This window comes from Saccostrea cucullata, unplaced genomic scaffold (assembly GCF_032062105.1).
Source record: "Saccostrea cucullata isolate Sc308-1 unplaced genomic scaffold, CSIRO_AGI_Scuc_v1 ctg251, whole genome shotgun sequence".
Taxonomy (NCBI): domain Eukaryota; kingdom Metazoa; phylum Mollusca; class Bivalvia; order Ostreida; family Ostreidae; genus Saccostrea; species Saccostrea cuccullata.
In genome coordinates, this window is record NW_026935559.1 from 197,599 (window position 1) to 260,204 (window position 62,606).

At 35.1% G+C, this 62,606-nt stretch overlaps 4 protein-coding genes across 8 annotated transcripts; 2 read left to right on the forward strand and 2 right to left on the reverse strand.

Moving 5' to 3' along the window:
* Window positions 1–1,591: 1,591 nt before the first annotated feature.
* LOC134243243 (headcase protein-like) lies at window positions 1,592–4,213 on the forward strand. Its single transcript, XM_062725475.1, has one exon. The coding sequence runs from the start codon at window positions 1,735–1,737 to the stop codon at window positions 3,247–3,249; it is 1,515 nt and encodes a 504-aa protein (XP_062581459.1). The 5' UTR covers window positions 1,592–1,734; the 3' UTR covers window positions 3,250–4,213.
* Window positions 4,214–9,892: 5,679 nt separating this feature from the next.
* Window positions 9,893–27,698, reverse strand: LOC134243245 (alpha-taxilin-like). 4 transcript variants are annotated; one of them, XM_062725477.1, is made up of 13 exons: window positions 27,552–27,698; window positions 17,704–18,367; window positions 17,208–17,510; window positions 16,805–16,944; window positions 16,396–16,506; window positions 16,086–16,151; window positions 15,728–15,856; window positions 14,035–14,154; window positions 13,011–13,052; window positions 12,082–12,174; window positions 11,751–11,846; window positions 11,132–11,252; window positions 9,893–10,898 (listed from the first exon to the last, which is right to left on the reverse strand). In XM_062725477.1, exons 1-13 carry the CDS (start codon window positions 27,696–27,698, stop codon window positions 10,621–10,623), a joined length of 2,310 nt encoding a protein of 769 aa, XP_062581461.1. In that variant the 3' UTR covers window positions 9,893–10,620. The 4 variants fall into 4 exon arrangements, with proteins under 4 accessions (XP_062581461.1, XP_062581463.1, XP_062581462.1 ...); XM_062725479.1 differs by lacking the exon at window positions 27,552–27,698 and adding an exon at window positions 25,370–25,505; XM_062725478.1 differs by lacking the exon at window positions 27,552–27,698 and adding an exon at window positions 19,695–20,051.
* Window positions 27,663–35,086, forward strand: LOC134243244 (aldehyde dehydrogenase family 16 member A1-like). The gene is made up of 14 exons (XM_062725476.1): window positions 27,663–27,808; window positions 28,485–28,587; window positions 28,667–28,793; window positions 29,073–29,251; window positions 29,778–30,040; window positions 30,308–30,460; window positions 30,667–30,864; window positions 31,122–31,220; window positions 31,435–31,677; window positions 31,983–32,140; window positions 32,280–32,447; window positions 32,915–33,119; window positions 33,397–33,582; window positions 34,013–35,086. The coding sequence occupies exons 1-14, from the start codon at window positions 27,704–27,706 to the stop codon at window positions 34,310–34,312; spliced, it is 2,487 nt and encodes an 828-aa protein (XP_062581460.1). The 5' UTR covers window positions 27,663–27,703; the 3' UTR covers window positions 34,313–35,086.
* A 3,831-nt stretch (window positions 35,087–38,917) lies between these two features.
* LOC134243247 (CTP synthase 1-like) lies at window positions 38,918–48,559 on the reverse strand. 2 transcript variants are annotated; one of them, XM_062725482.1, is made up of 16 exons: window positions 48,505–48,549; window positions 46,254–46,453; window positions 45,865–46,035; window positions 45,544–45,644; window positions 45,161–45,280; window positions 44,918–45,001; window positions 44,539–44,619; window positions 44,040–44,194; window positions 43,482–43,614; window positions 43,010–43,098; window positions 42,638–42,732; window positions 41,203–41,309; window positions 40,103–40,199; window positions 39,859–39,914; window positions 39,593–39,689; window positions 38,918–39,319 (listed from the first exon to the last, which is right to left on the reverse strand). In XM_062725482.1, exons 2-16 carry the CDS (start codon window positions 46,417–46,419, stop codon window positions 39,051–39,053), a joined length of 1,821 nt encoding a protein of 606 aa, XP_062581466.1. In that variant the 5' UTR covers window positions 46,420–46,453; window positions 48,505–48,549; the 3' UTR covers window positions 38,918–39,050. The 2 variants fall into 2 exon arrangements, with proteins under 2 accessions (XP_062581466.1, XP_062581465.1); XM_062725481.1 differs by having other exon boundaries at window positions 38,919–39,319; window positions 48,486–48,559.
* Between the last annotated feature and the right edge of the window lie 14,047 nt (window positions 48,560–62,606).

Sequence of the window (62,606 nt, forward strand, 5' to 3'; positions counted from 1 at the left end):
TTTTTTTTTCATCATTGTCTTGTCTCATCTCAAAACTTTTAAACAGAGATTTCACGGATTTTGTTTTATACTTTTTACTTGTACACCATACATTAGCAACTGTTACTTTAGAAGTGTCATTTGATTTGCAGTATTAAAATGCATAAAATTTAGTGACAAATTGGAATAAAATTTTAATTAAAGTTGTAAAAATATGCCAAATTAAGTATATATATATATAAATAAAACTTCTAATTAAATGTCTATATACATGTATTAGAAATTTAGAACAAAGTGAAATATGCGTTCACTCTCATATTCTAAGCTTCTTGAAAACATAACTTTAATGGTCTGCAAACTTAATTATAAGTTTGAATATCTGTAAGTTTAAGAATTAAGAAATAAAAATCAAAATATAAAAAAATATTTGTGATATGAAAATAATTTTGTGTTTCCTAAATTTAGTTCTTGGTTTTATTCGGTGGGATTCAAACATATGAGGTGAAGTTTATATTTGTCTGAACTCTTAGTTATTGATACAAGAAAGTCCACGTCAGGATTTTTTTTTCTCTGTAGCTTCAAGCATATAGTTATTTTTTTCATATTCCACACAGACTCTAAAAATATACAGTACATGTTACATTATAATTATGTAGCAACGTTAATCAATTCGATTTATTCACTTTGACATGATCGACACTTATAATTTAATCTTAATTAGTTTCATTTACAATATAAAACAACCTTAAAATATTAATTGCATTCATGGTTGATTTTTTTTTCCCTGAACTATCAATCTTGAAAAATGTTTTTCTATGCATAAATTTTATGCACGTACTTCAAATTTTCGCGACTAAATAAAAAAATTAAAAATAAACACTTGAATAACACTTCACAGTAAAGTTTTATCTAGCATTATGATTTATACACTCAATAACGTTTTTCCTTTGAATGGAGAGGATAAAAATATCTTCGGCTGAATAGCTGAATGTTGAAATAAACTCTAGAACTTCTCGGTCTGATTAACATTGTGAATGCATTAGGGCCATAAATAGATCTGTAAGAACTACCTACATAAATATGCAGGATAATATATTGAATGCTTTTTATTTAATAGACATAATATCTTTAAGCACAAAAAACGCCACGTTCAGCCGATCGTTAGAATTATTCCCAAAATCTATTTACAGCAGAATGGGGGGTGTATTTTCGTTAATCAGATTGTCTTACAATATGCGCAGTAGAAAACATTGCCCCGATTAGCTAGAAGTTTCCTTCCTATAAACCACAGATAATACGCCGACCTAGTTTTAAATATTTTATTGATGTGATAACAGAATATGCAACCATTACACTTTTACAATGTATACCAGAGTTATTTCCCGAGGAGAATTTGCCGTGATAAACAAACTCTAGCAATATTGACAATACGCTACATGAGTCAACCGGCCTCGACCTACTTCTACTGCAAACGTAAACACATTTTTTCCGTTACTTTGCTGGATCCATATCAATCATGGGGGTTCAGAGGTCAGAGAACACCAATCAAATGTAAAGACCGAATTCACAGCCAATCATCTTTCACATGTAAGCCATTTACGAGTAGCCCACCGAGTATCAACAAAAACAAGCAATCTCGCCGGCAGATGGAAGCGGCCGGTATGTGTATTTGAATGTTTCGTGGTAAAAGAAGAATTTTGTGTCTGTGACAGTTGCATATTTTAATGAAATACAAAAGTTTATGCTGTATAGAAGATGCCGCACCAAAAGCATTACAAAAATCAAAGAGGAAAAAGGGAGGATACGAATAACAACGTGCAGCAGATTGGCCATGACAGAAACGCCAACGTGCACGCTGCTCGAAATGGAGACCAGCAAACTCACGTAGCGTGCTGCACGCCGTCTACCTGTCTCACCCCGGACGAGTTGATAGACACGAGCGACCCAGGGGATGCGGTAAGAGTTTATTGCAATAATGACCAGTGTACAATGGGAATTTGGATGCATGGCAATTGTTTTATTGACTGGGAGGAAACTGTTTTGGCGTATCTGAAGTCGTGCGGGCGAGCTCGAAGCTGGAGCGAAAAGCAACGTTTACAGAACCTGTGGACCAAAAAAGGGTACGATCTCGCATTTAAAGCCTGCGATTGTAAATGTGGCCGTGGTCATATCCGAAAGGACCTGAACTACGTGCCGCCACCCAAACCTGTAGACAATGCCTTGAAAAGCAAGAAAAAGCATAAGAAAAAGAACGACAAGCCTATAGCCGTCGTAAGCAACGGAAAACCGGGCCACACCTCATCTGTCAACTCCAGCCATGGTCCGTCGGCTCCCGTCAATATAAACCACATCAACAACATAAACAACAATACCGTTATAGCAACCAGCCCAAGCAACAGCAGCAACTCGACCTTTAGCTCTAGTCTTCCGGCCAGAAGCAGCCCCATCAACACACCTCTTGTTAATGGATTTGCACACATGCGTCTACGTACCAACAGCTGTGAGAGTACAGTCAGTACAGGCAGCTCGCCCCCAAATTCAGCGGGATCAACTGGATCCGCCTCTCCTATACCACAGTCACCCGTGGTCAACGGCAATTTTATGTTTTCAAAACAGCAGAAGCCGAAGTATGACAACCCATCGGAAAGCTCGCTTCAAGCCGGGGCATACTTCCGTCGCCGAGTCGACATGTCAGCGTTCAACATTCTACCAAAACACAAGCAAAACCCGTACCATATAAAGATGGAAGAAGATAGCCAGGGAAATGACGAGACCAGGTCGTTTGTCCTAACCCATCTAAGTTCGTACAAAGTTAGTTCCCTCAACTGTGTGTTGTGCAAAACGGTTCTACCAGTGTTCGATCGCTATCCAATGATCGACGGTACGTTCTTTCTGTCTCCGCAAGCCTACGACGAAAGCGTCGTTCGCGTCATATCAGACGGACGCCTACAATTCATCAACGCTGTCTGCGTGAGTTGTTTGGAAGGCGGTTCTGATATATGCTGCGCCGCATGTAAGAGGAAATGGGATGGAAGTACTCTACTTTTAGGCACAATGTATTCTTACGACATCTTTGCTGCCATGCCATGTTGCCAGAAGCGACTGACGTGCAAGCATTGCAGACGAGCCGTTGTTGACGTCAACACGGGATTGTCGTTCTATAGCGAATACAGCCGCATGATAACATGTCCTTACTGTAAAGCGTACGACTATCATTTCATTCGTCCAATGTCGGACACCTTCATTGTCAAGCAGCCTATATGGAATTGAACTCTAGCATCTCCGTAGAATTTATACTCTAACAACAAACTTTATTGCAATATTATCCACGTTTTTAGTTACCTTTTTGTCCATTTTTTCCCCATGCGTAACAACACAACTTTTTTATTTTTATTTTGGAACAAGGAAGAGTTCGGATTGCTCTACGGAGAGGCATAAACTGTAGAATAGAGGAGGACTTTGTAGGATGTATTTTGTATAGGATATCGGTTTTGTCATAGACCCCCCACAAGCAAGGGGGATTGGAGAGACGTGTTTTCCTTTACAATATTATTTGGTGCATACTGAATAGTGCTAATTGGATTTTGTGTCATAGTGTTATATATCTATCATGTACAACTTTGTTTTTTTTCACATTTTGCTGTGACTATTTTTCTTTTATGTCGGCAATGACTATTTGAAAAAAAGTGCCTACTTCTCGTAATGCTGATTTGGTGCAACGCCAGGATTACGTATTCAGCAAATGGCTTCATCTTTCTGTGCGTTAATATTTTCCAACAAATTTATTAAAATTTTGCAGATTTCTGAACTTAGAAACACTATTACTGCTGGCGAAAATGCAACTTTAAAATATTGAAATGCTTTGGGAAAAAAGTATGCGGACAGATAAATCGCGTCTGACGGTAAAGTTCAATTTGTACGCATGTATATTTTGGAAATTGAATACTAGTACTTCGCTAGGCAGCATTTTTTTCTATATATATTATATTTATAAGAAGTATATTGTGTACACATATTGTATTTTTTCTGAGATTCATTGCCGGATGTGGGATGAATTTTTAGGATTACATTTGTGGACATTAAGACTTCGAATGAACTTAATAGCTGATCATGTTGTTTCTTATTATAAATGACATCGTTAACGGCGAGAAACGTTTTTGGTAAATGGCATTCATTTCACAATATGTTTTCTACTGTATGTTATTTTTTAATAATTAAATGTAAACAACAAAAACTTGTCTTTTTGTTCTATATCAATCACATGTAGGTCATTCCAAAGATTGGATCCCAAGTAGTCTAAAAATACGTCAAAGTTTGCCCTTGAACATGTTGTTTGGTTTATGTCACGTGATGCGACTGACCGACATTTTTATGTTTACAACACTTTGCTGTTGTCAGTTGAAATCCACTGCCAACATCAGCACATTGATAAAGGATACAGGTCGTTTGAACTTATAGATATAAACTTTCATCTTATTTACTTTTAATAAATATACAAAAAAAAAAAAAAAACCATAGATTTTCAGTTTCGAATTAGTCTGTAGAATTAGTATTAAACGACATTATTTAGCAAAATAAGGTAAAAACACTGCTATCTTTACTTTATTAGGGCGTTTATGGTGGTGCTCCACTTTTCGAGTAATAAAATATTGGGTATATACTTCCCTTTAAATCGTATATGCACAAAAATGTAGAACAAGATGATTTCTCTTTCGAGTTACGAAACCTTGATTAAATGTCCTGTATGCAATCTGACCAGAGCCATGGTAGCGTAGATTACACATCCTTCGAAGTCCTGTTATGCAATATATGTGGATATGGCGTGCGAGAGATCGATGGAAAACACGGCAGACCCATTGATAATTTCCTGACACAGAAAAGGGTCTGAAGTTGGCACATACCCAAGGATTTAATCGCGACAATTTTCCGCAATGTTTCTTATTCAAGAGGAAGATAAACCAAATATGGATTTTATTACCCCAAAAAACTTGCGTAATCAGTTTTGCAGACGGGAAGTTAGTCATTATTGCAAAATTAGAAGCAATTTGATAAATCCTAAAATCGTCCATCTTTCTGTATATGAAATAGAAAAGGACTAGAATTGTGTTGATGCAGAAAAAATTGAATGATTCTGAGGCAACCTAGTGCTCTAGATCTATAAATGGAGCACTTCAATGCTCCAATTACGCCTCTAATAATGCATGTCAAGAGACAATTATTTTAAAGGTTTAAACGTATTGTAAACAGGATGTACAGCTTTCCATATCGATAGTTGTGTACATGTATATATAAATGTAATGTCCGCCTCGGGTTTGAGAAAATTCTCTTAAAATCAGTCAGTCATTTAATTAGAAATGGAGAAACAATTAAAACATGTTCCAATTATACTTCTATGTGTATTGATTAATTTATTGAACAATACATAATTAATGTAAGTATAAACAATGGGTCTCCTATTTTACTTTAAAAATCTAACTGTGAAATTAAATTTCTCTCCACTCTGAATAAATTTACTAAAATATTATTTTTATATTTTTACTGATTTCTTTCCATCCTCATTTTGGTAAACAAACGATATTTTGATTAATTTCTCTTCCTTAGAATTTCTTTTAAAATTTTGAAACAGTACACTCAGTGGTTTAAAAAAATTTCCTTGTTTACATCTTTTTGAATTCACTATGTAATTGTATTCATATGCAGGTCAAAGTCGAAGAAGAGTGACCCAATACGGAAACAAAAATTTACATTTTATACAAAAAAAAAAAATTAATCTACATATGTAAAAATCTAGGTTATCCGTATAGAAAAAAAAATAAAAGCTATCTGAATGCATTCAAAGAAAGATAACTCTATTTTTTCCACCTCTATTTCTCCAAAAAAGAGTTCACTACCCTTGATCTACAGAGCGCCAGTAACGATTCGGCAAAATGTCATTAATTTTAATAATAGAAGGAATGATGAATTTGCGTAATTTTAATATATAAATTTACACAATATTTCTTTCTCATAGACTAAAGTCATAATGATTTCTTGATAATCCGTACGATTATGGATACAGATATGATAATCAGTTTGCTTGTATATTACATCTAGTTTTTGTTCAGGTATACTTGGAGATAACGAAAAGTATTCGGGCTCAAAAGTCCATTGAACATTACATAATAGGAGCGAAGCAAACAAGAACCTCCAAAACATCAAAGGTGGGATCAGGTTCAATGGAGAAGTAAGCATCCCCTTGCCGACCGGTGACACCGGTCACCCGCCGTATGCGCCTTGTCATGGTTAGGGTTAAAGCTAGGGCTACACAGCGGAAAATCCGTGGCTGACAAGGTCATTGTATAAACCATAAAACAAAATGATTCAACGAGACCGCTGATACTTAAACTTGTTTCATCAACTTGTTTGTCAATAACTTACCTTGAAATTGTTCATACGTAGAACATGCTCTTCTGTATCGAATCGCTTGAGAGCATAGGCGCTTGGGTCAAGGATACTGTATTTTTTTTTCTATATAATGTATTGTCGAGGAAATTCGAACTATACTCGTAACAATTTTTTTTTTCAGTGTGCAGTGTTAAGTTTTAGTTTTTTGTAAACCTTTCTGCTTCATATACACTAGAATGTCACGGAAATTCAATTGTATACTGTACAGGTCCTTTCGCCACCATAAAACTTGTTTCATACAATAGGCTAGATAGTATAAAATCTAGCCTATTGTATGAAACAAGCGCCTGTGTTATTATATAGTATAAAATCTAGCCTATTGTATGAAACAAGCGCCTGTGGTGTGCAGGTATAGTCTTCCCCGGGATGGCGAAAGGACCTGTAGAAAAGCTTCTTTTTAGTATACAATTGAATTTCCGTGACATTCTAGTGTATATGAAGCAGAAAGGTTTACAAAAAACTAAAACTTAACACTGCACACTGAAAAAAATTGTTACATGAATTTTCGACAACACATTATGTCGAAAAATGCTTGACCCAAGCGCCTATGCTTGAGAGATATAAACTCTGTATGCATGTGACAAAGGTAGATTGCTGCAAAAATAAGGGAAGTTGACGATTGTACAATTAAAGTCATGAAGTTTATCGTAAAGCTTTGTTGTTAGATACCCATTTATGTCTTTTCTAGTAAAAGATCCAAATATGAAACAGATGTACACTGTATCAGACTCTGTAGTATCCTTTATTTCAATCTCACTGGGATACATCGTGTGGACATAAGAATGGAAATAATAACCGGGTATTGTTAATTGAGAATATCTAAAAATCGAGTTGAAGGCCTTAGCAAGTGTTTTCTTCTTTTTCACGTAAATGATTTTGAATTCTGCTTCATATGAAAAAACTTCTAATAATGGGGCACAATTTGTATCCCTGGCAGATTGTTGGAAGAAAACCCACATAGATATTGTCATAAATTCGCGCATATATTTTGCAAACGACCAATGACAAGGTAAGTAAATTTATGAGTTCCATATTTATTCGAAAAAAAGCAGTTGTCAATGATGTCAGAAAGCCTGAACTTTAATCTATCGTGGAGAAAAGTTGCATAATAAATTAAAAAGTAAGATTTTATGTTGTTGATTTTGGTAAAATTTGATGCTTTCAAATGTTCCACTTATTCCTGAGAATTTTTAATATCCACATCTGATTTACACCACTTTTCGAATATATCGTTGAACAGTACTCTTGAAGTTTCTCCTTCACTACTATTGATATCTTATTAGTGAGGAATAAAGAAAGAGGTTTGGTAGTACATTAACTGGAACCCGCTATGTTTATATGAAGTTTTGGTATCCAATATAGATATGGTAATTCAGTGTCGGAGGTCAGTGCATCGTTATCATACCCCTCCCTTTGAAAAGCGGGTGGTATATAGTGATCGAAATGTCCGTCCGTCTGTAAGGCTTTGGGGTGCCCATCTCTTATCCACAACTTCTCTTATACCACTGAATAAACTTTAATGAGACTTTCGTAGATTCTTTGTCATATAGTGCCATTGTGCACCTCCTATTTTTGTCCCCCGCTTTTGCGAAAGCTAGGGGACATTAAATCTCATTCGTCTGTCCGTCAGTATGTCCGTCCGTCACAAAAACTTTACCCTTGCCCATAACTTTTGATTTAGTGGAGCTATGACTTTCATATTTCATATGTGTATTTTACCAAATTTGACCTTTTGACCTTGACCTTGGAGTTTGACCCACTTTTACATAAAAATTCGAAACTATTACTTTTTGCCATAACTTTTGAATGGTAGGTTTTTCCACATATGTATTCAAATATTGGATACCAACAACCTTGACTTTTTGCCACTTTAACCTTGACCATAACTTTTGAATGGTAAGGGCTGGGGCTTTCGTACTTCATATATATAATTCTTGTGGGAAGACCTTTCATTGAATACCAAGAGCTTCTCCTATACCACTGAATAAAATGCCTACAACTTTTAATGATACTTTCATATTTCAAAATTCTTTATAACACAATGACCTTTTGACCTTGTGTGAGAAAACTTTAACCTTGGCCATTACTTTTGAATGGTAAGGGATAGGGCTTTCATACTTCACATATGTAATCCTTTTGAAAAGACTTTTCATTGGATACCAAGAACGTTAACCCTTAAAACATGAACTTTGCCATTATAAACATCACCCAAAAAGGGCAGGGGATAACAATTCTTTGAATTTGCTTGTACTTTTTTATCGGAAACATAATTCGGTTTTCCATAGCAAACATGGACACTGCCATTATTCTTTACTTATCTCTAATCCGCAACTCCCCCATACCACTGAATAAAATGTAATGATACTTTCACAAATTCTTTATAACATAATGCCATTGTGTACCTCCTATTTTACTTTTTGATCTGACACATTTCGGGTCTTCCAGAGCAAAACATGTTGTATTTTTAAGTATGTATAATAAACTTAATAAACATAACCGTTTTCCATATATCATATCCTGCATCGGCCCTTGTTGGACCAATATACATGTACAATCAACTCTCTGCCTGATACTGGTGCCTCGAACTTATAAAGGATGGGGTATGGAAAAGGGTATGTGTATAAAAGATTAACAAAGAGGCTCGCATGAAACATATGGAGATAAAGAACAGTATTCAAAAAAATAAAAGTCCATAAAACAATACAAAATAGGAGCAGAGCAAAAACGGTCCTCCAAAACATCAGAGGTGGGATCAGGTGCTATGGAGGAGTGAGCATCCCCTGCCGACTGGTCACATCCGCCGTGTGCTCCTTGTCATGATCGGGAAATAACGGAAAAATATATTCTCAATTCAATGTATATATAATGGACTATAGTATAAAAAACTTCAGTCAGCATTTGACACATTGATTAATTGTATATGCTGACTAGGTCATTGTAGCGACCATATAACTTCTTCACATTAAGTGGACACTTTGATTATCATCTCATACCATTTTCTAAGTTTAGCAATATAAAAAAAAAAACTAGAGGTACTGTGAGCAGTGAGCTCACTATATAATAACCTCCTATTTCAGACCAGTTGCCACATCCTAGTGGGATTCAACTTCTTACTTCGCGACTCTAGAGCACACGCTCTAACCACTCTCCACGGGGGCAGAAAAGAAAACTTGATTAGAATATTGTAACACACATCCAACTGTTTTGGAATATCCTTTGACATTCAACAAACAGTGACCCCGAACACATATTTTTCTTGATGGAAGTATTAAGGTTATTACACAATGGATCCTTGTCTTCGTTAGCCATGAACTTTCACCTTGAATGCTGACATATAATGACTAAGTGGTGTCACAGTTACCAAGTTAACTTCAAACCACTGCAGTGCAAAACAATGGTCACATACCGAAATAAGTTTGTTTGTAGTCTAACACAATAATCACATCATTGTTGAACAAAAAGCTAAGGATACAGCAAACTTTCTTCTTTATTATCCAACAAACTTTAAATAATCAAAAGTTAAAATATTGCTCTTAAAACACCTTTGATCATCTTTGTACATACTTGGAAGTCAAAGCTGTACTTGGTGTAATGATATTTTTACACCATGGCTTACAAACACAGAGGCCACAGGGTCACATGTCTCACCAGAGTTCCCAAACAGCATCACATGAAGTTAAATTTTAATCACCAAAAAGGAACAAGAAAAACTGTTTAACAGTTATATAAAAAAGTCAAGTCCGATCACTGCTAGAAAGTCAGGAGTCTAACTGAGCACATTTAGAAGATATCTGTATTAAGTGAAATGAATATGCAGCAATAATTTTTTTTTGAACCAAAAGGCATGCTATACACTTTAAAATTTTGTTCACTCCAAAACACTGCATTTTATTGATTCCAGTGTAGAAAAATATCAGAGATGTTTTAGGAATGGAAAGAAAATCTTCTACAAATGCCATAAATAAAACCAATGTGGTTTTTGTGGAATTTAAATATTCTGAAGAAAAAGTAACATCATAAGCATCACCATAGAATTATTTCATGACAGTGTATGAAATTATCTGTGGAAATTATTTCCACAAACAAACAAATTTCCATTCAGAAGGCAGACAAGTTTCAGTCAGATAAGCTTCCTTGATCATTTGGCTGTGGTGAGCTAAAATAAAATGCAACGAAATTTTCAATAGTCCCTCTTTGCTACGTTTCAGCGGGTGTGTCTTCAGGTTGAGACTCGGGATTCGACTCAGCTGGAGTTTCCTCTGACTTCTGTACGGGTTTGTCTTCGTCTGTTGGGGCAGGATTGGCCTCGTCCCCTGTATCTCCCTCTCCACTGGGTTCTGTGGGTGGGGATTTTTCATCTGACCCTGAGGGTGAGGCATTTTCGGCCTCAGGTTTTGACTTGGCTGGAGAAGATTTGGGAGGAGTTGTGGAACTCGCCAACACTTTGGGTAACTCTTCATCTATATTAGATATATCTAAAATTAAAAAAAAATGCAGTTATAAATGTAATAAAAAAGAATTTGTACCAACAATCTTGCTTCCAATTTCAAAATTCATGGTAAATAACAACAAATTTGAATTTTACTCTAAACTTAAACAGTAACTACAGTATCATATAGGTACATAATCATAAAACTTTTGAAGCATTCTGTGTGTTCTTGTTTAATTCTATGACTTTTAACTTTTATAAGAACCTGTAAATACCTACCTATGTTATGTGCCTCTGCTGCCTTTCTCCCTAGTCTTTCCGCCTGCATGGCTCTACACAGCGACTCCAGTTTCTGGATTTTATTGAGAAGTAATGGTTTCTCTTTGTCGTACAGTTGTTTCTACAAAATATATTATACGTCTTATATAAACTCACTGTGTCTGAATGGTACATGTGTGTAATATGAGCTGGAAAAAATCTTTTGATATTGTACTGTAGGCCATACATGTATATTCTTTCCAAAAAACCCAAACAAATCTGTGAGCATAATGGAATACCAATAGAGTGAAAGAGATATTCCAAATGTATAACTGCTCTACCTAAGCGAGGTTTGAATTGAATTTTTGACATTTTAATAAAGAGACAGTAGTCCAAAGGATTAATCTAAACCTAATATTTCATTTTTCCAAACCCAGAAATATTTTGGAAGCCCCACTTCCCCTAATGAAAGGACCCTTAACATGCTACTCCCTTATTTTTAATCAGGATCTTTGCACTTTTTAGGAAAGTTCTTATTAAAGCTAGAAATCATCTAATTATGCAGCTCTTTAAATAACAAAGACAGCATTAGGGGTTGAGCATTCAGCTGGTATCTGTATATCAGTGCATGTATTCTCACCTCCTCTGCCATTTCCAGTAAAGCTTTGTTGGCATTCTCCCATTTATTCTTCCAGGCCGCTCCATCTTTCTCCAATTTCTTAATTCTTTTTGTCATCTGCAAATCCAGAGATCAATTCAGTGCATAACTGATAACATTACAAAATAGGAGTCATCATATTTTGCCTTAATTCCTGTATGTTTTTACTTCACTTCAAATTTTTCACATACATGGATTATTTTATGGGCAATGAATTGACATTATAAATTGAGCAAAAAGGAAATGTGCATAGTAAATAGAACAATATTTTAGGTTTTTAAATTTTTATAATGCATTGACTAAATGGAAATACCTTTTCCATCTCTGTTTTAAATTTCTGGAACATATCATTGCTTCTATTAATAGTGGACTGAAACTCTTCATATCTTTCTTTATACATGGCTAGCTGTAAAGAGAATTAATAATAGGTATGTAATATCTTCAGTACTACATTTATAGCAAGAATTAAAGTAAAATTTTAACAGATTTTTATGCCTTTATTTATTTTTTTTAAATAGTTAAAATTTGACAAAAATATCTGGATTTATGTAAAAGCAATTTCTGTCTGGTTTTGGAGCTACCAAGTTAAAAGCAACGAAAAAGATAAATAACTGAAACATATAGATATGCAGTTGTATTTCATTTTAACAGATGTTCAATAGATCTTCCTTTGGCGTGAAGAATATTTTCTATAAAAATACTATATTTAGCCTAAAATCGCACTTGTCCTTTTAACCCGAAATTCCTTTGAAGTTATGTAAACTTAAAAAGGCGATACCACCACTTTTTACTTCAAATATATTGAGAACTCATAAAATAATAAGATTATTCTCAGTTGGGATCATTTTTTTTACATTATAAACAAAGAATTCCTGCACTGGACTGCTGAGCATCATTTGTAAATATTCAAATGTTGGAGCGAGACAAACTTCAAGGACCAAACAACTTCTAGGTCATTGCGCCTCACAACATAACGATATGGCGACCCGTTCGTGTAATAAATGCAGTTTTACTGGGAATTTATTTGTCTCAAATCGGGCTTCACAGGATTTGATCATGTGACCAACTAAGTTCATTTCCCAGAGAACTTTTTAACATTGTTATTTATTTCTTAATTACACAGTATATGCAATAAGAAAAGAATCTCCTACAAAAAAGTAGGAAGCCTTTTTGCATTCAGATCTTATGGTACCTATCACAAACTATAAGTCTATGCAGAAATTGAAGATGTCCACTACTCACCTGAGTCTCTAACAAAGCTGCCCGCTTGGCATTCTCTGCAGCCTGTGTGAGAGATAGATAAAATTAACATAAAACTTCCCACAATATAATAAATACCGGTATGTATAAATATTACAATTAAACCGTCTGGATTTAATGACAGTTTCCTACACTTAAGCACCATTAATTTTAAGTAAAAATGCAATGATTTTCAATGCACTTGTGTAACAGTGTTGTGAAGATTCATTCCTTTCACCTAAAATCTACATCTAAGAAATTTAACAGATACAAGCCTAAATCATAGGAAAACAATTTTTAGTAAATTCAAGACAGGATCTGTTTTTGTTGCTGGATAACTAACAATATATATTAGGCTCCTAACTATACCATCAATACATACCACTAAATGCTCCTTTCTTTACTTCTCCTAACTATACTGCCATTGCTAAAACCACTAGATGCTCCTTTCTACACTTTTCCTAACTTTACTGACAATGCTTACAACTAAATGCTCCTTTCGACACTTCTAACTATACTGCCAATACTTACCACTATATGCTCCTTTCTAAACTTTTCCTGCTCCTCTGCTAGGTAAGCATTAGCCTGCTCCTAACTATACTGCCAATACTTACCACTAGATGCTCCTTTCTACACTTTTCCTGCTCCTCTGCTAGGTAAGCATTAGCCTGCTCATAACTATACTGACAATACTTACCACTAGATGCTCCTTTCTAAACTTTTCCTGCTCCTCTGCTAGGTAAGCATTAGCCTGCTCCTAACATACTGCCAATACTTACCACTAGATGCTCCTTTCTAAACTTTTCCTGCTCCTCTGCTAGGTAAGCATTAGCCTGCTCATAACTATACTGACAATACTTACCACTAGGTGCTCCTTTCTACACTTTTCCTGCTCCTCTGCTAGGTAAGCATTAGCCTGCTCCTAACTATACTGCCAATACTTACCACTAGATGCTCCTTTCTAAACTTTTCCTGCTACTCTGCTAGGTAAGCATTAGCCTGCTCCTAACATACTGCCAATACTTACCACTAGATGCTCCTTTCTACACTTTTCCTGCTCCTCTGCTAGGTAAGCGTTAGCCTGCTCCAGTTTTGCGTCCGCTAACTTCTGCTCCAGCTCTCTATGCTGCATCACCTTCTCCACTTGCTGTAAAAAAAAAATATTAGATGATCCAGTCTTTTATTACAAATTGACGCTATGCATTTAAGCATATTTTTTTTGACAATATACAGTAGGTATTTTTTAATGGGAGAAAGTAATCAAAAGATTTTACACGTTATAGTGTACTTTTTAATGAGCTGTTTTGGGAGGGAGCGGGTACGGTGATATCCCTTAAAGTGAAGAGCCAGATACTCTCTGTAGTATTTAACAAATATAAATGTGAGTAATGTTCTAATCATAAATAGAGGATAAATTTAATTTCTATTTAATTATTAATTTCTATTGCTTTTAAAATAATCCATGTAAATTATCTTGATCAAACGTCCATTCACGAATTATCATTCTCGCGATTTGACATGAAAGATCAGTCAAAAACCTGTTTAGGATTTTAATAAGGAAAATATTTACTTACATTATAATTCATGATAAATACCAAAGAATTTTAAAACATCCTATATCATTCATTTCTACATAATGAATGAATCTGACAAAAATTCCAAACACCACTTTGATTCCTGGAACCTTTTGTTGCTTTCCCCCTGTATTTATTTACTTTGAAATGCATACTTCACCTTTATTTATAGATACCTCTTTATTTTCTTCATAAGATAACAGACAACAGCTGCTTTCAATTATTTGTTTTAAATTGTGATAAGTATCACTGAGGGAACAAAATACCACACTTATCCTAATCAGTGCCCCCTGGTGCCATTACTTATGATATATATTGATGTAATACGGTGCAAAAGAGCCACAGGAGTGTTTCTCACTTAAAAAAGCTTTAAAGTTTCATGTGGATATTAAATTATTTAATAGGTCCAAATGCAAACTTTGCACTGACAGCTCTAATCATCATATACAAATGTAATTGTGCAATTTTTTGATAAAATATATGTTCTTTTAAAATGAAAATTATCCTGGAAAAATTGCCGAAGCAGCTCTAAAGCAAGAAAAGTCTTTTATAAGTGAAAGGGCATACATTATGATAAGCTCAGTTATTAAGGCTAAAAATACATGTGGAAGATCAGCAGGTGTATTTTACTTAACTCTAAGAGTACAACTTTTGAGTTGGAATGCTGTTAAGAATGCTTATTTTAAACCTGAGCTGCATGCAAGAAATGTATAAATTTACTAATAGGCATTTGCACTATGTGTGGTTGGATAAAAGATAACAAAACATCCAAAGAACCTTTTAGGTACATGCAACAACAATTCATTTTTTATAGGGATAACATGAAGTTTTTCTTTTCAATTACCCTGGTGTAAAAAAATCTTTTCACTTTGGATCACCTTATCAATACTTAAGGAGAGGAAAACAAAAAGATCAACAGAAATTCATTGTAATTTATCACAAAACAAATAACTGTTGAATGTCTCTAATTCATATTTCAGGACTTTCATAAACAAAATGAGCATTTGTCAAACAATTGCAATCTATTGGTGCAAAAAGCTGATTTATGTATGAGTAACTCTTTTTTTAAAGAGCAATCATAACACCAGTGACATCTTTTAAACTTTTTAAATTATAATAAGATTGTAACAATAAACAGGTACCCACCTTCTCTCGGACCTCATACTGTTCAATGAACTTTTTGAGTTTGCCGGCTAGTTCCTGGTTTTCTTCCCGCAGCTTTAGATTTCTGTCATGATGGTCTGTCATCTGCTGCTGGATCTCCGAAATCGTGGACTAAACAAAAATATTGTTTGAAAATAAGATCTCAATGCAATGAAAAAACATGTACCAATAACACATGGAAATGTCCAGGTTACTCATGGAAAATTTTCTATTGTTAACTAAAATAAAACAAATTTTTTACTTCTTCATAAACTTTTTCTACAGTTTTTCTATGTTGCATTCCTAAACATAGTTTCATCTGTCAAACAAGTTATGAGATTATAATCTTTGAAGTCCAAACCTGAAATTTATTTGATATCTCTTTTCTCTTTTCATCTTCTTCTCTTGCTCTTTGCAAGCTTTCTTGCTGTAAATAAAAAAAAAGATAAATCAATTTTTCTTTTTTAAATTGATTAGCAATACACCACATGTATAAGTTGTATATGAAATTCAAGACAGATTGATATGCCTTAATGACAATTTCATCTCTTTAATTTGAAGCATACAAGGGTATTGTGTTTTGAGCTTGAAATATTTTCAAAAAAGAAAAGTGTGATGGTGTGATATTTTAATCTATTTTTTTTTTCCATGTGAACTTTCATTCAACCTACCCTGATGACCTGATTATGTTTCTGTAATTCTCGACAGAGCCCCTCTAGTTTACTTTTAGCCATCACTGCCTTGGTGTGTTCTGTTTGGAGCTGGTCTTTTTCCCTTGTTACCTAATAAAATAACATGGTTTTTATGTCAAAATATCTTAAGCATAAGATATAATTTATCACAGCAAGCCTATAAAATAAGAAGCACTGAAATGTATGCATACTTTGCATTGAAAAATATAAAAAGGCTACCTGTACAAAAATCAAAGTCATTTAAGAGCTTAAACTTCTGTAAATATTCCCAATGCTAAATTGATTATACTTTTCATAAAGAAAAAAATTCTTCAAAAAATGTACTTGACTTATAAAATAGATATAGATTAAAATGAAACATGAGATTAAATATGACAATGAGCTTTACCATAGCTAGTTTCCTCTGTTGTTGTTTATGAGTACTCTGTAAAACTCTGTGCTCTTCGTGTAAATCTGCATATTTTTTACAAAGAGCTGCCAGTTTTTCTTCTGTTGTCTGTAAACTGCTTAAAGCCCTTAATATATGATCTGCAAATAAAGTACAAAATACAAATACATGTATACATTAATGTCACGCTATAGTTTGATATTACTACATACAGAAATCTTTTATGATGATTCCTTCATTATTCTCTTTTTATTATTTTTCTCCAACATGAAAAAAATCTTTGTTTATAAAATTCAAATAATAAACTGATCAAGAAATCCCCCCTTTCAAATCTGTAGTAGATGGGGGTACAATGTTAGTCATTTTCCCATCATAACACTGCATGTATGAATCTACATTGTACCTATAGTTTTGTCTTCTTTCTTTTTACTTTTCCCAGTCTTTTCCTCCTTTTTATCCCCCTTTTCCTGTTTATCTCCCTTTTCCTCATGCTTATCCCCATTAACAATCCCAGCATCCTTCAGTGCTTCCTCCAGAGCTTCAGATCCAGAACTACCATGCATGGAGCCATCTGAGTCAGGAGTTGCTTCCCTTTCAGCAGGTGCTTGGACCTGCTCCACTAGTGATGAGAGTACTTCTGACTTAGGAGCAGCGTGTTCAGTCTTTGTGGCCATATTGACTGACACCTGTTCTACCACTAATTTATCTGTCAATGGAAATGTAAACACTTAACAATTAATTTATTGTCTGTCAGTGGAAACATAAACACTTTACAATACGGTAATTCTATTTTAGCAACATTTTTAAAACAAAAAAAATCAAAATTTAAGCTGTTAAGTGGATTTAAATCAAATGCATAAACATTACATTGATCAACAATACTGTAAATGAGGTCTTACCAGCTTTTTCCATGATGTTTGTCAGTGTCAAATTAATCGCTTCCAGAAGTTTGTTCTTTTCAGCAGAAGGACTGTCTTTGTCTTTACTTTCAGTTACTTCTCCTTTCTCTGTCAACACTTTTTTGATTTCCTGATTCAGTAAATCTACAGCTTCTTTTCCCTCCTCTGTACTGACTTTACTTGGATCCGCTGTAGAAGGCTCAAATGTCTCTGTGACAATAGGTGGTTCTGACTGTGTATCTGAACTTTCAGCACAGATGAATATTTCAGGAACTGGCTTGGGTTCCTTGGTTATAACTTTTGTACTGTCTAATTTCAGATCCCTCTCAGTAGATGATATCAGCTGTTTAGAATTACCTAGACCACCATCTGTTTGAGGTTTTAATTTAGACTCTCGTGGTAGGAGAGGTGTGTTACTTTTACTTTCAGTATGAGAAATGGACTCTCCTTCTAAGTCTAACAATAGACTCTCTTCCTGGTCAGCTATAGGGGCTGTGCTTTCTCCCTGAGCTACAGCTAGGACAGAACTCTCCTCCTTTTCTGAGATTGATACACAGCTATCCTCTTTCTCTATGTCCGGGGTGACAGACCTTGCACGTTTGGGCTGTTCTGTCTGGACTTTTTTGGGGGGCACGGACTCTACTTCTTCAACAGGTTCAAAGGTCTACAAATACAGTTTCCATAAATTTAATATATAATACATGTAATCTATATGTTTCATGTTATTTCAGGTACCCCATCTGAAAAGAATTGATTCAATCTAAAACTTATAAAGAAGAGTAAAACATGATTATCATAATTATTTATTACATGCACTTCTGATTTTAAATTATGCAGTGATTGATTATTCATTCAGATTATTACGCTATATTTATATACTGGAAGCTCAAAATTAGAACCATCCATTTGAAATAAATCTCTCCCCATTTTTTTACTATTGCAATTTTTGGTCACTCAATAGGTACCTGATATAAGAAGCTGTAAGCATCAAGCATGCCTAACACATGAACATTCCACACTACATAGCAAAGTCAGTGTGGGTTTTGGTTCATAGGTAACCAGTGATTTACTACAATGACTTGATATGCTGAGCTTTGGTATGCTTTCCTCATGTCTTCATCAGAGTGTGTAACGTACCATACTGACAATACACTATCACTGTATCTACATCCTAACCAGAGTAAAAGGAATGGCTCTTGTGTCTACCACGTGTATGAGAAAATATGTTTGCACATGTGCAGAAAAATCTTTAAGCACTCAAATGATACTTTTGAAAATAATATTACATGTACATGTTAATGAAGAATATCAGTATCATTTATAAGCACAAAAAAATTTGTCAATGAACAATGTTTCAATTTTTAAGAAACCTAAATCTGCCCTGTTGAGTGCATTCTTTGAATGTAAAATTTCTGATTCACTTCAAGCGAGAATTTGATGAACACAAGTTATTTATTAACATCAATTTCCTGAAGTCAAATATGCCAAAATTTAAATTAAGTAAACCTGATAGAAGGATGACTGAATGATTTTAACAGAAATATTTGAGAGATACTTAGTATCTTATTTAGCCAAGACCATAAAAAGATATAAAAGAACATTTACAAGACATTTTGATAAAAATATCAAGTTAATCTGTAAAACTAAACTCATTATTTAGAGCAGTTGAAATGATGTTTAGGATCCTTTATTCCATACCTCAGTGGCTCACCTTATAAATATCAAATACAGTACCATACTCATTTATCAATCAGTTTTAATTTGCTTTATACCCCCTTATCTGGCTTTTCTCAAAACTGAGCTCCCTTTGCCAAATCTCAAAACAGTAACACCTCAAATTCACTTTTCTTTCAAAATCTTTTATGGCTTTCATAAATTTCCTCTCAGACATCCATTACATTACTTTCTTGATTGCAATCCAAATCTAGGAGAAGCTTGACACTAGTATTCCAGTTATAAAATTTCCGAACAAAAAAATTATAAATCCAAACCTGTAGTTTCTGGAATTTCTTTTTAGATCCACAAAGACAACAACAGAGAGATTTAAAGCCAGAGGAAGCCATCAGATAGGAACATGTTCTGTCACCATGGTCACCAGACCCGGGGGCTCAGAGCAGCAGGAGGGGGGCAGTGGAAGGAAATCAGAGGAAAGTGACTGAGGCTTCAGGGCAGTGAACTACTGACATATAACCTCAGGAAATATAGTAACTCCTCCTCAAACAATAGTAATATTAATCTCCACTGATCAGATTAACAACTTTTTTCTGGTTCTGTACGGTTTGCCATGGGATCAGATATATCACCACTTCTTTCTTAGAATGTGCACAAAATAGCAGAGAGTAGCTGGTGTCAACAATGTGCGTAGTAAATAGTGTTCTCTACGGCTGTCACTGTTCTACTCTTTCGTTACCATCAGGCATTTGATAGGGAATGTATTTCATTAAGATTTCTAAGTAAAAGGAAACATTTAGCTGCCGGGTATTATGATTCTGTCTTTATATCACAATTTCCAAGGCTTGTACATCTGTATCGAACCCTCAGAACCAGATGATCCACACAAAATGATTCTCTTATTTGCAGTAATGAATCTGCACCACATGATAGTAATTAGTGATTGTAAAATCAGCCATTAGAAGGTTGTCTAGACCTTAGGCAAATAAAGGCATTGATTCCATCAATATCTTAACACCAACCCCCTTCTTTATAATTTACAAATAGAACTATTAACCTTCTTTAACACTCATAAGAAGTCCTCTGGATATTGAATTAGAATGCTTGGTTTTATCTTTACCATCACTGACCACGGGATAAACCTTTTTACTGCAGTACCAGACAAAGAAAATCAATCTGGTTCTAACTCTGAAAGCTTTCATCATAAATGTCATGTTAGCTAACCACTTTAGAAGCTGTGTGTCTTCTAATAATCTTCTAATAATGTCTCAAGTCAAAAATAAATAGTAATCTAAATTAAGCTATTTAACAGTAAGGGGGTTAAAATATCCAGTCCTTAAAATACCAAGGAGCAGATGGACGAAATCGTACATCATAAACCTTAAATTCAAAATACCTTATAACTTTGATTCCATGATGTTGCAATATAGTACTGGCAAACTATATATGTTAGATCTTCACCTTCATTGCATTTTTTGTATATATAAAAGTAATGTTACAGACACCTTAACCAGACAGTGTTACATAATGCACATAAGACCCCTGTTGTCATGCGATTCTGTTACAGAGCTTTGACATCTGGGGCCCGTTTCACAAAGCCTACTTAGGACTAAGTTCTATCTTAGGAAAGAACTTTTTCCTAAGTTCATTACTTATCCGTTTCACTAACCTCGTCTTATCTTAGGATATTCCTAAGTTATGTCGTAACTTTAGGACAGGTAAATCGATGACTTAGGAAGAAACTAAATATGGCGGCTGCATATTTAATAATAAACGAACGGAGACTGTTACGGAGAGAGAGGTTGTTTAGGGATAGAAACAATCCTTTGGACTATATGGATGACCGTGAGATAATTTCAAAGTTTAGACTGCCTCGTCATTTGATATTGGACATCTGTCAAATGATACAAAATGACATCACAAGGTCTACACGAAGGTCTCATGCACTTCCACCATCCCTGCAGCTTATGGCTGCATTACGTTTCTTTGCTACTGGTAACTTTCAAACAGTAACTGCCGACTTACATGGAATAAGTAAGTCGAGCATTTCAAGAATTGTCAGAGATGTGTCTCAATCATTGGTCAAAATAAGTCCAAGATATATAAAAATGTCCATTGATGAGAATGAAATTACAAATAGAATGTATGATTTTTCAAGAATTTGTGGCTTCCCTAATGTTATAGGCGCAATAGACGGTACACATGTGGGAATAAAGTCCCCATCATTTGAAGAGCACGTCTTTGTGAACAGAAAAAATTACCACTCTATAAACACTATGGCTGTGTGTGATGCAAAACTGAAATTCATTAATATAGTAGCAAAGTGGCCTGGATCATCACATGATTCGTTTGTATGGAACAATTCCACCCTTTGTCAACTTTTTGAAAACAAGAACATCCCAAGAGGTTGGCTTTTAGGTGACAGTGGATATCCACTTAGATCATTTCTACTTACACCTGTTATGAACCCAACTACACCCAAGGAGAATGCCTATAACACAGCACACATAAAAACGAGAAATGTAATTGAAAGGTGTTTCGGAGTGTGGAAAATGCGCTTTCGCTGCATGGACACTTCTGGTGGTACTTTACAGTTTTCACCCAAAAGAACCTGCAACATCATAGTGGCGACTGCAGTTTTGCACAACATTTGTGTTGAAAACAGAGTCCCAGAACCACAAGGCAGGCCTGTTATGAATGACGGTAATGACTGTGTATATCGTGGAACCCTAAATGATAGAAATGACAATAGGAGACAGTTGATTAAAGCTAGATTTTAGAAAATGTATGCAAATGTACTAATGAATGACATGTACTGAAGAATAAAATACTTTTGTGTATAAATGAGTGTAATATGAAATATAAAACATTTATAACATCTACAAAATTTATTTACTGGATAGGTGTTACTGTGGCATTAGAAATAATGCCCAACTGACAAAGTTTAATATTATGTTTTTCTTGCTCAATTTGCAGTCTCCCCTGCTCTATACTAAGCCGTTTCTGCTCAACTGCCAGTCTTTCTGCTTCAAGCTCCATTCTCTTTTTCTCTATTTCCAGTCTTTCTTTTTCAATTTTAACTAATTCAAGTGATGGTGATTGCAGGTCCTGTTTTCGCTTCCTAGTTGGTGCTACAAGTAAAAAAGAATGAACGAATAAAAATATGTTACACATTTGAAGATTAGTACATGTATAAGTAAAGACAGGCGCAGGATTATTTTCCAGGTTGGGATGTACATGAACTCTAAGATATGTCAGATGTAGAAAGAAAATAATTTTTTTTAAAAAGTCAGGAAAATTCTTTTTCTCTTCAGATACATGTCTTTCATTGCAATATTTAAAGGGGTCTGTATTTCTCAGGGAGCTATTTTTATCTTTTATATGTCTTTTTTTTTTTAGAACTAAACAAAGCATTATTTTCAGTGCAGTGATTGATCAGTTTTAAAGGCGATGATGACTCAAGTATACAGATTGAAATGATGAGTTTACCATTAATGCATGTTGATGTAGGTTTGCTAGTTTCACTACATGTAGCAGTAACTGTTGTTGTAGCCGTAGATACTTCCAATGATTGGTCCGTTGATAGACTTTCTGTAAGGATACCCCCTTTTCTTTCCACTTCATTCGACTCATCTTTAAAATAAAATAAAAGTTATAAATATTATAATAAATAAATTATATACGTTATATATATATTAATGTTAGGGTGTGTGTGTGTGTGAGGATGTGTTTGTAGGTGAGCAGTGGCTGATCCAGAGGGGGGGGGTTACGTTACGGGGGTTGCAACCCAACCCCCCCCCCACCCCTTTGGATTTGCAAAAAAGAAAGAGAAATAAGAAAGTTCCAATTTTGTTGTTGTGTGTTTACTATAGAAAATGTAAGGTGAAAGGCTAATGTTGTAATATATAAAGAAATTCGGTTGTAAAAACAAAATAAAACCCCATCCCTTTACAAAATAGGATTTTCAGGTTCGGAGATTTATTTTCCTTTCTTTTTCAAAAACTTTCTGGTAATGTATACAAGTACTTTTTCCCAGATTGATCAACGTCCCACTTTCAAAAACCATACTCGACCCTGTAACGATATTCTATTGAGTTATTTAACTTTATGTATGTGTACAACGTACGCTTTAACTGTTTTCGCCTTCAATCCCCCTTTTGAAAAATACTTCAACCCCCCCCCCCTTTGAAAAATTTCTGGATCCGCGCCTGGTGAGGGAAGGTGTGTGAATGTATGTGTTTAATCTGAAGTAAATAACAATCGTTTTTAGAATTAATAATTTATTTCTCCATCCATGAGTCTACTCTGCTATGTTTTTTGCAAGTATAAAAACAAACTTTTTGTTGTAAATGGGCATTTTTTAGAATGCTAAACAAATTAACCATATAAGAAAAAAGTTAAACATGCCCATATTTGAATATATCCCTTACAAGGATATTAATAATCATGAGGAAAAATACAAATATGACTAGAAGAATTGGCAAAAAAGATGCTAGAACAAACACGCCACAACTTGTTAATAACTAACAAATTATGGACAAGTGCCCCAATCATTTTTAGAATTTAAAAAAGATTTGATATTCGTATGTAATACTAGTATTAGTGGACACCAACCTCGTTCACTTTGTACAAGAGTGTCGATGCCCCCCTCAACTCCGGATGTAGATGTCTCACCCAAAATTGATTGTATTTTTTTCATCTAGTGGGGTTGTAGTACAGTCTGCCGGCAAAAGACCACCTCCAGTTTTTCTCTGTTCCCTTTTAATTTTTGCGAATTTCTTTTTACCTTCGCTGCAAATGGCACTCCACTTTTTCTTTAGTTCCTCTGCTGACATAATGTAACTTGTATTGACCGAATTCACTTTAGAACAAATATGGTCCCATTCCCCCTTTTTGGCTTGATTAGTCACGGTGGAATTGTGCTTGGAGAAAAGAACATCTTTTCTTCTTTCTACTTCTTCTATAAGAATAGTTATTTCAGAATTCGTAAAATTGGGGTTCCTCTTCTGTCGAGACATTGTTATTTTGTGAGCGAGAAAGCTTTAAACGAAGCACGGACTACTAACGAAGATCAGACAAAGAAAAAGCACCCATTCATGAAGAAAAAAAATATATCTAACGATTGCCGTGTTCGATAAGGTTTACTAGGAACGTTACCTTGTATTAAGCAAACGCCTACTTTTAGAATAATTAAAGAAAATACATGCATATATATCGTATGTGGTATGGAGGTGAGGGTGTACTAAGTTCCATCGGACAACTTGTCAAGGAAAATAATTGAGTAGGTCAGTTTAATCACACTTTTGTCCATTTTATATGAAAGTAAAAGAAATCCTTACCACAATACCCCCCCCCCCCCAATCCACAATCCACACCTCTCCCCCTTTCAGACTATTTTTTTTCAAACTAATTGAAATAAGCTACCTTAAACTAAAGACTACTCAAACTACTCTTACAATACATGTTAAGGATTTGTAGTTATGTGGGTTATTATTTACACACAGCTATTCACAGCTTAAGAAATGTCCTAGGATAAAGTTTAGTTAAGATTGTTTCGTGAAACAGCTGTGACAAATCTTAGGAACTTCCTAAGTTATAACTTAGGCATATCTTAAGTTATGTCTTACGACATATCTTAGGAAATGTTTGTGAAACAGGCCCCTGGATAAAAACGTGGTAAAATAGCAAGAAATTATGATGATGAACCATATCGTTACATGATCTGTTGGATGCTTGGTTTTATATTGAGATTTTATGAATTTTAGTCATTTTAATTTTCAATTTAGAAAATGGTCTCATTGTATATTATAACTAAATTTTTTTTTTAGTTTTATAGAAGTTTAAATTTCCATATATCTCAATGCATAATTTAAATATATGCATACTTGTAATACTTTATCACTCAATGGAAAAATATGAAGAGATGAACCTATATATAAAGAATAATGTACACTATAATTAATTACACAGTATTACAGGTAAACTTTGATCATACTTTATCACAAGATGACCACACACTAGTTGTCACAGGACAACGCTGGATAAGTTGGCATGGTAACCAGTTCATCGCTGCAGTAACAGTCGTTCTTAATTGCTACAACACTCATCACACAAACATTCTGTCGTTTTTCTCAGCACTACACAGACAGCAAGTCAAGATGCACCTGCTTCAGAACCATGAATTCGTGGAAAATGGAAGCATACTTCACATGTAACACTGTTCTAACTGGCACAGTTATTGATACTTTCTATCATTTCCACAATGTGAAATATCAAACAAAGTTCCACAGCAGAGAAAAAAAAATATCTTGTTTGTTAATAATCAACAGATAGATGGAACTTTTCTTGAATAATGAAACAAGAATGAAGAAATATGCCTGCATGATGCACTGAGTGATTTTTTCGTCTCTCTTCTGTTCTGAATTTGATGGGTGCGTATGATCTTAGTCATCAAAACATATGTGATGGAAGATGATGCAGGGTTCCTGGACTTGTTTAGAATGAAAATAATTAAGTCATTATCATATTATTCATTGTCTGCATGAACTCATTGTAGACTTTCCTCTACAAGTGGCCTAGGTCTACTAGCTTAAAGAACCCACTGTATGTTTACATTTATAATGCTGTTGCCCACAAATAACTCTAAATACATGATCACGATGATGGAGATCAATCTTGATAACATATAACTAACTTGTCAATTATTCAACAGAATCTGCTTTTAATTATATCTATAACACATCTATCTTATCATTCTGATCTGCTCTCTCTGAAACAAAAGCTTGGTGATTCTGAAGCACTGATGTTCAGGGTCACACACCACCAAAATGTCTTAGACTACTGAATATTATCATAACAACAGCACATTTCAGTTATAAAGTACACAAATATAAAATTCCAGCACATGGTACAAATCATTCAATCCCTCATATTTTGCTCTTTTAGTTTAATTTGAATGAGTATGAATATTCTGATACAGGTTTCTACTGTTAATCCAGCAGACAATATCAAATAACTTAAAAAATACATGCAAAATCTTAAAAAAGTTTAATCTTGATAATTACTGATAGTCCCTAATCAAGTTTTGTGTTCAAACTTTTTATCTCACCTCTTTTAAATAATTCAACTTTCCTTGTGTACTTCATTAGGTAAATTGAATGCAGGTGTACTTAATTAATGATTAAGCACAATGAATGCTTTGAAATGTGTCTCATGGGCAGAGCATTACTCTGACAAAATATCCTTAAGCAACTTGTTAATGCAAGTCACACCCACTTTTTTCCCTTGAACATATGTTTGCTGTGCTATTGGAAGTAATATTAATGTATTTATAACAGCTAGGTTTATAATTAATATGAACAGATCAGGGGTTTGAGGTTGATGACAAATTAGATCAGCATCCTCGACATACAGGATAATAACACGAGAAAAACATATTTTTAGGTTGAATTTTAATTGTTCCTGATGCTCCTGATTAATAGATACCAATAGTGAAGTTTGTTTTTATTAACATTAACCAAAACTTAAGTGTTTTAGGGGGTAATATGCATAAATACCTGCATGAATATGCAAGAAGCATTCTTATATCAATCTCTGTATATGCTGAACAGAACAATTGAGTAAACTGACATAAATGAAAATTCTAGACAAAGTGAAAGCACACCAAAAGCATATATTAATTTTGACAATTAATAATTTATATTTCTGAAATTATCTAAACAATTATTGCAAAATAAAGCACCAGAACAGAAAAAGCGTCATGAAAAACAAAAATAAAATGAAATAATGGCATTTGCACCATGTTTATCATTCACATGAATGTGACAAGTCTGTGCATGATCAATATAAAAATAGCAAGTGTTTGTTATCAATATTAAAAATATTATTTAGATCAATAAAATGACAATGTAGTCGGCATACGTTGAATGCAAGTAAAACACCAGTACCTAAATGTTCTATTTTTTTGCCAAATGTTTTGAATTTGGCTTGAAATAGAATATGGCTTAAGGCATGTTGGAGAAGGAAAAGCTCATGTTAAATACATGCTAAAGCAAGAAATCAAGAAAGGAATTTGTTTTCTGGTTTTCAGATTTTCAAAGTATACGTTAAATATTGTAATGATTGTTAAATAAAGTCTGTATAGCAGGTAGTTTCCTTGTGAAACACCTAAAACTTACCACAAGTGATCCGAAATTACTAGGCTGTGGTGGCTGCCATGTTATGACGTCACTATTTGCATATATGGTAAAGTCTAAAAATGTACCGAAATCCCTGACATACATTCGAAAACCTCTGGCATTTTCATAAGACGAGGAGCAAGTCATGCAACATGGCTGAAACTGCAGCGAAATCCAAGAGCAACCCAAATTCTGTCAAAGAAATATTTAAAACGATGAGTTATGGACCTGCTCCAGAAGCAGACAACGTTGTGAAGGTTTGTGATAATCATTTGTTTACAAATGACAAATGCAAAAGTTGATATTCCAAGCCAACATGGTCTAGACTTGGTGTACTCAGTTCTGCAGAAACTTGAGAAAGAGCATGTAAAAGACATGAGATCAGGAATATAAGGTTAAAACATATATGCAGTAATCCAAGGCACATGAAAAGTAAAATATGACGAAATTTCATTGCATTCTCTGATTTTATCATAATAACACACTATCGTGAAACAGCGACGTTTATATATATGCCCACCATACAGTGTTAGGAAAAGTTTTATCTTTGAAATGGGAAACCTGCCAAGTAACGAAACGATAAAGGTTTCTGACTGCTAATTTTGGATAAACAACATTACATTTACAGCTGCTAATGCCAACCTCGATTTTATGCAGTCGGTCAGAATTCACCAATGACCTGATGATGCCACATAAAAGTTATCATGTTTATACATTATTTTTTGAAATGCGGTCAGGCAGTTAGTAGAAATACTTGTGGGTAATAAAGACGAAGAAAAGTTATGTTTATATATCTCTTTTTTGTATAAGTTTTATTTTAAGAAGTTATAAAAACTAGAAAGATGGTACCTGCCTTAAATTTGCACATTATTCAGAATCTTTTCTTTTCATGTGCCTTGGATTACTGAATAATCAGAATATACATTTTAACAGGCTTGGTTAGATGACCATAATAAAGACTTTGGACTTTTTATTGATGGGAAATGGGTGAAACCAGATGGCAGAAAGAAGTATTTAACAAAGAACCCTGCAACAGGTTAGTACAAGAAAAGGCAAGAAAAAAATGTTATTAATACCTTTATCATTCACTGAAAATCAAATGACTTTTATAACAGGTGAAGAGTTGGCATGGACCACTCAGGCAGAGAAACCAGATGTAGAGCTGGCTGTCAAGGCTGCTGAGAAAGCTTACCAAAGCTGGAGCAAGACCTCTCCCCATGTCAGAGCAAGGCACCTATACAGGTAAGGATAGTAAAGTCACATATTTTCATGGGTCAAATTTTTAAGGTTTGAGGGAAAAGATTGGTTTGTGGGAATTTGATTTCATGGTTTGAAAATGTTTAGTAGTAATGCGTATGCAATTCTACATTTTGTGGTGGTTATAAATTTGTGGATCAATCTCTCCATACCCCAAAAACAACAAAAATTATCTCACACAAAAATTAAGGTAATCAGATTTGAAAGCATTCACTTCAATTGCTTAAATTTATAGTGACTAAGTATATTTTATGTAAATTTCAGCATTGCCAGACACATCCAGAAGCACATGCGATTATTCAGTGTCCTTGAGGCGATGGACAATGGTAAAACTATCCGAGAGACCAGAGATGCTGATATTCCTATAGTGGTCAGACATTTCTACCATCATGCAGGCTGGGCCCAGCTGATGGACACAGAAATGAGAGGGTGGAAATCTGTCGGTAAGGAGTTTGTCAGGTCAGTGCCCCTAGCCATTGTTCTTAAGTATGACCTCTGTCTCTATACTCTTCTCTCTTATCACTGGAATTCTAGCAAAAAAAACATCTATGATTTTTTTGGAGACAGATGAGAGGAAGTTATGGATATGCAAATTACATGTAAGGTTGCTTCTTATAGAGGAAGTGCAGGATAATGCAGTTTATGTCTCTTTACCTATGCGCCAGTTATTGCAATGTAAAATGTTAAAATAGCGTACAGTGATCAATCTCAAAAAGTCTGTAAACAATACATACATAAAGTCATATAATGGACCCTTGGAAATTCTAGAGGTGAGATCAGATGCCTAGGAGGAGAAAGTATCTCCTGTTGACTGGTTGCAAGTTAAGTACTTACTTTGATCATGACTCAAAATGAGTAACATTTAAGGAAGCATGTTTGCTTGATGTTATATTCATGGATTGGAATGTTTAACTTTTTTCCCTATGTGTGATCCAATGTGTGTATATTTAATATGCTATAACACTGTAGGTGTAATTGGTGCCATTGTGCCATGGAACTTCCCATTAATGTTACTGACGTGGAAGATAGCTCCAGCCCTTGCCATGGGTAACACGGTGGTACTGAAGCCTGCTACCTATACCCGCCTCTCTGCTCTCCTATTGGCTGAAGTTTGTGCGGAGGCGGGACTTCCACATGGTGTCTTCAATGTTGTCACTGGTAGTGGTGCTATGGGCAGTATGTTAGCTGACCATCCCTCTGTGGATAAAGTGGCCTTTACTGGGTCAACTGGGGTTAGTAGTTTAACGTAGTTATGTAAAATGTATCTTTGAGAACATGATAGTGTAAAATTCAGTTTATGTAAAACTTGGGTATTACATGTTTATGAGCTGCATTGATCAATTGTTCAGTTTACATTTATCCTTAGAGGTATAACTGTTCATTATCTCTACTGCTTTTTAAAGAAGTGATTTTAAAATTTAAAGATATTTCAAATTTATTATCAACTATTTAATATGACTAAATTTGGTTCCTCCTTTTGAAATTAACTTTTCCCGTAGGTTGGACAGACTCTGCGTCGCCTAACGGCAGGAAGTGGTAAGAAGTTGTCGTTGGAGCTGGGAGGGAAGTCGCCGGTGGTGGTGTTTGAGACAGCGGATTTAGACAGTGCTGTGGAGGGAGTGGTGGATGCCATCTGGTTTAACCAGGGACAGGTGAGAAGTTTGTCAAAACAGACAATTTATGTGAAAATACTTGAAGGTCAAATTTAACATTTATTATGTAAATTACTTTCATTAGTAGGTTTCTATCTTTACAGCAGTACACATACATGAATTATGAAAATGAGGTACATGTGCATCTTCATGTACTTCATGTACATTAAATTCATATCATCATAAGTCCCAATTTATATGTTTAGGTCTGCAGTGCAGGTTCAAAGCTTTTGGTCCAGGAATCAGTTTATGAAAAATTGGTGAATAAATTGAAAGAGAGGCTGACCCACTTCCGTGTTGGGAACAGTCTGGATAAAGCTGTGGACATGGGGGCCATAGTGGACGAAAGTCAGAGGAAGACCATAGAGGAATATGTGGAGGAGGCCAGAAAGGAGGGGGCAGAGGTAAAACAAAGGGATGGATCTTAAAAATTTATGATGTGTCAGCACGTGACTAGGAAAACTTAACTAAAGAATAAACTTTAAATGATATTCAAGGCTAAACTAAGATACAGAATGTCTATTCTGTCTTGATCACTACATTTTATACATATTCTGATGAATCCTTTTCTGACTTGCTATGATCAATTTAAATGAAATTATCTTCATTTAGATAGGTAATGCTGTCTGTCATCTGCTAAAGTTTGACCTCTCATTTCCAGGTGTTCCAGATAAAGGACAGTGTTCCTAGTGGTGGCTGTTTCTACCCTCCCACAATGATAACAAATGTACAGACAGTGTCCAGAGTCGTAGCAGAAGAGGTGAGGCTTGCTTTCTCCCCCATTCACCATTAAAGCAGGAAAAAGCTTTATTGATTTTATTCAGTAGTTGCATTGCTTAAGATTTTAATGGTACTGTGAATAATGCAAAAGGACACTCAGCTAGTATAATAATATAGGTTAATCAGGTGAAATATTCGTTATGTAATTCTTTATGAAATGATGCAGTGCAATAGTCCTCTCACTCCATTAACAGATATTTGGCCCTGTCCTTGTGGTACTGCCTTTCAGAACTGCCAAGGAGGCCCTGGCCATCTCTAACAACACTATCTATGGCCTGGGTGGGAGTGTGTGGACAGAGAATGTGCCCTTGGCCCTGGAGGTGGCCCTGGGTATTAAGGCGGGCACTGTGTGGATTAACTGCCACAACATGTTTGATGCAGCGGCCGGGTTTGGTGGTTACAAGCAGAGTGGATTTGGTCGTGATGGCGGAAAGGAGGTCAGAGAAACTGTATTTAAGATTTGCTTAGGGAGAGGGGAAATTACACTAGAAGTTTGAAGCATTACACAAACATTCTGTCAGATTTGTCAATGGATATAAAAATGAATATCATATATGAACATTTTATATCTTAGTTTCTTCATGAAAAATGAATTAAACAAACAAAACTGAAGATCAAGTTAAGTGCTTACCAGTGTTTTTACAAATTCACAATTTTGTCAGTTGATTTACAGATATGATTATTGTATTGATAAGAGTTATGGCTTTCAAAGTTATATGAATAAATTTTTAAAAATCTACAGGGACTGTTTGAGTATGTTCGTCCTGCGTGGGAAGATAGACCAAGGCCAGGAAAAGTGGAGATGGATTTGAAAAACTTTGGGACTACACTCCCACAGAGACCCACTTTTGAGAATGTTGACAGCAAACAAATCAAAATCAATGGAGTGACCATGCCAAGGTAAATCACATTTGAAAGAGGCAACTTTTCAGGATTTCATTTAAAAAGAAATATTGAAGGTCTCAAAAGTTTATGCATATACATATAGGTTTATGAATATACATGAATCATTTACGATGATATTAATTTTGTTACACAGCATAGACAGAACATTTAAGATGTACTACGGTGGAGGTCAGAAGAGACCAGATGCCCCGTATGTAAGACCTGTGATAAATCCAGAGGGAAAGGTCGTAGGTCACGTGGGGGAGGGAAATCGTAAGGATGTCAGAAATGCAGTGGAAGTTGCTCATGCTGCTGCTCCTGGGTATGTTGGTACAAGAAACAAAGTACATGTACATAAATGAGATATGATTTTTGTGAACTTTGGATATTTCTTGCGAGAAATAATTTTTAATACCTACAAAATTTGATACTTAGCTATCCATGGCAAGTAGTTTTTCTTAAAAATCAGTCAATATTCCAATTGAAAGTTAAATACACACTTACAGAATATATTAACTTCTCACAAATATTGTTGCAACCAGGTTTTGCTGTAGTAACTATTTGACAACAAGTAAATGTTGCTTGCTATAAACAGAGCAACTTTCATACATAATACTGTACTTCAGACATACATGTTTATATGAATATATTTCTTACTTTCCAGCATGGACTGGCTTTATGAATATAAAGATAAATAACATCACATTGTAAAAAACTCTCAATGAAATCAATGTTTTTTGTATCAGAATCTCAAACCTAACCCTCAGTGATCTGTTTATTCTAATTTAGCTGGGGAAAGAGAGCAGCACACAACAGGGCTCAGATAGTGTACTACATGGCAGAAAACCTGGAGATCAGACGAGAGGAAATAGCGGGGAGGATCCAGCTGATGACGGGGCGTAAGTTAGAGGACTGCCTGACAGAGGTGGATCTGTCTGTACAGCGTCTATTTCACTGGGGAGCTTACTGTGATAAATACGGGGGAGGAGTGCAGGTAGGTTGTTTATTTACTTGGATTTAATTAATTTACATGAGGATAACATTTCATGGTATTGTCGAAATATCAATGTTTTTTTTAGATGTATAATAACAAATATGTATTTGTTGAAAGTTATGTCTTCCTGTCTTATCCTTTAGAGAATTTGCAGTTGATTGATTTCCGAATTTCGTGGTTTGGCTTAACAATGAAAACAATGTTAATTTGTGTTTCAGTGAAAAATGCTTTTACTTATTTTATAGAAGTTTTATTTTCCTTTACTTTTTCTTCACAGGAAACGACTCTATATGGAGCCACTGTGAAGATCCATGAGCCGGTGGGGGTGATTGGAATAGCCTGTCCTGAAGAGTTCCCTCTACTCGGATTTATCTCCCTTTTTGCACCAGCTGTTGTCAGGGGCAATACCATGGTGATCATTCCTAGTCAAAAATACCCCTTGTCAGCATTAGATTTATATCAGGTAACTTTGAAACACCTGAGTCTCTCTGACTATTAGTTGTAGAAAACTCTTACACAGAATGAATAATTTCAATCCATACACTTATTCAAAAAAAAAAAAATCAGGTAAACCAACATTTTTGGCAGTAAAAATTATATCCACATGTTCAGCGACCAGCTTTTGGTAGGAATATTAATTGCCTAAACCAATCGTTTTGCTTAGTATTTGTAGAGAATGTTTCCTCGGTCGCAAATTTAATCATCACAGATCTATTGATTTCGAACTAACAAATCATGAATAAAAGATGATGAAATTAATAGTTGGTTTACTATACATGTAATTACCTTTAACAAGTAATTTATTCACATGTACAGAGTTGACCTGAGTGTTCTTTGTAGTTGTGTAGCAGTAGTAAAGTCAACATTAACCTGTATGTACATTTCCTCTACAGGTGTTTGATACATCAGACCTACCTGGAGGTGTGGTCAACATCCTGACCGGTGACAGAGACCACTTGACCAAGTACTTAACAGAACATCAGGACGTCCAGTCACTGTGGTACTTTGGGTCAGCGGAGGGGTCAAAGTTCGTAGAGTTCACATCCGCAGAGAATGTCAAGAGAACATGGGTGAATTACGGCCTGGTGCGGGACTGGACTGACCCAGAACAAGGTCAGGGGGAGGAGTTTCTGTATCACTCAGTACAGGTCAAAAACGTCTGGATTCCCATGGGAGACATTTTTGCTAATTAGTTATGGACATTGAATGACTATCGGGTAACTTCCAAACAACAGCATAATGGCCCGTCCAAAAAGTAGTGCTATGTATTATTCTAGGGCTATATTTTTCAGATTCTACAATTTAACAATCAATAATCATTGAACAATCAGGTATTAATGTTCTTGTTTATATTGGTATTGTTATAAGATTCTCATATTTTATATATGTATGAGTGCATGTTGTTGTACATTTATTTGTTTTACAATATGATCATCTGCAATTTTGTTGTTGGTAGTAGGGTCATATCTACTTGAATTTTACAATTTTATGATTAGCTACAGCTGTTTTGAGTTTTTTGTGAAGATTGTTATATTTTTGCCCCTTCTAGTACACATCTATACATTTTATAAGCTTTATCACCTGTACAAGTCAAATATTGGCAGCTGCTCCTGGCTGGAGATCAGTGTTTGGAAACTTTTGCCTTCCCACTATGTATGAAATATGGACAAACAGTAATCAAACTTAAAATCTGTAGAAACAATACAAATTGGGAAGAGACCAAACATGGACCTCTTAAAACATCAGAGGTGGGATTAGATGCCATGGAGGAGTGAGCATCCTTTCTCTACCAGTCACACCCACCACCATGTGCTCCTTGTCATGAAAAAAAAGAGTTATGAAAAAATCTTCTAGAATATCTTAATAAAACTAAACAGTCAATCAGTTCAAGTGTAGACATCTTGATTTTTAGGTTGAAAGACACTGTAAGCTGTTGTATGGAAACTACTTTATAGTACAATATTTGACAGATAAATAGCTTATGTTTACATATAATGAACTATAACAGTCTTAGTTTTCATTGTGTGCATAATCACTTCCAAATCAGTAGATCTGTGTGTGTACTAATCAAGATGATATACATGTACATAACATTTTTTCTCACAACTTATTAAAATGTTTCATATTAAGAAACATCTAGTATTACTTTGTGATCTTATTACCAGTAATATGAATCCATTTATATGTATATTTATGTTTTATAAAGGTCTCCTTGTGTGTTTTGATTTTAGATTCCATCTATTTGTTGACAATTATATAGTGAACAAGTACAGTATATCCAATCTTGTTAAAAATTATCCCAAGTTTGTTCTGAGCCATATAAGTATGTCTTGCTTTGGGTACTAATGTATACATGTATATATAAACATGTTCCAAGTTACAGACATATACTAGGCAACAAGACTTGTTAAATGATGACAAAATGTTTAAAAAATTGATTTAGAATACTTATGTTTAAATGTCTTCAAAAAATAATATCTTCATCTAGTCTATACATGTTTGGATTACTTCCTACAATGTGTAATGCTAGTTGGTGCCTTATGAAATCTGTATAATGAAATAAATATGGCTAGCAGATTATTGTTGCTTATTTTTAGTTTAACTGTGCTACGTAAAGTTTACTTCTGGATAAAAGTTTCAGAAATCTGTCTGTCTTTCAAGAATAGTGATAATTCCTACATCTTTCAATCTGAATATCTGACCCTCAGCTTGAGGTCCGGTCAGGATCCATGTGCTATTGATATGATGTGTAGACTATCCATGCATCAAACTTAAAACCTTAAACTTACTTCAGAGAAACAAGGCTAAATATTTTACAGTCAAAAATTGGTTTCCTCAGGCTAGAGTTGAGTTGTATCCTCCAGCTTACAGGAGAACTGACTCATCATACATTTGTCACAGATGAGGAAGAATAAATTATTTTACTTCTTTATTTTCAACAACTAACATTATGACAATTCATTGAGACATTATTTTTTAAAGTTGAAGTTTTTCTCCCTTCATTTTTGTCCCCCGCTTTCGCGAAAGTGAGGGGACATTAAATCTCATTCGTCTGTCCGTCAGTCTGTCTAGCTGTCCGTCCGTCACAAAAACTTTAACCTTGCCCATAACTTTTGATTTAGTGGAGCTATGACTTTCATATTTCACATATGTATACCTTGTGATAAGACCTTTCTTTGGGTACCACCAAATTTGACCTTTTGACCTTGACCTTGGAGTTTGACCCATTTTTACACAAAAAATTTCATACTTTTACTTTGGCCATAACTTTTGAATTGGAGATACTAGGACTTTTATATTTCACATATATATTTTTTGTGACAAGACCTTTCATTGGATACCAACAACTTTGACCTTTTGACCTTGACCTTGGAGATTTCCGAACATGAAAAAACTTCAACATTGACCATAACTTTTGAACAGTACGGGCTAGGGCTTTCATACTTCATATATGTAATCCTTGTGAGAAGGCCTTTCATTGGATACCAAGAACTTTGACCCTTTCACCTTGACCTTGGAGTTTGACCTACTTTTAAAAAACTATGACCTTTGCCACAACTTTTGAATAGTAGATACTAAGACTTTCATATTTCACATATATATTCTTTGTGGCAAGACCTTTCATTTGATATCAACAACTTTGACCTTATGACCTTGACCTTGGAGATTTCCGAACTTATGAAAAAACTTTAACATTGACTATAACTTTTGAACGGTACGGGCTAGGGCTTTCATACTTCATATATGTAATCCTTGTGTGAAGGCCTTTCATTGGATATCAAAAACTTTGACCCTTTCACCTTGACCTTGGAGTTTGGCCTACTTTTCAAAAACTATGACCTTTGCCACAACTTTTGAACAGTAGATACTAGGACTTTCATATTTCACATATGTATTCTTTGTGACAAGACCTTTCATTTGACATCAACAACTTTGACCTTTTGAAGTTGACCTTGGAGAATACTTTTTCGTATATCACCCACAAAGACACCGAAAGCGGGGGACCACAAAAAACAGAAGAGAAAAAATATAAAAATGTGTTTTCTTTTAAACATTAAAATAATATCTGCAAACATCAAGGGCTAGGCTTTCATACTTCACCTATGTAATCCTTGTGAGAAGACTGTTCATCAGATACTAAACACTTTAACCCTTTGACCTTGACCTTGGAGTTCAGTGATGATTTCTAAATAAATGATATATGATAGGGCGTTCATATTAAACACAATATGTCATTAAAAATGACATCTCACCCACAAAGACACCGAAAGCGGGGGACCACAATTCCTTGAATTTGCTTGTTTCACTTAAATTAAAACCCTTATGTTAAGGCATTACTTTTAAGTAGCTCATTTAACAGAAGAGAAAAAATATAAAAATGTGTTTTCTTTTAAACATTAAAATAATATCTGCAAACATCAAGGACTTCTGAAAAGTGCAGCATATTTTAAACCTTCTAGTACCTACGTGAACAAATATTTACAAATGAACATAAATGCACATTTTTATCAAATAAATACCATTATAAAACAAAGGTACACTTCAAAGGAACATATATGAATACATGTACATGTATAATATTTGTAGGAGGCCTAGGGAAACAGTTCTTGTGGAGATGCCTAAGAATATAACAATGTGCATTTGCAGACTACTGTAAATTTATTTAACTTGATAATGCAAAATGATTTGAAGACGTCAAATCGATTGATCATGACTTACCAATTGGACTGTTCATCCAAAGTTTTTGCATGGAATTTTAAGCATATGAAAATATAAAAGCCAGTGATTTGATTTCCCAAATGGTGCTTTTCAGGAAATTATTGATAATAATTTTCTCGGGTATATGAAATTGAAATTGACGGTCAGATTAAGTATATGACAACATTTAAATGAATGGTGTACATCACACTATAAATCCAACAAAAAATTTATATGTATATGACAATACAGAAGAATCCTGGATAGTATTATGATGAAGCACAAAACCTGATATGACATAAAGGTCTGACTACCCGTAAACATTTAAATGCATTTTGAATATGAACTGTACTGTATTTTTTTTTTCATTTTAAACAGTATTTTTTTTTATTCCACATGTATGTAAAATTTATTTCTGGAGAATATTAAGTATTTATAAATGAGAATTTTGATATATGGTGCAAATAAATGTTTTTAATCTCTTTAAAATAATGCCCAAATAAATGCACTTCAAAAAGCTTATTTCAAAACTAGTACATGTACATATACCTACATTACAGTAAGTTTGTACCTAATGCTCACGGTATAAATCTCTGTACAACAAATTACTTGCCAAAAGCTCGTGTGCAGTGTTTATACCAAATCATCTGAACCTACAATTTCCTATATTATTCCTGTAGAAAAACAGATCCAGTCGAATGTGATATGTCAGTATGCATGTATACATGTATATGACATAAATACTAAATAATGTGTTCCAAGACTAATATAAATATTAAGCATGCTACACCTAATTAAAACAGAACAAAACAAAATAGCACTTTGCACCAATTATGACAATATACAGTAATGCCTTTAGAAAACCATTAGGGGCAGCTCAGGTTGTTCTATCTATATTTTTTCAGACCTTTCATATACATGTATTTAGTATGCAGACTTTATAATTTCACCTCTTTGATTTGATATGAAAATTCTTGCACATAAACAGTGTGCTTAAAAGTTTTCACATAACAGCTGCATTCTGCTTTAATCACATTCTATTTACCCTTAAATGAATTGAGTATAATTCAAACATGTCTTATGGTGATTTACATTATAAAATTATAAAAAAAACTCTTTTAGAACCTAATAACAACATGATATAGACTCATCAGCATAAATAATGCCAGGACAATGAAGGGAATGTAAATTATTACTTGGAAACTATCGTGATATGGCTATTGACACACATGATTAAGATTGTTCACTGGTGCTCGTTTGATTGGCTGAGACTTCGAATGCATCCTCTGTACTGAGATTCTTGACAATTTCTGATATTTCCTCGTCCTCCGAGTCATTTCCCTCGCTGTAGGATAAGTGGGGGGACAGTCTGTACCCTCGTGTTCGGTACGCCTGCATCTTTCCCGTGGCAGCCAGCAGGAGGCCAAGGTATGGGGGAGAGGGCTTCATGGGGCGGGAAATATACTCAGGGTGATACTGGACCCCAACAAAGTACTGGTGACCTGTATATGGGAGGTAACTCACAATAAAGCTCATAACTTACAGTAAGTGTATGTAGCACATTACTATATGGGGAACAAAATGATATACTGGTAAATTACAACAGCTGTTTTTAATACATGTACTGCATCATTGACTTGTCAAAGGATTAAATACAAACATATTTTACATATATCAAATTTACGAATTTATAACAATATTTAACAATTTTACATATATTTCAAGTAAAACACCTGAAAGCAGGTAAGAAAGTAAGAATGTGAAAACAATGTTACCATCTAATTCCATAATTTCCATTCTCTCTCCATCCACACTGCGACCAACAAACTTCATCCCAGCATCTTCAAAGGTCTGTATGTACTTAGGGTTTACCTGAATTAAAATAATGGAAAAGGTTATTATCATATGTTGTAGCAACTCATTATCTTTTCTGGGCCTCTAAAACATCAGAGGTGGGATTAGGTGCATTGGAGGATTGAGCATTCCCTTCCAACGGTCACATCTGTAAATGAAGTCTTCACAATGATAATGACATATTTACCTCATATCTGTGTCTATGTCTCTCTTCAACATATTCTTTATTTCCATACAACTTTTCTGCAACAAGTAAATGCATGTATCTAATTTTTATACAATCAAATGCTTTGAAGATTACAAAGAATGTCAAGCTTAAAACATTTTTTTTTAAACTTAGCAAAATATGAAAATATCCTTAAAATGCTACCTATAATCTTTCCTTTTCAAATCACTGTTAAATTAACATAATTTAATGATGAAACTCCTACTTGTTATACAGGTCTTGGCATTGAAGAGAGTCTTGCGTTTTCCTAGTCTCATGGTTCCGCCCATCTGTCCTGTATTGTGTTCTGGCATGTCAATTACCTGTTGTATAAATGATCTTAATGACCAATAACTCCACCCTCAATCAAAGCAGACAAAGTGTTATACTTAACATGTACTAATACGACAAGATTGATGTGTAATGATATATTGTGTAAAATGTCACAGAATCTAGTGTCTTTCCATACAATATGATCTATGAGTGTACATCTCAATACAAAGTCGTGAAATAAGTAAATATTGTAACAAGCTTTGTGAATGTGTATTATAGAACAATGCTTCAAGGTGCATGTAAATTTTGTACGATATCTGTATAAAGTTTAACCTCTACAAGACAAATGACAGACATGAACAAAAGATGTTTGTAAAACACTTATGCCCCCCCCTCCCCCAAATTGAAATTTTTCAAAGTCCAAAAGGGCATAACTCTGTCAAAAATGGTGAGATCCTACCCAAAACACAACTTGACCTAGACATTTTTCTGATAAATCTATATACTAAATTTCATTTCAGTATGTGCAGCCTCTGCGAAGAAAATGACTGGAAACTGCATATAATTGGAATTTTTCTAAGTCCAAGGGGCATAACTCTGTCAAAAATGGCGCTATAGTACCCAAAACAAAACTTGACCTACAGATATTTATCTTATAATTCTGTATACAAAATTTCATTTCAGTATGTTCTACCTCTGCGAAGAAAATGAACGGAAACTGCAAATAAATGAAATTTTTCTAAGTCCAAAGGGCATAACTCTGTCAAAAATGGCGCAATCGTACCCAAAACAGAACTTGGCCTAGATATTCATCTGATATATCTGCATACTACATTTCATTTCAGTATGTGCAATGGTTGTGAAGAAAATGAACGGAAACTAAGTGGACCGACAGACCGACCGACAGACAACAGCAAAGCAATATGCCCTCCCTTCTTCGAAGGGGGGCATAAATACATGTATCTTATTTTAAGCAAGATATAAGTGCACTGATTTTGTCTGGGGGGGCTTGATGCCCCTCCCTTAAATCAGTGTAAAGTGTAAACTAATGACCACAGGGTATTTAGTGGCAGGATCCAGTTCTGTGGAATGAGCCCCCTCCCAGCCGAGTGCATTACGAGCAAACTCAATCACAGCACACTGCAACCCAAGGCACACTCCTGAAAACAACCAAGATATAAATATATCATCTGATGTGGTACTATATAAATATTTCTTGTAGGGTGAATTCACCATGCATCGGATACCCTTGTACTTCAACAAGTTCTAGCGATATCGCTACCGATGGAAAATTATCAAAATGGAGTTTAACATTTAGTTTGTGATCAAAATATCAATTTGGGACACAATTATATGCCCTTTATTTAGAAAATATCCTCAAAAATCGAATTTTTAGGAATAACTCAAAATTCACCATGGATCGGACATTGCTTACCATGGATCAGACAGACGGTATTTTGACCGTAAAAATATCATACCTTTATTAAAGTGCTTTAAAATCCTTGATATGGATATATTTTTATCTTTTATCTAAGAATTAACCCTCAATTTAAATTTAATTGACGATATCGTTGCACAAAAGCAGAATGATTCAAGAGACCTCACTCTGCCTTAAAAATGCTTAAAATGCTTATAATACGGTAATTCGCGCCTTTTTTACATGGTTTATCGTACTCTGGTTTGTAGAAATAAATTGAGTCAAATTCCAGGCGTCATATATCGATAACTTGTATTTTGACTGAAAATATAGAGTTTTTATTTTCTTTTTCCGCAAAAAACAGCTATCAGCTGGGTTCTGTATGAAAATGGTAGTGCTTACCTTTGCTTCGGAAAGTGTCCGATGCATGGTAAATTTGTGTCCGATGTACGGAGAAATGAACATACTAGTTAAAACCAGCTCTTAAAAGAATTATACGAACATTGAAGTGAAATTTCTTAAAAATTTATGTAAAATTATTTATCTTTGACTTTATTCACCAAAGTCTGCCTCGTTCCGTTGAAGTCGAAATAAGAACGATAACTCTAGAAATCGCAAAATCATAAATTTCTGGTTGTTCCCCTTTGATGATGTAAAATATGACGTAACTCCAAGGCCATTCTCGGGGTATTTTTATCACAGCATGATAATAACAATCGGTATCATTAAAAAATTTAAGTCTTCAGCTTCAAGACAGAAACAAATAAATACAGGGAACTCTTAAGTTGAAAGAGAGTTTATTGTCTAAAGTTGTCCGATGCAAGGTACATGTATGTGTCCGATGCATGGTGAATTCACCCTATATGTCAATACATTAAAAGGATGTCCTCTGCAAAGGGAGACTACTCTAGCAAAGAATATATGAACAAAAAATTTGTTCTGAGTTATATAGATCTCTTACAGAACTCCCATTTTTACTGACAAGTACCATTAAAATGAAGGATCATTCTTCCTTGAATGTTTTTTTTTTTTTTATTATTCAATTAATAATTTATTAAAATTTATTCATACCTAAGAAGGGTATATTTTTTGTTCTTGCCCAGTTGGCTGCCAGTATTTTCCCCTCTGTCCCTCTGATTCCAAATCCACCTGGCACAAGTATTCCACTGTCAAGGACAAAAATATATTACAATGAAAATACCCCTAGAAAAATACCTGTAAGTCATTCGCAATCACACTGTTTTTACCTCATTTTTTACAATTATTTTCCCCACTTTAGTACATTTTTAAAGGAAAAATTGTATGCAAACCATTAATATTTTAGGGTTTTCAAAAGGTCTTCAGTTTTTCAATGTCTTACAGAGAGTAAATGATTTAACATAGCTTATTAACACTTCTACATTAAGCCTGTCATAATCATGCAGTGCTGAGTATTATACGTACTCTGCAGACACCAGTTGATGCCAGGCTTCGTGGTACTTGGAGGGATTTTGTTTCAGCATGTCCATCTCCAGGTCTGCTGCTTCTATATACTGAAACAAAAATGTAACTGTTTTATCATCTATTATAGCAAATTACTTTGAATGTAACTTACAAAAGCCTACAGGTTTTTGGTTAAAGACTTTAGAAGCCAGATTAGATCATATATAGAAGTTAAAAACCTCTACATGCTTATGTTATTCTCTGTACAATTAATAAATACACTAGTATGAATGTTGTAAAGCTCAAAGTCAATAAAAAACTTGAATGAGCTGGCCTGGGTGTCATAAAAAAATTCATAAATACACTTGTATGATTGTTGTAAAGCTCAAAGTCAATAAAAAACTTGAATGAGCTGGCCTGGGTGTCATAAAACTTAGACGAGCTCACTTTTGATCTCAGTCTCACTCTATGGCCCCCAGGCCTATTTAGTTACCCTGAGGTTAAGTCTGTGGCTGACACACAGAGCGCTGTGTTGTAGAGCCTTGATGACAGAAGCGTAGGCATCTTCTAACTGGGTGTATTTACCCACTAAAGCAATGGTTACCTCCCTCAACAGTTGATCATGTCTGAAACAATGATGGAATTCTTCAATATAATTCACAATTAAAGGATTATTACTAATGAAATCCTCTGTTAAAAAGCTGTACATTTAAATTTCTTTTGCTGTATGTTTTAAACAGCATTTTGACTTTTGCAGTGGTTTCAAAAAGTTTTTTTAACACCAATTTTCAATGTTTAAGGTTGAGCCAGATAGCAACATTACATGATCAAGAAATTAAACATTTTTTCTTATCCATAAATTATTCTATACTCTGACATTCAGCTGTCCACAAATACACATACATGTATCATTGAAATTATTTTTTTCCAGAACCACAAAGTTAGATCCCAATGAAAATTAGCAAAACCATAGTTTATCAATAAATACAGGGTTAGGGTTAAATTCTTCAATTTTCATCTTTAATAGGGCTTAAAATTCTAAGGCCTCAACCTTTTGGCGAGGTCTTTCCACCGTAACATCCAGCGATTATTGTGTGGGGAGGGGTACTTGAGCTGGAGCCGCTTCATGAGATACTCAGACACACCCTGTTCTGTGAGCAGTAGGGGGACTCGGTATATAGATGACACATCATGTATTGAAAATACCTACAAAACAAGTATTCATGATGCTAAATAAAGGAAAAACAATATCTAACAAAAACCAACACAACTTTGATATTTAATTCAACTCCTGAAACCATAAGGCTAGAATGAATTTTGAACAGTTAAGAGAGAGAATGTCAGGGATGCAAAGTTATTTGCTATAGATACTGAATCTTGTAAGTAACTATGCATGTGACAGCTTTATCATAATTGTTGAGTTCTGAATACTTTTACAGGAGACACTGGAGTTTTATCATACCTCTTGAGGTTCTTATAACATTACACGTGGCACAGCTTTCATACCTGTTCAGGTTCTAATAACTTTACAGGTGATACTGTTTACATACCTGTTGGGGTTCCACATGACAAAACAGGGAGATTTTAGATTTAACACTTTCTGCCACAGGACTTTGACACCGACACACAATCTAAAAGAATACTTAACAATAAAACATTTGCATGATAAATACCAGAAAGACCAAAAACTTGAATAAGCATTTTATATTATATTTCATCTGTGTCAAAATATCATGTCCACTAAAAATTTTTTTTCTTGGACCATTCTCAAATATACCATATATAAGATGTTGCTGTGGACATCACAAGAATATAACAATTGATTCAGGATTACATTAAGCCACAATTATCTGCAATTTTGATTACCTCGGTAGTGTATACCAACTGGCCACTGCTTACCTAAATAATCAAACTGTACATTTGACTTACTAAATCTGGGGAGAGACCTAAACCTCTCAGCTCTCTCACACTTTGTTGGGTTGGTTTGGTTTTTTGTTCTCCTGTAGTTCCTGGCTGAAGAAATTAAAACAATCTCCATAAATAACAGTGAAACAAATCTAAACCATTTTTACTTTCTTCAGCTAGATTATATTTAAAATTTATAATGAACATGCAAAACATCTGTTCCCAGATTAAGATTGTGACCATGTTAACTCCTTCTGTATACCGTACCTGGGGAACAAGACTGACGTGTACACAGCAATAATCCTCCCGCTTGACACGGAAATGGAAGAACTGGCGGAACGCTTCAATGAATGGCATACCCTCTATGTCTCCTATAGTCCCTCCCAGCTGGAAATAAGTCATTCATACCTTATGTGTTCAGTGTCACACATAACAAGAAAAATAGAAAAACACAATATTTTTTTTTTCCAACTTAAATCATGATATCAAGAAATAATTTTTCAATACATTTTGAATTTATGAAGAATTATAAACTCCAAATTCTTAGTTTTTGGTTGAAAATCACAAATTAAAGTTAACAAGTTTGCAAGGTAGGCATTCACAAAGAGAAACAAGCCAATGGCGTCAATGGTGGAAAATGTCTATTATACCTCTACGATACAGACTTCTGGTGTCTTATTATCCCCATCTACTGGTATCTTAGCAACTCGTTCTACCCACTCCTGGACAGCATCAGTAATGTGTGGGACAACTACAAAATAAACATATTCAGTAGTGATCATTATGACAAAAGGCTTCTTTAATATTTTAAAGAAAAACAAGACACTCTAGCAAGGATCTCAATACAAGAGTGCTAAGTGAACAAAAGTCCAATAAATAACCCACAGAAATACTTGAACCATGTGGCAGCATGCCTCCCAATTATTATTTTACAATCCACACAACAATGCTTCCAAGTGAAAGAGATTTACCTTGCACAGTTTTCCCTAAGTAGTCTCCCCTCCTCTCTCTATTTATAACATGCTGGTAAATTTTGCCTGTGGTGATGTTGTTGTCACGGTGAAGAGTAATATCTAGGAATCTCTCATAGTTACCAAGGTCAAGGTCAACCTCTCCACCATCATCCAGAACAAAAACTTCACCTGGCATGTTAAAAACAAGGCATTAATCATAAATACCTAATTAATTACACAGTATTGTTCTAATGCACATGATGCATGAACTCATGGACATATGTTAAAGCAAGGCTTTTAATGTTCATATACAGGTATATTGTTTTCTTATTGCTATTTTTAAAATCATGCATGTAATATTTGTTTAAGGTAACATGATAATAATTTGATTAGAGCGGAAAACAAACCATGTTCATAAGGAGAGAATGTTCCGGCGTCTATGTTGATGTAGGGGTCAATCTTGATGGAGGTTACCCTGATACCACAGGACTTGAGGATCATACCCAGACTGCTGGCGATGACCCCCTTACCAATTCCACTGATCACCCCGCCCGACACTAACACATACTTCATGGCTGTAAAGCTTTTTACGATGGAAGCCAGAGTTCTGAAAAATTAAGTTTTTTTTGTTCTGAACATATTTTATTGACAACATGTCAAAGGCATTGAACACAAGTTCCAAAAACTTAGATAGTCCTCTCCCATACATAAAATATCAAAAATCATACAATATTTACAAAGATTTACAATTTTACAAAAATACACATGAACGTAGAAGAACAAAGCAATAGCTTTAAAATTAGGCCTAAAATAAAAAATGGTTTGTTTGCAGTTGCCGACCGACCCACTAAAACTGCACCCGACACAAACTTTTTTTGAGCCGTTATTTGAGAAATTATTTTGGAAGTTTCAAATTTTAAGGATGTTGAAACTTGTTGAATTTTTAATTTGTTAAATTTTAGTTTCTGTCGATAAGTGGCATAAAATAAGGTGACCTTTATTTACATAAAATAACCCTTTGAAAATCTAAGGCTTGTAATCCAACAAAAACTTTATAACTAAAATCTGTATAAAAAAAAAAAAAAAAAAAAAAAAAAAAACCATACCTGCCTACCGACCCACTCTAAAAATTATAGGTCGGCAACTGCAAACAAAGAATTTTTTAAGCTTGGCCTTAAGTATGAGAATATGACTCAGACTGATATGTCACCTACCAAAAACCACAGGGGCCTGTAACATACTGTATTTGCTTTTACGTAATCACTATATGTATACAAAAAGAGAAAGGGAAACAACGTCAGCTCGAATTTACACAGGGTCGATCTCAGAAATGACTCGTGTTTTCAATAAAATACCTTGCAGTTAGTGAAATAACGTCGGGGATCATTCAGTAATAATCACTCTTTAATAAAAATACCATCGTGGTCATTTAAGAATCGTGTAAGTTGTGTTTTGCAGATCCGATATCCAGTCATACAAGTGATGTAGTTTAAGTCGTCCACTAAATTCGCTAAAACATAGCTCCAATATTTAACGCGAGATGTGATTGGTCAATGGTGCTTTTCTGGAACAGATCTGACCAATCACGCTACGCCTTTTACCAATCATGGGTTTTTCCAAAATGTCGTCTGTTCTAGGCTCGAGCCTCTCTGTGAACGAAAAAAGCTACCGTATTTATTCAAATCGGAGATGTTGTACCTTTTAATTGCAATAAACAAAAGAAAAAGATGATTTTCGTGAATGCTGGATCTTTACTTTGTGTTTTCCATCTCCGGAAAGACTTCAAAACTGGAGAAAATATGCGAATTTTGCCTCGTTTTAGTGGACGACTTAAAGTACGTCGACTCGCACAACGGGATATCGAGTTAGTATTACCCAACTTAAACGCTATAAAAAGTAATGAGGTTTCTGTTTTATTAAAGAATATTTATTGTAGTATGATTTCTAGTTATAATTTAATTGGCTACATTCTTTTTTCTATGAAATACGAAATATTTCCAAGATCGACCCTGTGTAAATTCGGGCTGACGTTGTTTCCCTTTCCTTTTTTTTGTATATATATATAGTGATTACGTAAAATCAAAAATAGTATGTTACCGTCCCCTGTGCCAAAAACATTCTTTGTTATACACTCGCATACAAATTGTAATAAAGGATAACTGGATTTCAATCCCCTAGTCAACAGCTGGTCAAGGATTTCAATCCCCCATTTTTCAATAATGTTCATAGTTTTATACAGTGGGTTACTTATCTACCGTTTTTAAACAGGCTTTATGAGATTAGCACGTACGTGTTGATGTAGAGCATGTGCTGTCAGTCAACTGTGACATGCTTATAATGTGGTTCACAAATAACTTCCTCAAAAAAGCAATTTAATTCAATTTGTTTTTACAAGGACAAGGTACATTAAAAGCATTTAGAAAACAGAAGTCCATAAACGAATCTGATTTGGTATTACAGATGCACAAAAATAATCAGCTGGTATATTGATTATTAAAAACACGTGGTCTTGTCAGATATTGCTCAACAATGAACTACTTAAATACACATGATTTACAATTGATGTAAAGCTATATTATCTTTACAACAACGGTGAAACAATTATAAACAAAGTTTCATAAAATAAATGCAATATATACTCAGATCTAAGTCTTTAACCTTCAACAGCCGCCAAAAATTGTTTTCAATACAATTCAACACAACCTCTTTCAAGGAAAAACCCCGAGTATTTCCGATAATATGCAACTGTAAGAAATATCGATCCCGATCTCTTCTCTCTTTCTCCACACCAGACACAGCTGATGCTCACGATATTATGAACAGTAATATTCGTCAAGTGAAGTTAATCAGGATGGCTAATAAAAAACCCGAAAGAACTTTTAGCAATTTTTGTAATACCAAAATTATGGCAAACTTATTGCACCAAAATCACATATAATTGATCTGTCCGCAAATAAATTAAGATGAAAAAATGAAGATAATAAACAGTGATAGATGCAAAAAAAATTTTTAAAAAGAATAGAAAACGAACACAATTCTGTGAATAGCTAGGTCTGATGAAATTCCAGAAATAGGATCAACTGCTCAGAGGGAGTAAGCGTCTTTTGCCCCCCCCCCCCCCCCGTCACACCCGCCATGCATTCATCAGGTATTCCCTTATCAAATTTAATATTAAAACAAAGTTCTAGTGCCTGTCATGAAATATATATATTAAGGTACGACCCAGTGGTAAGTTATTAAGCAAAGTTTCTAACAAAGTCAATACAATGACATGCATGGGATTCGCGAAAAGCTGCATTATAAACAAGATTGCTGAAATCCGTGTAACATCAACTTGTCTTCCATTTTCGTGCATCGGTTTAAAAATTGATCCTATAGCTAGTTAAGAACCTAAGAAAGTGATTTATTAATATATAATAAGATTTCCAGATGTAGAGTTTTAGACAAAGTTTTTCCATACACATCTATTAATTTTAGGTTTATCATGCACTTATTAAAGGTTCTAAAATATAATAATGAGTCCGACAAACAAGAACAATATTCTTGCAAGCTAAGTTTGTCTAAGTGTGGTTTGGAACCAAAGCATATCTTTTAATGTACTTATTACTGAGGGATGACCTGGAGACGTTGATGGTTTAGCAACAGTATCATGACAGCTGTATGTAAGTAACTTTTCCATTCTCGAGAGGGACGTTAAACAACATACAATCAATCAATCAATTCAACTTGACAATCAGTGACATCTATGAAAGACTGGCTGCATGACAACCAGTAATAGAATGGTGACGCCTGGTGAGACAGGTGGCATCCAGGGAAGACTGGAATGAAAGACCCAGCATGGATTCAACGATCGACAACGATTCTGCTGGTCCAACAGACATTAACAAGAATACCGACAGAATTAACAAGAAGTTATTATGCTAGATGTATAGACATGAGAAGCAACAGAAGGACGCTAAGGTCAGACAAGGGAAAAGGACCACAGTCAGAATGAACACAGCAGTACTGAGGACATTTTACCAACTGATGCTATTCGGATCAGCATGGAACCAGAACCAGACAAGAAAAGCGGACACACGATAACCCCAGAACCTTCTAATGACAATAGGAAACCAGCATTACAGTGGCTATCAACTGACGACAAAAGCTGGGAATCATTTGACAATGACCTAGACAAAATCCTACATAGCACATTGGTAGGTGATGCGCAGAGGAAGATAACATCATTGACTACGTAACGATAGTGTATTATATATAGGCTTTGGAACCAAAGAGAGAAAGCATAGGGAGGAACCAAAAGGAAAACTAAACAGACGCGAGCATGAGATACAAAACAGTAAAAAACAGAAAATGAAGATCAGAAAAAAGGGCTCAGCGAGTTAAAAGCAACTCTAAAAGAGAACAATCTTCAGAGAGCAGAGAGAATAAGGAAAGCCAGACAAGAGAGAAGGAAGAAGAGGGGAAAGTTTATAGCAGACCTATACAGATTTTACAAAATCAACCCTTGAAGGTGCAAAGTCAGGGGCACCTAAGAGCTCTACGGAGGAGGTTTAGAATTACTTAAAAGAAACACAGTGGAAATGCTTAGGATCATGTGATCGAATAGAAGAGCTACCAGAACCAGAGGAGCCAATGAATGAAAAGGAACCATCATTGAAAGAAATGCAAGATATTTTTTAAGAAAGCTATAACACCGTCAGCACCAGTTCCCAACAGTATCCAATATAAAGTCTATAAGAGATGTCCAAAGATTCTTAGAGACCTAAGGAAGCTACAATCTATAGTGCAGAAATACATCACAAACAAGAGGCCCAGGGGCCACAGCGCTCACCTGAGCACACCGGCTAGGAAAAAGCAAATATCAGATCAAAAATGAAAGTTTACTGAGTTTGGAAGGGGGGGGGGGGGCTTAAATCTTAACTCCCTAGGGGTCATGATTTGAACAAACTAGAATCTACACTACCTGAGGAGGATTTCATATAAATATCACTAATCATGGCTTTGAAGTACTTGAGAAGGAGATTTTAAAAGATTTTCCTATATATTCTTATGAAAAACTTTGATCGGCCATTTTGGCCCCACCCTACCCCCGGGGTCATGATTTGAACATACTTGAATCTACACCACCTGAAGATGATTCCACATTAGTTTCGTCTTTCCTGGCCCAGTGGTTCTTGAGAAGAAGATTTTTAAAGATTTTTCCTGTATTTTCCTATGTAAAACTTTGATCAGCCATTTTGGCCCCACCCTACCCCCGGGGGTAAAAAAAAAATTTAAAAAAAATCAATCTATACTAACTGGGGATGATTTCACATGAGTTTTATCTTCCCTGTCTTAATGGTTCTTGAGAAGAAGATTAAAAAAAAAAATTCTATATATTCCTATGTAAAACTTTAATCAGCCATTTTGGCCCCACCCTACCCCAGGGGGTCATGATTTGAACAAATTTGAATCTACACCACCTGAAGATGATTCCACATGAGTTTCATCTTTCCTGGCCCAGTGGTTCTTGAGAAGAAGATTTTTTTAAAAAAATTCCTATATATTCCTATTTAAATGATCGGCCATTTTGGCCCCACCCTACCCCCGGGGGTCATGATTTGAACAAACTTGAATCTACACTACCTGAGGATGATTCCACATGAGTTTCATCTTTCCTGGCCCAGTGGTTCTTGAGAAGAAGATTTTTTTAAAATGCCATTAATTTTTTCACTATTTCATAATTATCTCCCCTTTGAAAAGGGCGTGGCCCTTTATTTAAACTAACTTGAATCCCCTTTACCCAAGGATACTTTGTGCCAAGTTTGGTTGAAATTGGCCCAGTGGTTCTTGAGAAGAAGATGAAAATGTGAAGTTTACGACGACAACAACGACGACAGACAACGGACAAATTTTGATCAGAAAAGCTCACTTGAGCCTTCGGCTCAGGTGAGCTAAAAAACGTGGGAAGGTGTATTGTGCTTTTATCGACTTCTCAAAAGCATTTGACTCCATCGACCGTAAAAAATTATTTTATTGTCTTATCAATAAAGGTGTACATGGAAAGATGATTACAACATTACAGTCGATTTATCAGCGTGTATTGAGCTGCGTTAAGATTGGAAACAAAACCACTGAATATTTTACATGTAATGTTGGTGTTCGTCAAGGTTGTATATTAAGCCCATGGCTATTTTCGATGTACATAAATGAATTCATAGAGATGCTACGTGAGTCGCAGTGTCAAGGAATATACATTACAGACCAAATATTGGGCATAATTGCCCTCCTGTTTGCTGACGACCTTCTTATGATATCAGATACAGTTAACGGCCTACAGAGAAAACTGAATATACTTGAAAAGTTTTGCTCAAAATGGAACTTAACAGTAAATATGGACAAATCAAAAGTATTGGTTATCAAGAGAGGCGGAGCAGCTGCAGGTACAGAAAAATGGGTGTTTAACGGACAACCTTGAGAAGTGGAATCCTACTACAAGTATCTTGGTATCACATTCCCTTATAGACTGAAATGGTCCCAATGCTGCAAGTTACTGGCACTACAGGCACGAAAAGCGTTAAATATATTGAAGCACACCTTGAACAATTTGAATAACCGTGAACTTAGTGTGTGTTTCAAACTTTTTGATAGTATTATTGTTCCGGTCCTAACATACGGGGCAGAAGTCTGGGGAACAGATGTTATCGAAGAGATTGAAGCTGTACAGAACAACTTCTGCAAGTGGATATTGGGAATAAACAGAAAAGCCACCAATATAATGGCCAAAGGAGAATGTGGAAGACATCCACTGTGTGTGACTTACATGATGAAACCAGTGAAATACTGGTTAAAATTACAAGAAATGGAAACTTCAAGATATCCAAGGCAGTGTTTTCAGATGCTTTGCAATTTGGATTTGTGCAGTAACCGTTTAACACCAAACTGGGTATCTAAATTGAAATCAGTTTTAAATCTTTACGGCTTCGGGGATGTTTGGCTAAGAGGTGGACCTGGAGATCCAAAGGCTTTTCTGTCAGAATTAAAACAACGGCTGTCAGTCTGTGCTCTACAAGACTGGAATTCACAATTAACAGATTCGCCAAAATGTGCGTTCTATACTATGTTCAAAAAACAGCTTGCATGTGAGAGCTACCTCTCCTTTCTAAGCTACCCCCTAAAACAGGTATTAGCTTCTTTACATAAACTACGTATTGAAAAGGGTAGATTTGAGGGCATTGACTGTGTAGATAGACTATGTCAACTATGTAACCTGAGACAAACTGAAAATGAAATACATTTTCTTTTTTATTGTCCGATGTTGGGAGATTTGAGAAGAAATTTTTTGTCGCAATATTGTCCATCACAAGGAAGAGATGTATCAGTATGTATTGATCAGCTTTTTAATAGCAAAGACAAAAATGTTCTCAAACGTACATGTACAGCTGTTTTTATTAAAAAAAGGTTTGTTTACGAGACAACAAATGTTAACCCTATGATCTATGATGAACTGTGGTATCGCGACATAGTATTATTCCTGTTTTGGGTTTTTTTTTTGTTTTGTCTTTTGAATTTTCATGCTATGCACTTTGTATTAAATGTTTATGTCATACATGTATATGATGCCTATATATGTACAGTGGGCAACGGCCTGTAAGTACCTAATAAACATCTTATAATATCTTATGTGATCGAATAGAAGAGCTACCAGAACCAGAGGAGCCAATGAATGAAAAGGAACCATCATTGAAAGAAATGCAAGATATTTTTAAGAAAGCTGTAACACCATCAGCACCAGTTCCCAACAGTATCCCATATAAAGTCTATAAGAGATGTCCAAAGATTCTTAGAGACCTATGGAAGCTATTACGAGTGGTATGGAGCAAAGGGAAGATTACAGCTTGTTGGCAGAAGGCTGAGGAGTGCTTTATACCAAAGGAGGACAACTCTGAAGAAATGAGTCAGTTCCGGACAATATCGTTGCTTAACGTGGAAGGGAAAATCTTCTCAGTGCTGGCGAAAAGGTTGACAGCTTACATGTCCAAGAATCAGTATGTGGATGCATCAGTACAGAAAGGAGGAGTATGTGGGTTTTCTGGATGTATTGAACATACTAGCACCATAACACAACTAATCTATGAAGCAAACGTCAACAAGAAAGATCTCACGGTTGTTTGGTTAGATTTAGCAAATGCATACGGAACAATCTCACATGCGCTCATAGAGGAGGTCTTTGATCACTACCATATACCAAAAACACTTTCGGATGGTGATTAAGAGTTACTTTAGTTGGATGCACGTATGCTTCACAACGGCCAGCTACACAACATCTTGGCAGAAACTGCAGAAGGGAATCGTGACAGTTTGTACCATCACAGTGATCCTGTTTGTAATGGGTATGAATATATTCATCAAGGTCAGAGAGAGAGAGAAACCAGAGGTCCCAAGACATCAAGCAACATCAGGCAACCACCAAACAAGGGGTTCGTAGATGATCTTACAACGTACATCTATCCATATCCAAGCAAAGTGGATACAAAAGGCTTTAGAAGAAACAACATCGAATTCAAGAATGACCTTTTAACCTAAGCAGTCAAGATATCCTTGATATTAAAGAAAGGGAGAGTTACAAAGAAGTTGGAGCTAACTATCCAGGGGGAGAATATTCCATCTATCATCGGAAACCGTATAAAGTGCTTAGATAGGTAAATATGGTGTGACAAAACACATGGAGATAAAGCCAACATTCAAAAATAGAATAACAAGTAAGAGAAGGGACGAGGAACATACACCAGACAGGATTCCCAGGGAAATTCAAGGCATGGATTTACCAACGTGGCCTCTTAACAGGCTTAGCCTGGCCATTAATGCTGTACGAGATATCAACAATGGAGAAATTGGTGAGAATCATCAATAAACAACTCAGGAAATGGTTTGATGTACCTCTAAGCTTTACATCAATCGCCTTGTATAGCACATCATCCAAACATAACAACTTCATGTGACATCATTAGTAGAAGCTTGTCATGGCTTTAAAGGCTCAAGAATTGATAAGATCCGATTATTTTGAGTAGAAGTAAGGACAGGGTGGAAACAAAGGCAGTAAAAGAGGCAGAGAGCAGATTGAGACACACAGAATTTGTAGGAACGGTGTCGGTGGGAAGGCAAGGTCTAGGGACATCCAAAAGCAGCTTTTTGAAGAAGGCTGACAAAACGCAGAGATATTGCATGGTGCGGAAAGAGGCCAGAGCCAGAGAGGAAAAAACAGACACGCTAAGGCAGTGGAGATGGAAGTCCAGGGGACGTAGACTATCGTGGGCAGACATTCGGAAATACCCGCATTTTCGACTACAAATCCTACTACGCTCAGATCGTCCACCAACACCAGCCAATCGCCACAGATGGAAACTCACAGAAACAACATAGTGCTTCCTTTGCGGAAAACGAGGAACCCTATAACACATTCTATCCTCCTACCAGGTGGTATTATCACAGGAAACACACATGGTGTCATAATAAGGTTCTAAAAGAGATGGTAGACCCTATAGCGGAATAATAAAAGCAAACAGACAATATTGAAACATACACAGATTTGCTTTGTAAAAGAAGGTGAAACAACAAAATAGAGAAGACATCCGGAATACTTAACCAGGCAGACGATTGGAAGCTGGCTGTAGATTTAGGTCAGAAACTCGTATTCCGAACGATAATTCCAACTTATCTCAGGCCTGATATGGCACTGTGGTCATCAAGTACAAAGATCATTGTCATAGATCTGACGGTTCCTTGAGAAGAAAGATGCAATTAAGCCCACGATAAGACGAAGGCAAACTATAACCCATTAATTGCTGGCAGAATGTAGAGAGAAAGGATGGCAGACCTGGAACTATGCAGCAGAGGTTGGATGTAAAGGCTTCTCGGCACAGTCAGTTAGGAGGATGTTTTCTGGACTAGGGGTGACAGGGAGAAGCAGGAGAACAGTAGTCCAAAGAATGGCCCAAGCAGCAGAGAGATCATCATTTTGGGTTTAGATATAGAGAGAGACCAGTAGCTGAATACACATGCACCACCAATATGCAGTAACTGATCATCACTGCGGACCTCCGATCTTGAGAATGTACCGAGCTGGGGGTCGAAATACACAATGAGGGATGACCTCGACTAAGGACGTTGATGATGGTGTAGCAGCAGTATCATCGCAAATATGTAAGTAACAATTATTCTTATTCCATTATCAACTCAGATTATTCTCTCCCTTTATATTTGGCACAATCTTAGACAGAATTCTTAGATTGATCAACATGCGCGTGTTAAACAAACATATGCATCACTGTGATCCCCAAAAAGATGTGCTATGTTAATTTAAGCAATATTGCTTACGACCCACTAGCTATAAAACCAGTAAAAATTAATCTATAAAATCCAAAAAAAGATAGACCTAACAATACATATTACTTCTCAATCGCTTTTTGCGAGATTTCAACATCCATCTCATACTTTTAATCCATTCTAACAAAATGTAAACATGGTAAAGATCTTCTTATTAATATTTTTTTCCTCGTTTGTCGAAAATGAAGAATTAAAAAATGAATTTTGGGGGGAAGTTTTGAAATTTTTTTTACAACATCCACATTGATAGTTTTGGAACCTTATTTTACTCTACATGAATCCATCAATCGTTACATAATTGACACTGTATAAAATGGGTTCTTGGCATGTTGTTTTGTACAGCAAAACACGTTAACTCGACTCGATAGTCTCGAAAGTGAAGAGGAAAACCCTTAATTATTGGACATATACAGGACATCATGGTCATGTTTCAAAAGATGAATGGGCTACTACTGTAGAAATGTAGAAATTATTTTACGAAGATGATAGTGTGACAAACAGGACGGTCGATCCAAATAACAGAAATATACGTCACGACTTTTCTTGAGAAAGGAATATTTATAATTGTATTAACTTTTACACAAGAAACATATCGATATATATTTTGTTTTAGTTTTGTCGCATAAGATGTGAACATGGCAAAGGATGGTGTTAATTTACCTCTTTTGAACCACAATTTAAAAATCACATTGTGCGCTGACGTCAAATATCTAAAGTAAATAAAATCGTTAAAGAAAGTGAGCTTACACAAAAATGTTTAAATGAAACAAAACATTGTGAAAAAGCTGTGAATATTTGGGAACGGCACCTAGCTGTCGCTGAAAAGACACCTAACGCACAATGTACTTTGTCAACAGATAACCCATAAAAGGTGCCTGTTCAGGACTTTATTTCAAAGTGCAATGTAACATCTTCAGATAACATCAATATTGTTAATGTTCAAGACATGATTGATGTATATGTACAAAATAAAGTAAAAACTAAATACCTTTTTTTTTTTATCTTTATGTGTTATTCAATGTATTTACTCAACATAGATATAAATGACCGTAAATTTATTTTATAAGTCACAATAAAGAATTTGAATGTACATAATAGAAGCATCATTATCTTTTATTCCATCTCGAACATGATAGGATAGTGTTCTCGTCTTAAAAAAATCTTAATAGAAGTTGAAATATTGTAGTTATCTGTGAAATCCACGCCAATAGATTATCATGATTATGTTTGTTAAAATATGTTTCATCAAACATTCAATTTTTGAAATAACGATGCTTACAAGTAAAAAAAAAAAGTCAATACGATATTTAGACTTTTTCTCATAACTAATAGAAGTGAAATCGATCATGCCAGATAATATTAATCTTCAAATTTTGATTATATAAGATAAGATAACCGTCGTTTTAATTAAAAAATTAATTGCTTTCTGGTTATCCAAAGATTAGAAAAAGGAAACACCTTCGGCAACCGAAGTTTTCTAAAAGTGTAAAGCAGATGACTTCACACTTATACAACACGCAACATTATCGCCACTTTCCGAGGAAAGTTCAGCCATCGCCACGATTTGCAAGTTATATTTGCAAAAGCTTTACGTGCGAGTTATACTTAATTTTTAAAATACCTTGTTATTTTTATCTATAATGATTTGATAAAAAGAATTATGAAAGTTTTTTTTATGCAAGCAATTTTGAACAGAATCCTGCATGTACTTTGAAATAATTTCCTATTGATTAAAAGATGATGGTAAATTCTAATGTTAAAGGTGACATTGTCCGTCCCTTTGTCCAATGATATCATTTTCGTCATCAAACTGTCTATTTTAATGCAGTAGACAATTCATATTTTGAAATATGATTGGGATGTACAGTAGTTTGGAAAATTGTTCTTGTTCATATGCGAAAAACAGTTCTCGTTTCATCTTCTCCCTGGGGCAAACTATAGTGTTCAAAAATTTTTTTTCTTTACAAACGTTTTCCAGACATCTTCTTCCATTTTATACATGTTATATGACAACCACTTCATCTTAAATTATATGTTTCTTGTTTAAGGGCCACCTTAAATAAAACTATATTGTGTGGCAAACCAGAGGACTGATCTGCTTTTCCCTCGATTACTAGTATTCACCTCTCTTTATGTAGCATTATAAAATTCTATATAAAGAGAAGTAATGATCAATTGTCTATTGTTAATTGTCTCTCGAGAATTTTTCACTCATATGGAGACGCCACCACTTGCCAGTGGAGAGCTCCAAATTTTGTCCGATACTCGGCATTCAAGGCCTTTGAGCGGAGTGGAATTACCTACTGCGACACGGGACACAGGTTTATACTATCTCATCCGAAGGACCGGTCTCCGCGTCCCACAGTAGGATTTGTACCCACGACGTAAAGATCAAATCCTTACTTCGCGACTCCACTGCGCCATGCGGGTTGTAGAACTTGTGTATTATCCTTTTGACTTTGTCAGTAAAATATGTTCAATTCAGTTCATGTAGCAATGGTTTTTGACTAAATAAAGATAAATTCACTGCTGCAAAAAATATATGGAGACGAAGATTTTTCAGTTCCCAACGATAGAGTTCCAGATTATAATGAAAATAACTGCATCATCAATCATAACCATTCTAAAACGATGCTTGAACAACTGCATAAAATGTTTATCTGTTCGTTGTTTAACTTCCATCTTGAAAAATGTTCACTCATATCGCAAGATCAGCACTTGCAGGTGAAGGGTTTCATTTATACATGTACATGTACCTTCACTCGGCACGCCTCGTTGCCATTGGGCAATGAGGGTCTTTTCGAGCCAACACATACTGCGATACGGGACCTCTGTTTATGCGGTCGCATCCATAAGCCCGGTGCATAAAATGTAAAAGGCGTTCTTAGATTTAAGGTTTTGTATAAAAATGATAGGCTTTAAAACCTTATTTCAATCTTTACCGGAGACGATTAATCAGATTCCAAATAAAAATGGCACTGTATAAAATGTCTTGGGGGTTCTTGGCATCTTGTTTTGTAGAGAAAATTTTATTTCGACTCGTTGGTCCCGAGAGTGAAGGAGAAAAACCTTATTTATTCCACATCTACTGGACATATCAGTGATAATTCAAAAGATGAATTGCTTAAGATAAGAGTAGAAAGTATTTTAAGGAGTTGAGAGATTGACAGACAGGACGGTTGGTCCAAATAACAGAAATATTACTTGAGAAAAGAAATGTTTATAATTGTATGTACTTTTTAGCAAGAAACAAATCAATATCACTTTTTTTTTAGTTTTGTCGAATAAGAAATAAAGGATGATGTTAAGATACCTCTTTTTTGAGCCATCGGCAAACGGTTCTGACGTCAAACACGTAAAATGTGTATAAAATAAATAGAAGTTGTGAACATTTAGGGATGGTTTTTGAAAGATTGCACAGTTTTGGAAATTACACTTTGAGGCTTGCCAAAGTGCATTCTTATTAAATTTTATTTAACAATGCAACCGCCTCATGTAACATAAATATCTTCAGCTCTTCTGAGCCAAAGGCTCAAAGAGCTAATGCTTTGGTCATTTGTGCGGTTCGTGTCGCGGTGTGCAGTGTGCGTAATCTTTTTAGAATATGGGCCATAACTCAAGAACCCCTTGCCAATCATTGTCAAATTTGTCACGTGGTATTCTTGGCCCAATTAATGGCTACTACTTAAACCAGGGTTATTACCCTTAAAGGTGCATGGACACAGATTTGAATTTTAATATTTTCTGTATGATATTACGACTTAAATATTTTAATAGCATTTCACACAAAAATATATTAAAAATTTTATTTCATCTAAAAGTTATTGAAACTTCAATTTTTTGGATGAACACATTTTCAAAGACATAGACAATACATACTAGTAATAAAACCCATTTTTTGTGTCAAATCAGCTGATATGATGTATAATATGGATTTAGGTATGTGATATTCTCTGTTTTATGACCCTTTACTCTTGTACCATTCATTATTTTAGATACTTTGGTTATGTGCCATCGCGTGTAATATTTTCCATGTGTGTTTAATTTACCAGGTCAAAGGAGACTGTACATACATAATAATTATAAAAAATTATAGTTAGCCTATATTTTGATAAAAATATTCACTTCTCTTTCTGTTCTTAAAAAAATTACAGCTTTAAGGAGAAATGACTAACATTGGAACCTCACTTTTTAGCTCACCTGAGCCTAAGGCTCAAGTGAGCTTTTCTAATCACATTTTGTCCGGCGTCCGTCTGTCCGTCTGTCTGTCTAGCTGTCCGTCTGTCTGTCCGTCTGTCTGTAAACTTTTCACATTTTCGACTTCTTCTCAAGAACCGCAGAGCCAATTTCAACCAAACTTGCCACAAAGTATCCTTGGGTGAAGGGGATTCAAATTTGTTCAAATGAAGGGCCACGCCCTCATTCAAGGGGAGATAATTGGGAATTAATGAAAATTTGGTGGCATATTTTAAAAATCTTCTCAAGAACCACTGTGCCAGGAAAGATGAAACTTATGGGGAAACATCCTCAGGTAGTGTAGATTCGAGTTTGTTCAAATCATGACCCCCGGGGGTAGGGCGGGGCCAAAATGGCCGACCAAACTTTTACATAGAAATATACGTGAAAATTCTTTAAATATCTTCTTCTTAAGAATGACAAAGCCATAATTCATCATATTTACATGGGAGCATGCTCAGGTAGTGTAGATTTAAGTTTGTTCAAATCATGACCCCCAGGGGTAGGGCGGGGCCAAAATGGCCGACCAAACTTTTACATAGAAATATATAGGAAAATTCTTTAAAAATCTTCTTCTCAAGAATGACAAAGCCATAATTCATCATATTTATATGGGAGCATGCTCAGGTAGTGTAGATTCGAGTTTGTTCAAATCATGACCCCCGGGGGTAGGGTGGGGCCAAAATGGCCGACCAAACTTTTACATAGAAATATATAGGAAAATTCTTTAAAAATCTTCTTCCCAAGAATGACAATGCCATAATTCATCATATTTATATTGAAGTATGCTCAGATAGTGTAGATTCAAGTTTGTTCAAATCATGACCCCCAGGGGTAGGGCGGGGCCAAAATGGCCGACCAAACTTTTACATAGAAATATATAGGAAAATTCTTTTAAAAATCTTCTTCTCAAGAATGACAAAGCCATAATTCATCATATTTATATGGGAGCATGTTCAGGTAGTGTAGATTCAAGTTTGTTCAAATCATGACCCCGGAGGGTAGAGCGGGGCCAAAATGGCCGACCAAAGTTTTACATAGAAATATATAGGAAAATTCTTTAAACATCTTCTTCTCAAGAATGACAAAGCCATATTTTATCATATTTATATGGAAGCATGCTCAGGTAGTGTAGATTCAAGTTTGTTCAAATCATGACCCCCGGGGGCAGGGCGGGGCCAAAATGGCCGACCAAACTTTTACATAGAAATATATAGGAAAATTCTTTAAAAATCTTTTTCTCAAGAATGACAAAGCCATAATTCATCATATTTATATGGAAGCATGTTCAGGTAGTGTAGATTCAAGTTTGTTCAAATCATGACCCCCTGGGGTAGGGCGGGGCCAAAATGGCCGACCAAACTTTTACATAGAAATATATAGGAAAATTCTTTAAAAAATCTTCTTCTCAAGAATGACAAAGCCATAATTCATCATATTTATATGGAAGCATCCTCAGGTAGTGTAGATTCACGTTTGTTCAAATCATGACCCCCGGGCGTAGAGCGGGCCAAAATGGCCGACCAAAGTTTTTAAAGATATACATGTATATAGGAAAATTCTTTAAAAATCATTTTCTAAAAAATAGCAAATCCATGATTGGTCATGGGACTACTTTTGGATTTAAACTTTACAATAAAAAGCCATTTTCTTCCTTTTTCCTACCCTTAGTGCTCAGGTGAGCAATGTGGCCCATGGGCCTCTTGTTTGTTTGATATTAGAAGAGACTTGTTCAGGTGACAACGGGTCGGGAGGTCAACAATACCGCTACATCGCCAAAAATTTCAACTCATTACCGCTACATTTTTTCAATTTTTCGACCGATCATTACCGCTACAGTTTTTTAGTCGAAAACAACTCATTACCGCTACATATGGTATCAGCCAGGTATGCAAGTACAGAATAGAAATTTCAATCTCAAAGCTTTCACAAAGATGTTTTGCAGTTCTTATTCTTAATTTTTTGAATTTTGGCAATGTTGACAGATCGAAGTAAAATATAGGACAGAGTCAAATAAAACGTTTGATTGCTGCCATGTAAGCACAAACTGTTTCCAATATTTGAATATAAATTATACTTAGTCCATGTTTTGTTGTGTCTCATTCTACATATTTTGGAGTCGCGTGTCTGAATGTGTGGGATTTTGTATTTCAGGGGAT

Coding starts and splice junctions, on each gene's coding strand:
- LOC134243243 (XM_062725475.1), top strand. CDS start 1,735: ATGCCGCACCAAAAGCATTACAAAAATCAAAGAGGAAAAAGGGAGGAT.
- LOC134243245 (XM_062725477.1), bottom strand. CDS start 27,698: ATGACTTGCTCCTCGTCTTATGAAAATGCCAGAGGTTTTCGAATGTAT. Junction 12,175..13,010: donor CAGCTTTGTTAGAGACTCAG/GTGAGTAGTGGA, acceptor TTCTCTTTACAG/CTAGCCATGTATAAAGAAAG. Junction 11,847..12,081: donor TTAAAACAGAGATGGAAAAG/GTATTTCCATTT, acceptor CTGGATTTGCAG/ATGACAAAAAGAATTAAGAA.
- LOC134243244 (XM_062725476.1), top strand. CDS start 27,704: ATGGCTGAAACTGCAGCGAAATCCAAGAGCAACCCAAATTCTGTCAAA. Junction 30,041..30,307: donor CCTTTACTGGGTCAACTGGG/GTTAGTAGTTTA, acceptor CTTTTCCCGTAG/GTTGGACAGACTCTGCGTCG. Junction 31,678..31,982: donor GTCGTGATGGCGGAAAGGAG/GTCAGAGAAACT, acceptor AAAAATCTACAG/GGACTGTTTGAGTATGTTCG.
- LOC134243247 (XM_062725482.1), bottom strand. CDS start 46,419: ATGAAGTATGTGTTAGTGTCGGGCGGGGTGATCAGTGGAATTGGTAAG. Junction 42,733..43,009: donor CATCAACTGGTGTCTGCAGA/GTACGTATAATA, acceptor TGTCCTTGACAG/TGGAATACTTGTGCCAGGTG. Junction 41,310..42,637: donor AAAAAATATACCCTTCTTAG/GTATGAATAAAT, acceptor GGTTGTTTTCAG/GAGTGTGCCTTGGGTTGCAG.